Source organism: Peromyscus californicus, unplaced genomic scaffold (genome assembly GCF_007827085.1).
Source record: "Peromyscus californicus insignis strain IS unplaced genomic scaffold, ASM782708v3 Scaffold_7__1_contigs__length_154581171, whole genome shotgun sequence".
NCBI classification, from domain to species: Eukaryota; Metazoa; Chordata; class Mammalia; order Rodentia; family Cricetidae; genus Peromyscus; species Peromyscus californicus.
Genome location: NW_026294595.1, coordinates 128,016,079 through 128,088,016, shown reverse-complemented (window position 1 = coordinate 128,088,016; position 71,938 = coordinate 128,016,079). Strand labels below are relative to the sequence as shown.

At 42.7% G+C, this 71,938-nt stretch overlaps 2 protein-coding genes across 2 annotated transcripts; both read right to left on the bottom strand.

The window, feature by feature from the left end:
• Positions 1-29,381: 29,381 nt before the first annotated feature.
• On the bottom strand, positions 29,382-37,023 carry LOC128101040 (BPI fold-containing family A member 2-like). Its single transcript, XM_052723748.1, has 7 exons — positions 36,903-37,023; positions 34,523-34,664; positions 33,854-33,961; positions 32,711-32,863; positions 30,539-30,620; positions 29,883-29,946; positions 29,382-29,419 (listed from the first exon to the last, which is right to left on the bottom strand). The coding sequence occupies exons 1-7, from the start codon at positions 37,021-37,023 to the stop codon at positions 29,382-29,384; spliced, it is 708 nt and encodes a 235-aa protein (XP_052579708.1).
• A 15,803-nt stretch (positions 37,024-52,826) lies between these two features.
• On the bottom strand, positions 52,827-70,512 carry LOC128101007 (BPI fold-containing family B member 3-like). Its single transcript, XM_052723716.1, has 10 exons — positions 70,428-70,512; positions 68,510-68,727; positions 66,571-66,881; positions 65,901-66,005; positions 62,375-62,515; positions 61,275-61,338; positions 60,857-60,917; positions 59,424-59,515; positions 58,505-58,547; positions 52,827-52,879 (listed from the first exon to the last, which is right to left on the bottom strand). Exons 1-10 carry the CDS (start codon positions 70,510-70,512, stop codon positions 52,827-52,829), a joined length of 1,173 nt encoding a protein of 390 aa, XP_052579676.1.
• Between the last annotated feature and the right edge of the window lie 1,426 nt (positions 70,513-71,938).

The following is a 71,938-nucleotide window of genomic DNA, read 5'->3' as shown; positions in this document are numbered from 1 at the left end:
CAGGTCATGTATTTTCTGGGGAGGAATATGTCCCTTCTGTTTCTTTGGAGTCTTTTTCCCAGACAGTTCCCAGTTTGGTCTCAGTTTATCCCCTCTACCCCAGAAACAGTTTCTGACACTACAGTAGTGGCTTTTCCTGGTACTGAAGGTAGGGCCTTTTGTCCGTTTGTTTTCGGGGTCTGTGTGGTTTACGTATAGACTGAAAATCTAACAAGGGAGGTTTTTTGCCATCTCTAAACTCCCATTAGGACAGGTGTTTTTTCCCTCAGGCCTTCACCTGGCCCAGTCCCCCAGTGGGTTGGGTTTGCTTGTCTGGGGGCTCAAGGACAGAGCTTATGCCAGAGGCAATCACCCCTTAGGGCTATACTCCCCCTCATCTCACGGGAGTCAGTTGAAACAAAGCTTTTCTCAAAAAGATGCTTTCTTGGATAGAAAAGAAAGCTTTACTCCTAGATAGTTCTGTTCTGCCCTGGCTGGGCTCTTTCCCCAGACAGCGTTCTGACTCGGCAGCACGACTGCTTCAGACAGTTCAGCTTTACTGTTTTCCCAGAAAGGTCCTTACTCTGATAGGAAAGCTTTTTCTCAGATTTTTTTTTTTCAGCTGTGGACCTATCAACCCCAGACTTGTAGGAAAGTGGACAACTGTGCCGTTCCCACTGGCTTTAGTTTTGTTTGTTCATTAGCAATCTTCCCCTGGGTCCTGCACCTTCCTGCCTCAGCTCTGTGCTCCAGGAAGTTTGCAACTGCAGGAACCCTAGTATCCCCGAAATGCACTCCAACTCAGAGATGCTGGCCAGTCGCCTCTGGGTTTTTGGTCAGAAGCGAGGATACAATGCTGACAGTTTGCATGCTTCAGGGGATCTTTGCATTAGGACAATTAGGAGCACCTTTTCAAAGACACTCACTCAGAAACAAAACCCTTGATGCCTCAGCTCTGCTGTAACTGAAAAGCTTGGCTTTTTTGCTTTTCCCAGTAAAGTTTCCTGCCCTTTTGGGCTCTCTGTAGCTCTTTACCCACACTCTCCCAAGTGTTTCCCTCAGGGTACTCTGACCCACTGTCTTTTCCTGGCTTGAAGAGACAGAGCTTAGAAGAGGTTTTTAGATTTAGTCCCTGCCTCCTGCATTGCAGGGAGGATTTTTAAAGCTTGAAAGAGAACTTAGAGAGGTTTTGCTATCTTAAGAGGTTTGTTGTTTTCCCTTAAAGCTAATCACAGGTGGTCCCCATACTAATATCTTCAGGTGATTCTAATTTTTGTCCTTCTGAGAGAGTGAGTTCTGAAAGGCTTTAGTTTTTAAGTTTGAGAGCTTTTGAGAAAGATGAAGGTTTTTTAGAGAGTTTTTCCCCCCAAATTTTCCAAGAAAAGCTTTATAGTTTGAGAAAGATTTTTTTTCCCCAGGAGAAAGACCAACTTTCCCCAACTTTAAACTTTGGCTTTTTACACCCCCATTTTTGCCTCAGGGAGAAATCACTTTCTCCTGCCGCTTGGACTTAGCATTTCAGCTGTCCCCAGGTCAAAAGCTTCCATTGGAAACTTTTTCTTCCCCATAAGCTCAAAGAGCTTTTTTACTACCCAAAAAGCCCCAAAAAAGATTTTTTTCCCAGTTTGCATTCATAGCCCCCAAAGTTAGAAAATTGAAGAGTTTTTCTGTCTAGTTGCCTTACTTATTTTTTCCTACACAATCTTACACTTCTAAGTTTTTACTACACTATATTACTATATTATACCTTATACTTATTTTTCAGATAGAAATTGAGAAAGGGATACAAGATAGAAAATTTTGACAGAAGAGAATTTCGCTGCAGCATCAGACAGCCTTCCAGTCCGTTTTCCTTTTCTCTCAAGGATAAAACCCCTGCCTCTCAATATATATAAAAAATATATATTTTCCGTAACACCGGCATGCCTTATCCACTGGCAGGGCTGACTCAGCACTTTCGCTAAAAACTCTGTAATAAAACTATTTTCCTTTATCTTTAGTCCCTATTACTTTGTCTTTAGTCCCTGTTCATTTGTCTTTAGTCCCCCCTTTTTTTAGTCCCCCTTTTTTTCTTTAGTCCCCTTTTTTTTTCTTTTTTCTTTAGTCCCTGTTCATGGCGCCATTCTGTGGGGCATTTACCCAACCACCCCCACAGTTCCCCAGAGTTTTCTTGAGTGCCAGCAGCAGGAAATATTAGATAGAAGGATTTATTGCGGAGAATATTGCGGAGATAAACAGATAGAAAATAAAGGATAGCCTCGAGAGGGCCTGGAACCTATTCCAACGGGGCCCCGACTGTCTCTGCCCCAGGGTTTTTATAGAGACGCCAAGGGGTGGAGCAAAAGACCTCCTCCCCCAGCACAGCCAAGTGCAGACCATCTCAGACATCTGCACTCAGGCCCGTGGTCCTAATCATCCTCTATGCGGACCTGCTGGGTAAAGCCATGAGGAACCCGAAAACGGGCTCCCACACTTTAGAGACCTGAGAAGGATATAATATTACCTGAGTAAACAGGAAGTGCATAGCAAGCAACTTTCAAAACTGAGAAATGACAGAGACATCTGGCTCCCTGGACAATAACCCCAAAGTTCCTCTGTCATCTTTGGCCTCTCTGAAAGACTTTTCTGTGAAGCAGGAATTTGGAAGGACTTTCCTACCTTATCTTGACAAAGTTTACAGTTGCCTTCTTTTGTGCCCTGCTTGTCCAATTTGGACAGCATACCATCAGCAGTTGAGGCAACACCAGTTTCTTTACCCAGTGGCTAATTTTGCCACAAATGAAAGTAAACTCCATATGGAGGTTCTTTGATGCCCAACATCCTCTTTTTAAGTAAATTGGTGCCACCAGGAGCAGACATGCCTCACTGTCATGTAAAGCCTAATGCTATTGTAACATCTTAAACACCATATTCTGTGGGTCTTTGAAGTGTTTGAAGACTATTAATCTACTTAAAATATGTCTCTGTTCCTAACATGCCTAATAAGTATTGTTATATATGACTAACTACCAACCTGTATTGTTTTTATATCCTAAATAGCTTCCAAGGGCAAAAACTTTACATTTTTAAATGAGCTACAAAGGTACAATACCTTAAACAAGAAATAGAAACATATAACGTTGTATGACAAAGATAACCTTAAATTTGTGTCAATATACAAAAATATTATAAACAAGTGTAGAAACATATACAGTATGACAAAAACAACCTTAAAGTTGTATCAATATATCAAAATATCTTAAACAAGAGTAAAAACATATATACAATATAAAATATAACCATAAATGTATACCAATATAAAAAATACCTTAAACAAGAAAAGAAACATATATATATATATATATATGTATATAATAAAATAACCTGAAATTTGGTATCAATATACAAAAATAAATACCAATGTAAAATATTTGAGACTAGTAATTGCTTATTTAGTTTGAAAGTATTCAATAATCTACCCTTTTTTCCTGTCATTTCTATATCCCCACTTTTTCTTTTCAGAACAAGATCCCTGAATCTAATTTTCTTTGCTTAGCTTCCTCCCTAGCCATGACCAATTACAACTTGTCCCCTTAAATGATGACAAACATCCACCAAATGACCAAAACCACCCACCCCATCTCTTGGAAATTGGGTGTTGTGTTCTTAAAATTTGTTCCTGTTGTCTGGGGGCAAGAGCATCTTTAGGGAGCCCTGAACAATGAGATAAAGATCAATTCCTAGAAGAGATAGCAGTTGTCCACTCTTGGTGTGATGGGAAACTGCAAGGCTTATCTGATGTCTTGAGTGGAGTAGTCTATGAATCTAGACCATCTTAGCTAACTGCCTTGAAATTGTCCTGATCAGTTTTTAGTCCAAAGCTGATTTTTGGTGGTGTTTCTCAGTTTAGTGGCATTACCACAGTCCTCATTGTGGAACCTCATCATCCTTTTTGAGACTTTAAAACTCACTGTTAGAATGGTCATGATTCACTGTAGAAAATTTAAACATTTTAAATGTCATATGCAGCAGATCTTGGAGAGGTTAACAGACTACAATCTATTAAATATATCCAGGGTACACAAACTTAGTTCCTAATCACCTGCTTCAGATTCAAGTCAGAAATCAAATACAGGAAGCTGGATGAAACTTGTTTCCATAATCAGTTAATACTCTATATGACCATTAATATCATGACAGAGTGCTGTGGGATGGTCTGTATGTCAAATGTGTTGCTGATTGGTCAATGAATAAATCACTGATTGGTCAGTGGCCAGGCAGGAAGTATAGGCGGGACTAACAGAGAGGAGAATTGAGAGAACAGGAAGCTGGGTGAGGGAGACACTGCCAGCCGCCATCAGGATATGGAAGATGTAAAGTACTGGTAAGCCACAAGCCACATGGCAAGGTATAGATTAATAGAAATGGATTAATTTAAGCTGTAAGAACAGTTAGCAAGAAGCCTGCCACGGCCATACAGGTTGTAAGCAATATAAGTCTCTGTGTTTACTTGGTTGGGTCTGACGGCTGTGGGACTGGCAGGTGAGAGAGATTTGTCCTGACTGTGGGCCAGGCAGGAAAACTCAAACTACAACAGAGAGTTTAAATATACATGTAAATACATATTTGCATGTATATGTAAACCTTAAAATTTTTAAGATAATATTTATACCTTAAGAAAAGGTTTTTGGGGGTTGTTTTGAGACAGGGTTTCTCTGTGTAGTTTTGGAGCTTGTCCTGGAACTCACTCTGTAGACCAGGCTGGCCTCAAAATCACAGAGATCCACTTTTCTCTGCCCCCTGAGTGCTGGAATTAGAGGTGTGCACCATTACCACCCAGTCAATAAAAGTTTTAAAGAGTCAAAATAAAACCAAAAGATTATGAGATTAGTGGCAAAAGAATAATTTTTTGTTTCTTTTGTCCAATATCAAGTGGCTTCTGTGAAATGACACAGAGACCTTGGATTTTCCTCTAACAAGCATGCTTATGTTTAGAGAAGGAGAGAGCCATGCTCCAACTTCAAAAACAGTTTTAAATTTCAATTGAGTCAGGAGTACAAAGAGACCATTTGCCTTACATGTTTGTAGAAGACAGTAGGAGCAAACATTTGGGAAAACTTATGAATTTTTTTCCTCTTGGAAATGTGTTACACCATTAAGCTAATTTACTCTTTTTCTTAGGTAATTTTCTCTGGATTATTTGTCCAACTTCAGATGTCTTTTTTTCTAGTGGTCTTCAGATTCCTTAGTCGGATGCTTTTATTCTCCTGGAAAGACAAACACAAAATCCTACCATGACCATAACTTTGGAGAGTTTCCCTTTTTTGGCAGGTTATGTCTGATCAAATGAAAGACATCTGTCAGTCTTATAAGTTAGTTTAGATGGAATGGCCATGCAGTTGATAAACTATTATGTTTCTAATTAAGAGGTCTCTCCTGTTCAAATCTAATCTTTATCAATCTTGATGGTATCAATAGCTTTTCTTCTTCTGTGAAAACTAAAGGAAAACCTCTTTCCCAATGTAACATATATCTTGGTTGCCATTTTGAGGTCAGTACATCTTTGAAGTATACAAGCTAATTTAATTCAACAGTTTTTCATTCAATGTCTCTCCACAACTGTTGTTCCTTTATCGTTAGCATTTTAAATTTTTAAATTTAATAAAGCATTGTGCAATCTATCTCTGGGGGTCTTTATTACCCCTTTCTCTTAATTAAGCCTATAATTTAAAGCTCAATTAGAGTGTGTTTTGCTGAAGATCAAACACTCAGGACTTTATGCACATACATTCTACCACTGAGTTACATTATTCAAAGTGTGATTAGATCTTTCTATAATTGACTGTCCTGTAGGATTCTGTGGTAAACCTGTAAATATGCTTTATAAAGTAATATGCAAATAAACTGGTTTCATTTTACTAGAAACATATGCTAGAGCATTGTCAGTCTTAATTTGTAAAGGGATACTCATAATGGCCATAACTTCTAATAAATGTGTAATTACAGAATCAGCCTTTTCAGAACTCAAAAAAGTTACCCATTGAAATCCTGAATATGTATGTATGGCATGGTACATATACTTTAATTTTCCAAACTCGGCAAAATGAAACACATCCATTTGCCAAATTTCATTTCTTTCAGTACCCCTTTGGTTACTTCCTGCAGGCAGTGGAGTTTGATTATATAGAGAACAAGTAGAATATTTCCTTATAATTTCCTTGGCTTGTTGCCAAGTGATAGAGAAATCTTTCTTCAAACCTTTGTTATAAATTTGGTGCTTCTTATGAAATTCTGAGGTCTTTGCACATTTCCTATGAATAGCTGATCAATTTCATCATAGCCCTGTGCTAGAGAGTCTGGTAGGCCTATATGAGGTCTGGAATGTGTTTTATATATAAGGGATGGTTTCTATTCCTAATTATTTCTTGTAATTGAAGAAAGAACAAAGCTAAGTCTGAATCAACTGGAATAAGTTCAGCAGTTTCAATATGTAAAACAACTATTTCCACATATTGAGAGTAAATAAATATATTAAAAGGTTCTGGAAAATCTAATAATACCATGAGAATAGCACATAATTCTGATTTTTTAACTGAATCATAACAGATTGAATTCACTTTACTTATTTTTTCTGACTTATAACCTGCCTTTTATGATTTATTTGCATCAATATAGAATGTAGGGGCTCCAGAAATTGGTATACATGTGAGGAAGGATCCAATTAATTCTCTTCATAAAGTGAAGTCTCAGTCTCTTGCTTTTGGGATATTTGTTGCTGATATCTCCCAAGAAGATTACTTCTAGCTCTTTGCCAATGTTCATTTTCTGCCCATAATGAGGCCATTTCAGCATTAGTAAAAAGGTACCACAATTTCTGCTGGGCCTATTCCTGGTAACTGATGCAGTCTCAACTTTCCTTTCAGAATCAATTCAGAATTCTTTTCTACATAGGTCTTTAATTTTTTACTCTGTTTGTGTGGTAAAAATAACCATTCTAAGTTATTGCCTTATACCTGCATAAGAGTTCCTGTAGGGGTGTGGGTAGAAGGTAGTATGATCAAAATACAATCAAGCTCTGGACCCAAGCATTCCAAATGTGCATCCTCTAATTTCTTCTCTACAAAAGCCAATGTGTAAATGGAAGTTTCTGTCTCACCAGCAACTTCCAAATACCCAGCAGCTGCTTCCCAAATTACCACACAGAGGCTTATATTAATTACAAATGCTCAGCCAATAGCTCAGAGTTATTATTAACTAGCTCTTAGGCTTAAATTAATCCATAATTATTATCTATATTTAGCCACGTGGGTTGGCATCTTTTCTCAGTATGACATTCTCATCTTGCTTCCTCTACATCTGGCTGATGATTCCTGACTCTACCTTTCTTCTCTTCCTTAATTTGTTTTTTCTGCCTAACCTCATCCAGTCTTGCCTTAAGCCAAAATAGTTTTATTATCAACCAATGAGAGAAATAAATACTCACAGCCTACAGAAGGATTCTCCCACAGCATTTTCCCCTTTCTGTCTAATCAAAAAGGAAGGTTTTAACTTTAACATAGTAAAATTACAAATCACAAAATAGATATCAAGCAAGAATTACAGTTACAATATCTGGTCTATTTGTATTTGACAAAATCAGAGAAAACATTTAATTATCCATCTCATTTTGGTGAATCTAAAGTTTCATATCTAGTTTACATTTTATCATAAATAAGGAAAACTATAATTATAACTATCTAGTCTTGAACTCCATCAAAGACCTGAGAAGGAAATAATACTACCTGAGTAAGCAGGAAGTACAAGCAAACAACTTCCAAAAAATGTAGTAAATGGCAGAAACAGCTGACTGCACAGACAGTGACCCAAGGTTTCTCTGTGATGTTGGGGCATCTAACTCTGGCTTACAGGCCTAGAATATCTGACAGACCCTTTACAGAAGCTGGAAAATTTGAAGGACTGTCCAACTCTGTCTTGGCAAAGTTCAGCAATTTCTTTTCTTTGTGTCCTGTTTGTCCAGATCGGGCAACATACTTACTGTCAGCAGTCAGAGCAAGGGTTGTTTCTTGCCCAAATAGGCTGGTTTTACCTTAAAGAAAACACTTATAGAGTGTCTTCAGTGCCCATCATACTCTCTGCAATAGATCGGTGCTGCCAGGAGGAGATATGTATCACATCAAAAAAATTCTTAGTTATTAAAACATTTTAAATGCCATATTCTATAGGTCTTTGAAGTGTTTGAAGATTACTTATCTATTTGGAACATATCTCTGCAAACCTAGAAATGTAACTAACATGACTACAAGTTTGACAAATATAAATGAATAATTATTAATCTGTATTTTTAATTATACATTATATTTTTAAATGAGCTGCAGAAACAAAATGCCTTAAACAAGAGTAGAAATATACATATAGTATAGCAAAATTGACTTTAAATTTGTATCAATTAACTAAAATCCATACCAATGTAAAATATTTTGAGATTAAAGAAGATTTAATAATCTACCCTTTTTATCATAATAATCTACCCTTTTCTTCAATATTTCTATATCATATCCCCCTTTCTTCTTGAGAAAGAGATTAACTATGACAAATAACAATTTATAATCAACCCCCTAACAAAGACAAATATCTATAATCTATTTTTTGGGAACATGGATGTAGTTTGCTAGGCTACTTTCTATTGATTGGGGGTGCTGGTAATCTTCTTGGGACCCTGAGAAAATTTAGGATAATTGTTAAATCTTGGCTATAGTATTCTGTGAGGTTTGATCATCTCAGTTAGTAGCCTTGAAGCTGTTTTGGATGCTAAATCATCTGGCCCATCATTCTATTGGTGTCTGGTCCCCTTGCTCTGAAAAATATCAACTTTTAAAGGTAACATACATATCTGTATTAATACAAATATAAACTGTGCATTGTATGCTATGGGAATTCATTCCATTTGGCCAATAGCTTTGGGGTACAAGTTCTAGGGTGTGGCTTTGTCTGCATATGTGATCCATTAAGAGCTGAGAGAGAGGGATTGAACATTCTCTTGGGTGGCCAGGACCAGGCCAAGCATTGTGGAGCAGCTTGCAGTTGGTCCCCATCCCCCCTGGGGCAGAAAGACAGGACAGCAGCAGCTGGACCAGAAGGATCAGCAGTGGTGTCTTCCTTGTTCTGTATTAGTGAGTTTGTATCCTCATTGTTCCCCCTTAATAAATTGATAATAGACCTCTGTGTTGTCACATTAATTGTGCACAAACCAGCCAAAGATGATTTTTGTTTTATTTTTGAGCAGGTAAAACATATGTTTTATGTCTTGTAGTTTCTTTAGGTTTATTTTTTCATGTTTGTAGTCAAGATTTCAGGGGGTCTTTCAGAGGGTCTTGATCAAACCTGATTTTATTTAACCCAGAAAGAATCTATAGCCTCTCATTTCCTGTAGAAATAAAGACACAACGTCTCCCCCAAAGCAACATACCTTTTGATGTAAATTTTGGAGTGAAGATATTTTTTAAAATATAGGTTGGTTTAATATAGCAGTTTCCAAAATCTAAGGTCTCTTGGTAGTTAATATTTTTCCATTAACAGTCAAAAGTATAAAGACAACACATTAGAATATAGAATCTATACTCTCTGTGTATATACCATATTTTATGGTTTATCATATTTTTATTACTCTTTTTCCCTTTTTAAGGACTTTATTATTTTTAAATTATTTTTCAGATCTATGTTTATCTCTACCCTTTTTATTCTTTCTCTCTCTCTCTCAAGTCTATGTATATTTTTAAACACACTGTAATCTTTTTAGAGGGTATTTTTCTGAATCTGTGTTTTACTATGTATGTTTAACCCTTTTGTCTGTATGAACAAAAAAATCTGCTATGTAATTTAGATTATGGCATGCTGGTTCTGTCTCTTCCCCCTTGGTTCCCTAAGAGTCTAGTCTCATGGCAGAGGCATGTTTACCACCAGCTCTGGCAGCCATGTTTACCACCCCAATTCTGGGAAGTTCCTTGGTTCATGCTGCCACCAAGTAGCATGCTTCCAGATACTCATAAACACCATAGAAGTGCTTGGCAGTAGGCTCTCTCAAAAGAGCCGCCCATTTTGGCCACTAGCACTGAGCCAAAAAGCCATCTCTTAAAGGATCCACACCTCTGATCACCACCAGCAAACAGAGTCTACCAGAGAAAAGGCAGCTATCAAGAAGCTGTGCTTGACTCCATTCTTATGTGTCTGAAATACTTTTTTAAGCTTTGTCAGGTTTTATGTGGAAATTTCAGCCACATGTTGGAATACCACATGTAAACAGAAGTTTCTGTCCCACTAGCAGCTCCCAAATACTTGGCAGCCACTTCCCAAACTACTACACAGAGGCTTATATCAATTGTAAATGCTTGGCCAGTAGCCCAGGTTTCATTCTAATTAGCTCTTATACCTAAATTAACTCATAATTCTTACATATGTTTAACCATGTGGCTTTGTACCTTTTCTCAGTATGGCATTCTCATCTTGCTTCCTCTGCATCTGGCAGGTGACTCCTGACTCCACCCTTCTTCATCTCCTTATTTTGGTTTTTCCACCTAACCTATCTTGCCTTGTCATAGGCTAAAACAGCCTTATTATCAACCAATAAGAGATATACATATTCATAGCCTACAGGAGGATCCTCCCACAACGCCAATTCTCTCTCAGCCTCAGCTGATAATTTTATTGAACAATTTAAGTCCTTATCACCATGTAAGATTTGAAATGGATTACTCAGTTCTTGAGTTGTTAGCTCAGTTGTGGGCCTAGGCAATTAATATTTCCCAGAAGTTTTTGAAAATCATTAAGAGTTTATAATTGATCTCTCCTAATTTGAACTTTCTGAGGTTGAATTTTTCTGTAAACCTATATAATAAACTACATAATTAATAGGATTTCCTCTTTGTATTTTTTTCAGGAGCAATTTGAAATTCTCATCAAGGTGAAATTGTCTTTATTTCATTAAGCATTTTTCCTAAGGTATCTGCATCTGAATCAGCCAGTATATTTATCATATAATAGTAATCTATATATTGAGGAAACTGAGAATTATTTCTAGTGTCTGTTGTACAAAATATTGACACAAGATGGAGCTGTTTAACATTCCTTGTGAAAAATTTTTCCAATGGTACCTTTTAACAGGTTGAGAATTATTATAAATAAGCACTGTGAAGGCAAAATTTTCTCTCTCCTGTTCTTGTAAAAGGTATAGTAAAAAGGCAGTCTTTTAATTTAGTCACTATGGGCCAGCCCTTAGGTAATAAAGAAGACAAAGAAATTCCAGGCTGTAAAAAGCACATTGGTGGAATCACCTTATTTATACCTCTCAGATCTATTATCACTCTCCATTTTCCAGATTCTTTTTAATGATAAATATAGAAGAATTCCAAGAAGTGGTCAATTCTTCAATATGATGAACATCTAGATGCTTCTGTACCAGCTGTTCTAATGCCCATGATTTTTCTGATGTCAAAGGCCATTATTCCAGTCACATAGGTTTATCAGTTAATGATTTTAAAGTCAGGGCTATTGGGACCCTTCAAAAACCACCAGCTATTGTGCCCTGTTTCTGTACAACCTGAATGGTCTCTGGCTATTCTTGATAATACTTTTAATTTTTCTCTCAGAAGCATTCTTTATTTTATGATTTGTTTCTGAGTTTGGAGGAATGTTAATCTATGTTTTCCATTGCTGCAACATATCATGTCCCCATAAGTTCATTGCTATGTTAGCAACATATGGTTTTCACTTTCATATCTGTCCTTCTCGCCCTATACACTCAACTCAGCTTGCACATTGTTTTACCTGAGATAAAGTTCCAATCCCAAGAAGTTGAACATTTACCTCCAGAAGAGGCTAATCTGGATGCCAACATTTTGGTGAAATGATTACTATATCTGTTCCTCTGTCTACTAGTCCTTCAATTTCAATGACATTTGATTGTATTTTTAGCTTTAGTCTCCGATCATTTATATTAGTTTGCCAAAATACCTATTTTCTGAGCTTTCCCGAACTTTTAGTGTTATCTACTGAAGTTGTTCTATTCATGACCAAATGCAGAGCAATATTGTTTTTAACAACAAGCATTAAGTTTTTTTTTTTTTTTTATTTATTTGTCTAATTATGTTCAATAAGTTTATTTTGGATATTAGACTTTCATCAGATGAGAAATTTTGTTTTATATATTTGATTTCCATGATTTGGATATTAGATGTTTATCAGGTGAGAATTTTTCCTTTTATTTAATTTCTTGTGTTCAGCCTGTATATTTTTTTTTATACTTTTTTTTTTATTAATTTATTTTGCAATACAATTCAGTTCTACATATCAGCCACGGATTCCCTTGTTCTCACCCCTCCCGTCCCCCTCACCTTCCCCCCAACCCCCCCCCCCCATTCCCATCTCCTCCAGGGCAAAGCCTTCCCCACAGACTGAGGTCAACCTGGTAGACTCAGTCCAGGTAGGTCTAGTCCCCTCCTCCCAGGCCGAGCCAAACAATCCTGCATAGGCCCCAGGTTTCAAACAGCCAACTCATGCAGAGGTCGAGAGACAGCCTGAACTGACCTACTCTGGTGATGGGATGGCCAAACACCCTAATTGTTGTGCTAGAAACCTCATCCAACTACTGAGGGATCTGGATGCAGAGATCCATGACTAGGCCCCGGGTGGATCTCTGGGAGTCCAATTAGCGAGAATGAGGAGGGTTTATATGAGCGAGAATTGTTGAGACCAAGGTTGGATAAAGCACAGGGACAAATAGCCAAATGAATGGAAACACATGAACTATGAACCAATGGCTGAGGGGTCCCCACTGGATCAGGCCCTCTGAATGGATGAGACAGTTGATTGGCTTGATCTGTTTGGGAGGCACCCAGGCAGTGGGACCAGATCTTGTGCTCAAAGCATTAAGTTTTTTAACTGCTCTGTGCATAAGTTTCTTCAATACTGACAAGGGAAAAAGTGAGCAAAATCTTTTTTTCCTTTTTTTAATTTTATAATTTAATTTAATTTTAGATATCAGCCACGGATTCCCCTGTCCTTCCCCCCCCCCCCCCGCCTTCCCCTCAGCCCACCCCCCATTCCCATCTCCTCCAGGGCAAAGACTCCCCTGGGGATTCAGCTCAACCTGATAGATTCAGTCCAGGCAGGTCCAAGTCCCCTCCCAGGCTGAGTAAAGTGTCCCTGCATAAGCCCCAGGTTCCAAACAGCCAGCTCATGCACTAAGGACAGGTCCCGGTCCCACTGCCTGGTTGCCTCCCAAACAGTTCAAGCTAATCAACTGTCTCACTTATCCAGAGGGCCTGATCCAGTTGGGGGCTCCTCAGCTATTGGTTCATAGTTCATCTGTTTCCATTAGTTTGGCTATTTGTCCCTGTGCTTTTTCCAATCTTGGTCTCAACAATTCTCACTTATACAATCCCTCCTCTTTCTCGCCAATTGGACTCCTGGAACTTCACCTGGGGCCTGGCAGTGGATCTTTGCATCCACTTCCCTCAGTCATTGGATGAGATTTCTAGCATGACAGTTAGGGTTTTTGGCCATCCTATCACCAGAGTAGGTCAGTTTGGGCTTTCTCTCAACCATTGCCAGTACTCTATAATGGAAGTATCTTTGTGGATTTCTGTGGACCTCTCTAGCACTTTGCTTCTTCCTATTCTCATGTGGTCTTCATTTATCATGATCTCTTATTCCTTGTTCTCCCTCTCTGTTCTTGATCCAGCTGGGATCTCCTGCTCCCCTAAGCTCTCTTTCCATCGAAACTTGCCCTTCATTAACCCCACTCACATCCAGGTTGTTCATGTAGATCTCATCCATTTCTCTGTCATTGGGTGATCCCTGTGTCTTTCTTAGGGTCCTGTTTTCTAGGTAGCCTCCCTGGAGTTGTGAGTAGCAGTCTAGTCATCTTTGTTTTACATCTAGTATTCTCCTATGAGTGAGTACATACCATGTTTGTCTTTCTGAGTCTGGGTTACCTCACTCAGGATGATTTTTTCTAGATCTATCCATTTGCCTACAAACCTCATGATGTCATTGTTTTTTTTCTGCTGAGTAGTGGAGTGAACAAAATCTTGTATTTGGGGCTGTGGTAGTCCCTGTGAAGTGTATTCTGATGGAAAATGGTTACCTTGCCTGTTCCTTGTTGATCTACATTCATTAGTCCAGTGCTGACCTTTATCACCTTCTATATACTCCAGAAGGCTGGGGCCTTCTGTTTGGATTATATCTAGAAAACGACATTGTTTCCAGGAACATCTTGCCCACAATCCCTTTTCAAATGACCTGTTTACCACAACTAAATCATTGACATTTTGATTTTGCTTAAAATTTCTAGAAATTAGTGCTCCTATCAATGTAGCATCATAAGCATGAGATCCAATATCACCTTTATTTCTTTTTTTTTTCAAATGTTTCTTCTTTTTTTTTTTTAATTTATTTTGCAATACAATTAGTTCTACATATCAGCCACGGATTCCCTTGTTCTCCCCCCCTCCCGTCCCCCTCACCTTCCCCCCAACGCCCCCCCCCATTCCCATCTCCTCTAGGGCAAAGCCTTCCCCACAGACTGAGGTCAACCTGGTAGACTCAGTCCAGGTAGGTCTAGTCCCCTCCTCCCAGGCCGAGCCAAACAATCCTGCATAGGCCCCAGGTTTCAAACAGCCAACTCATGCAATGAGCACAAGATCTGGTCCCACTGCCTGGATGCCTCCCAAACAGATCAAGTCAATCAACTGTCTCACCCATTCAGAGGGCCTGATCCAGTGGGGACCCCTCAGCCATTGGTTCATAGTTCATGTGTTTCCATTCATTTGGCTATTTGTCCCTGTGCTTTATCCAACCTTGGTCTCAACAATTCTCACTCATATAAACCCTCCTCATTCTCGCTAATTGGACTCCCAGAGATCCACCCGGGGCCTAGTCATGCCTCTCTGCATCCAGATCCCTCAGTAGTTGGATGAGGTTTCTAGCACAACAATTAGGGTGTTTGGCCATCCCATCACCAGAGTAGGTCAGTTCGGGCTGTCTCTCGACCATTGCCAGCAGTCTGTTGTGTGGGTATCTTTGTGGATTTCTGTGGACCTCTCTAGCACTTTGCTTCTTCCTATTCTCATGTGGTCTTCATTTACCATGGTCTCCTATTCCTTGTTCTCCCTCTCTGTTGTTGATCCAGCTGGGATCTTCCGCTCCCCCAAGCTCTCTTTCCCTCAACCCTCGCCTTTCATTACCCCCACTCATGTCCAGGCTGTTCATGTAGATCTCATTCCATTTCTCTGTCATTGGGCGATCCCTGTGTCTTTCTTGGGGTCCTGTTTTCCAGGTAGCCTCCCTGGTGATGTGAGTAGCAGACAAGTCATCCTTGTTTCATGTCTAGTATCCTGCTATGAGTGAGTACATACCATGTTTGTCTTTCTGAGTCTGGGTTACCTCACTCAGGATGATTTTTTCTAGATCCATCCATTTGTCTGCAAACCTCATGATGCCATTGTTTTTCTCTGCTGAGTAGTATTCCATTGTGTATATGTACCACATTTTGTTTATCCATTCTTCAGTTGAAGGGCATCTGGGTTGTTTCCATGTTCTGGCTATTACAAACAATGCTGATATGAACATAGCTGAACAAGTGCTCTTATGGTGTGGTTGAGCATTTCTTGGGTATATGCCCAAGAGTGGTATAGCTGGATCTTGGGGGAGATTGATTCCCAATTTTCTAAGAAAGCGCCATATTGATTTCCAAAGTGGTTGTACAAGCTTGCATTCCCACCAGCAGTGGAGGAGAGTTCCCCTAGCTCCACATCCTCTCCAGCATAAGGTGTCTTCAGTGTTTTTGATCTTAGCCATTCTGACAGGCGTAAGGTGGTATCTCAGAGTTGTTTTGATTTGCATTTCCCTGATGATTAGGGATGATGAGCAATTCCTTAAATGTCTTTCGGCCATTTGAGTTTCCTCTGTTGAGAATTCTCTGTTTAGTTCTATAGCCCATTTCTTAATTGGACTGTTGGGCATTTTGATGTCTAATTTCTTGAGTTCCTTATATATTCTGGATATCAGTCCTCTGTCAGATGTGGGGTTGGTGAAGATCTTTTCCCATTCTGTAGGCTGTCGCTTTGCCTTGTTGACCGTATCCTTTGCTCTACAAAAGCTTCTCAGTTTCAAAAGGTCCCATTGATTGATTGTTTCTCTCAGAGTCTGTGCTACTGGTGTTCTATTTAGGAAGTAGTCTCCAATGCCAATGCGTTCAAGACTACTTCCTACTTTCTCTTCTAGCAGGTTCAGAGTAGCTGGATTTATGTTGAGGTCCTTGATCCACTTGGACTTAAGTTTTGTGCACGGTGATAGATATGGATCTATTTGCAGCCTTCTACATGTTGATATCCAGTTTTGCCAGCACCATTTGTTGAAGATGCTTTCTTTTTTCCATTGTGCACTTTTGGCTTCTTTGTCAAAAATTATATGTTCATAGGTGTGCGGATTAATGTCAGGGTCTTCAATTCGATTCCATTGGTCCACATGTCGGTTTCTATGCCAGTACCAAGCTGTTTTTATTACTGTAGCTCTATAGTAGAGCTTGAAGTCAGGGATCGTGATGCCTCCAGAAGTTGTGTTATTGTACAGGATTCCTTTGGCTATCCTGGGTTTTTTGTTTTTCCATATGAATTTGAGTATTATTCTTTCCAGGTCTGTGAAGAATTGTGTTGGTATTTTGATGGGGATTGCATTGAATCTGTAGATTGCTTTTGGTAAGATTGCCATTTTTACTATGTTAGTCCTGCCTATCCATGAGCATGGGAGATCTTTCCATTTTCTGACATCTTCTTCAATTTCTTTTTTCAGGGACTTAAAGTTCTTGTCATATAGGTCCTTCACTTGCTTGGTTAGTGTTACCCCAAGGTATTTTATGTCGTTTGTGGCTATTGTAAAGGGTGATGTATCTCTGATTTCCTTCTCCACTTCTTTGTCCATTGTATATAGGAGGGCTACTGATTTTTTTGAGTTGACCTTGTATCCTGCTATGTTGCTGAAGGTGTTTATAAGCTGTATCAGTTCCTTGGTGGAATCTTTGGGGTCGCTCAAGTATACTATCATGTCATCTGCAAATAGGGAAAGCTTGACTTCTTCCTTTCCAATTTGTATCCCCTTAATCTCCTTATGTTGTCTTATTGCTCTGGCTAGAACTTCAAGTACTATATTGAATAAGTATGGGGAGAGTGGACAGCCTTGCCTCGTTCCTGATTTTAGTGGAATTGCTTTGAGTTTCTCTCCATTTAATTTGATGTTGGCTGTTGGCTTGCTGTAAATTGCCTTTATTATGTTTAGGTATGTTCCCTGTATTCCTGATCGCTCTAATACCTTTATCATGAAGGGGTGTTGGATTTTGTCAAATGCCTTTTCTGCATCCAGTGAGATGATCATATGGTTTTTTTCTTTGAGTTTGTTTATATGGTGTATTATATTGACGGACTTTCATATGTTGAACCACCCTTGCATCCCTGGAATGAATCCTACTTGATCATGGTGGATAATTGTTTTGATGTGTTCTTGGAGTCTGTTTGCCAGTATTTTATTGAGTATTTTTGCATCAATGTTCATGAGGGAGATCGGTCTGTAGTTCTCTTTCTTTGTTGTATCCTTGTTTGGTTTAGGAATTAGGGTAATTGTAGCCTCGTAGAAGGAGTTTGGTAATGTTCCTTCTGTTTCTATTGTGTGGAACAATTTAGAGAGTATTGGTATTAACTCTTCTTTGAAGATCTGGTAGAATTCTGCGCTGAAACCATCTGGTCCTGGGCTTTTTTTGGTTGGGAGACTTTTAATGACTGTTTCTATTTCATTAGGGGTTATTGGACTATTTAAATAGTTTATCTGGTCTTGATTTAACTTAGGTATGTGGTACCTATCCAGAAAGTTATCCATTTCTTTTAGGTTTTCCAGTTTTGTCGAATAGAGGTTTTTGAAGTATGACCTGATGATTCTCTGGATTTCCTCAATGTCTGTTGTTATGTCCCCCTTTTCATTTCTGATTTTGTTGATTTGGATGCTCTCTCTCTGTCTTTTGGTTAGTTTGGATAAGGGCTTGTCTATCTTGTTGATTTTCTCAAAGAACCAACTCTTTGTTTCATTAATTTTTTGTATTGTTCTCTTTGTTTCTATTTTATTGATTTCAGCTCTCACTTTGATAATTTCCTGGCGTCTATTTTTCCTGGGAGACTGTGCTTCTTCTTGTTCTAGAGCTTTCAGGTATGCTGTTAAGTCTCTAGTGTGAGATTTCTCCAACTTATTTATGTGGGCATTTAGTGCTATGAATTTCCCTCTTAGTACTGCTTTCATAGTGTCCCATAAATTTGGATATGTGGTGTCTTCATTTTCATTGATCTCTAGGAAGTCTTTAATTTCTTTCTTTATTTCTTCCTTAACCCATTGGTGATTCAGTTGGGTATTATTCAGTTTCCATGAGATTGCAGGTTTTCTGTAGTTTTTGTTGTTGTTGAAATCCAACTTTAGACCATGGTGGTCTGATAGAACACAGGAGGTTATTCCAATTCTTTTGTATCTGTTTAGATTTGTTTTGTGGCCAAGTATGTGGTCAATTTTAGAGAAGGTTCCATGGGGTGCTGAGAAGAAGGTATATTCTTTTTTGTTAGGATGGAATGTTCTGTAGATATCGATTAAGTCCATTTGAGTCATGACATCAGTTAAGTCCTTTATTTCTCTGTTAAGTTTCAATTTGGGAGATCTGTCCAGTGGTGAAAGTGGGGTGTTGAGGTCTCCCACTATTAATGTGTGGGGTTTTATATGTGATTTAAGCTTTAGTAATGTTTCTTTTACATATGTGGGTGCCCTTGTGTTTGGGGCATAAATATTCAGAATTGAGACTTCATCTTGGTGGATCTTTCCTGTGATGAGTATGTAATGCCCTTCTTGATCTCTTTTGATTGATTTTAGTTTGAAATCTATTTTGCTGGATATCAGGATGGCTACACCCGCTTGTTTCTTAAGACCGTTTGATTGGAAAGTCTTTTCCCAGCCTTTTATTTTTAGGTAGTGTCTATCTTTGAATTTGAGATGTGTTTCTTGTATGCAGCAGAAAGATGGGTCCTGCTTTCGTATCCATTCTGTAAGCCTATGTCTTTTTATAGGTGAATTAAGTCCATTGATATTGAGGGAAATTAATGACCAGTGATTGTTCATTCCTGTTATTTTTTGGTGGTGATGTGTGGGTACTTCTATACGTTGGGGTTTACTGCTGTGGCTTTATCTGTTGCCTGTGTTTTCGAGGGTGTATCTGACTTCCTTAGGTTGGAATTTTCCTTCTAGTGCTTTCTGTAGGGCTGGGTTTGTGGATAAGTATTGTTTAAATCTGGCTTTGTCATGGAATGTCTTGTTCACTCCATCTATGGTGATTGAAAGTTTTGCTGGGTATATTAGTCTAGGCTGACATCCATGGTCTCTTAGTGTCTGCATTACATCTGTCCAGGTTCTTCTGGCTTTCAAAGTCTCCATTGAGAAATCGGGTGTTATTCTGATGGGTTTGCCTTTATATGTCACTTGGCCTTTTTCCTTTGCTGCTCTTAATATTCTTTCTTTATTCTGTACGTTTAGTTGTTTAACTATTATGTGGCGAGGGGACTTTTTTTGGGGGTCTAGTCTGTTTGGTGTTCTATAAGCTTCTTGTATCTTCATAGGCATTTCCTTCTTTAAGTTGGGAAAGTTTTCTTCTATGATCTTGTTGAATATATTTTCTGTGCCCTTGAGTTGGTATTCTTCTCCTTCTTCGACCCTTATTATTCTTAAGTTTGGTCTTTTCATGGTGTCCCAAATTTCTTGGACATTTTGGTTCATGACTTTGTTGGCTTTAGTGTTTTCTTTGACTGATGAATGTATTTCTTCTACTGTATCTTCAACGCTAGAGATCCTCTCTTCCATCTCTTGCATTCTGTTGATTATACTTGCATCTGAAGTTCCCAATCGTTTTCTCAGATTTTCTATTTCCAGCATTCCTTCTGTTTGTGTCTTCTTCATTTTTTCTATTTCCCTTTTCAGGTCTTGGACTGTTTCCTTCATTTGTTTCATTGATTTTTCTTGATTTTCTCTCAGTATTTTATTGTTTTCTTCCAGGACTTTATTGATTTCTTCTAATTTGTTTGCCCTTTCCTCTAGTTGTTTACAGCGTTCTTCACATTTTTTTGTCTTTTCCTCTACACAAGCCTCTAGCTTCTTCATGATGTCATTCATAAGGCTGTTTTCTTCTGCTTCTTCCAATTTCTGATGTTCAGGTCTAGGTGTTGGAGGAGGGCTAGGGCCTGGTGATGCTGTATTGCTATTCATTTTGTTGTATATGTTTCTGCCTTGACGTCTGCCCATCTCCTTGTGGTTCGTTACTGGCCTTATCCGCACACTTGGTTCAGCCAGACCAGTGTTCCAAAAGGGAAGTCCAGAGCAAGATGGGAGCTGGGGGCCGGCCTCTAAGTCTCAGGAAGAGGCTTGGGGCTCAGGCGGATGGGCGTGAGGGCAGGGCGTGGAGACTGCAGGGCCTGCCAGGGGTCTTGGAGAAGGGGATCCTTCCCGGTGGGGCTAGAAGGGAACCTGCCCGGTGGCCAGAACCTGGGGCCAAGTTGGGCAGGTCTTCCCTGGAGTGGCTGGTGCCCAGGGATGGGGTCCGGGGCAAGGAAGGGCACTCACCAGTTTTCCAAAAGGGAAGTCCGGAGCAAGATGGGAGCTGGGGGCCAGCCTCTAAGTCTCAGGAAGAGGCTTGGGGCTCAGGGAGATGGGAGTGGGGGCAGGGCGTGGAGACTGCAGGGTCTGCCAGGGGTCTTGGAGAAGGGGATCCTTCCAGGTGGGGCTAGCAGGGAACCTGCCCGGTGGCCAGAACCTGGGGCCAAGTTGGGCAGGTCTTCCCTCATCAAACAATTTTTAAGGATAAAATATGAATTACCTAACTAATAGTAATTAAAATCAGTATTATGTCAATCCCAGCTAAGTGGTTTATTCCTTCATTTTTTTTTCTATTTGTAAGCCATCCATCATAGCACTAAACAGGGTCCTAGCTCCCTAAATTGTTAAGAATTTCCAATTCTTAACATAGGAAGGAATACCTCTCAGCCCCCTTTTTTAAACCTAATTTCCCCTTTAAGAATTCCCAGATGTTTCACCAGATCTGCTGACACCAAGAGACTACGTTGAACTGTACATGGGTAATGAGCTGCAGGGACACTAGCTGACTGTGCAGGCACATTAGAGTTTGCCAAGCTGTGCCAATTTCACTTGTGTGACAGGCAGCCACTGTGGCTGCTCACCCACCATGAGGGGAGATGTGGTAAGACATAGAAGAAACCCACATGGCTGGGACATAGTGTGGAAAGGACCAAGCCACCTCAAACTGATGGTAGAGGGTAAGACACAAAATGGGACAGGAGCAAGCCACCTGCTGCTACAAGTGGAGTATAGAACATAGTGTGGGAGAGGACCAAGCCACCTGCCCCTGGCACTACACACCTGGGCTGAAGACACCCAATCATGCAGCAGCAGGGCTGAGGGGACACAGTGTTCTAGTGTACAGGCCAGCCTGAAGGACACAGTCTGCCAGTGGTGGGAGTCAGAGCCTGTGTGGCTGTGGCAGCTTTGCCCCCTAGGCATCATCTAAGGCCTCATGTTGAATACCAGATATAGCATTTACCTAAATTGTTCTAGTATTAAGAAAAATCAGGAGTCAGAAATTGAGATAAAAAACCTGATAAATTCAAGGAACAGTAGAGGAGCTGTCCTTAATCTCTGGATTTTTCTCATCCCAAAATACTGGAAATCCCACCAGCCCCACCTTCTCTCTTCCTTTCCCTCTCTATTCCACTTCCTCAGTCTTCCAACAACTCTATAGTTAATTCTGGCCAGCTAATCACTGACTCTGTCCCTCATCCAAGATGGCTTTATTGGTACAGCAGGGTGGCAGTGTGAACAATTCCCCTAAAACAGATCACCAGGCAAAGAACAAAAGAGTGATCACCATTTTCAACATCAAAATGATAGGTCAGTAGGGTTCTGGTAACTTGCGGTTTTCTTTTCATTTGATTCTTGGAACTTTTTATTTCCTCATTAATTTCTTCAATGACCATTGGTCACTCAAGAATGCAGTATTCAGTCTCTTAGTATTTATGTAGTTTTTCAGACTAGATATTTCAAGTTTCTTTCAATTATGATATGATAGGATTCAAGAAATTATTTCAAATATCTTACACTTTTAAAGATACATTTTGTTGCCTAGAACATTGTCTGTTTTATGGAAGATTCTACAAGCTTCTGAGAAAAATGTATACTGTATATCAGTTGATTGGAATGTTTCACAGATATCTGTTTGTTCTATTTGTTCTAGGGCACAGCTTAGTGCTGCAGTTTCTTTATTGGTGTCCTATTTGGGGTGACTCATTTAAAATAAAAGTAGGAGAGAGGATGTGGAGCAAGGGGAATACTCCTACACTGTTGGTTGGAGTGCCACTTTGGAAATCAGTATGGCAGTTTCTCAGAAAATTGGGACTCAATCTTCCTCAAGACCTGATTATACCACTCTTGGGCATATACCCAAGGAATGCTCAATCATACCACAAGGACACATACTCAACTATGTCCATAGCAGCATTATTTGTAATAGCCAGAACCTGGAAACAACCTAGATGCTCCTCAACTGAAGAATGGATTATGAAAATGTGGTACATATACACAATGGAGTACTACTCAGCAGAGAAAAACAATGATATCATGAAATTTGCAGGCAAATGAATGGAAGTAGAAAATATCATCCTGGGTGAGGTAACCCAGACTCAGAAGGATAAATATGGTATGTACTCACTCATAAGTGGATACTAGATGTAAAGCAAAGGATAACCAGACTACAACCTACAACTCCAGAGAAGCTAGCTAACAAGAAAGACCCAAAGTGGGACACATGGATCACCATGGGAAAGAGAAACAGATGAGTTCTCCATGAGTAAATTGGGGATGAGTGGTGGGCAATGGAAGGTAGGTGATGGAGGATGAGAACATAAGAGAATGGGATGGTCAAGCTGGAACAGGGATGGAGTGGGAAAGCAGTGAAATAGATACTATGATAGAGAGAGACATCATGGGGAAAGAGAGAAACAGGTTACTAGGGAAGTTCCCAGAAATCCCCAGGGATGACCCCAACTAGGACTACTAAAAATAATGGAGAGGGTGCCTGAACTGAACTGGCTTGACCAGAGAGCAGATTGGTGAATACCCTAACTGTCATCACAGAGCATTTCTCCAGCAACTGGTGGAAGCATATGCAGAGATCCACAGCCAGGCACCAGGCAGAGCTCTAGGAGTCCAGTCAAAGAGAGAAAAGAGGGATTCTATGAGCAAGTGTGTCATGATCAAAATGGGGAAACCTGCAGAGATGACCAAACCAAGCCAGTGGGAACTCATGAAAGTTGGATCAATGGCTGTGGAGCCTGTATGGGACTGGGCTGGGCCCTCTGCATGGCAAGGCAGTTGTGTAGCTTAATCTGCTTGGTGGGTCCCCTGGCGGTGGATTTAGAATCCATCCCTGGTGCATGAGTGGGCTTTTTGGAGCCTACTACCTATGATGGACACCTCTCATAGCCTTGAGGCAAGGACTTGAACTTGCCTCTACTGGATGTGCCTCCTCATGGGAAGCCTTGCCTTCTTGTTGGTGGGAGTGGGGGTGGGTTGGGAGGGAAAGGCTGGGGGGTGGGAGGAGGGAAGAGGGAGATCTTTGGTGTGTAAATGAATAGAAAATTTTTCTTAATAAAAACAAAAAATTAAAGTAGGATATTAATGTCAGTCTGTTATCACATCAGAATCCATCTGACCTTTTATGGCCACTTGCAAATTTCACATTGAGAGCCCCCACATTTGGTACTTGCATATTTACAATTGTTATACTTCCTAGTGCAATGTTCCTATGTTTATATGGAGCAGATTTCTTTATCTCCTATAACCAAAATTTGGCCTGAAAGATTGACTTTCATTCTTTGACTCTCACTCTGTAGGTCTCATTATCAGTGAGTTTTGTTTCTTAAAGAAAATAGACAATTTGATTCATTATTTCTTAAATCTAGTCAACCAGTTTGCATCATTTTATCAATGAATTTGTCCATTTAAAGATTTCATTGAGTCATATTGACTAATTCTTTTAATATCCTCTCTCTCTCTCCCCCTCCCTCCCCTCCCTCTGTGTGAGTGTGTGTGTGAGAGAGAGAGGTGGGGGAGGGGTGTGGATTGACACATGCCACAGCACATTTGTGCAGATTAGACTCCTTTTGTGACACAGTTCTTTCCTTCCATCTTGTTGTGACAGAGCTTGGACTATAGTTGTTCCACTCCAGGTTAGCTGGCTTGTGAGCTTCTGTTTGATGCTTTGTTCTCATCCTCCCTTTCATCTCACTGTAGGAATGCTGGCATCATAGATGGCAGTCAAGCAATCTGACTTTTTGTGTGTCCCAGAGATGGAGCTCAAGGATTCAGTCAGCATCATACTCTTACTGAATAGACAGGATGCCACAAGAGAGTCTGCGCCTCCTGTCTGTTCTCACTCCTATAGTCTTGTGCTTTCCAAGGTGCTGAACTCATCCAGCCTAGGTAATATTTCTCCACAATTGCCTAAGCAGAAAGTGTCCTCTCTCTCATCTTTGTCTACTTCAACACACAGGTATTCAAGGCATTGCCAAATTACCTGCTGACCATCAGCTATTTCTTGTTTTTGATACCAGCAACTTGTTCACATTAATAAAACTCTTGTTTGGCTAAACCAAATACATATGTGGGCTATCTATCATAGGAGCCAAAGCTCATAAGGTGTTAGGGATGGCCTTGGTAGGTGCTGGCATGTGTGTGGATAAAAGGAGATGCCCTAAAACTTTCAAAGTTTTGTCAATGGTAGGAAATTAGTTTAGTTAGAGTCTCACTGTCCAAAATGGTCAGATGAACAGCAGATAGCTCTTCAGATGACTCATTGCAAATGTGTGCCAAGCATGGAATGCACATGACCTCCAAGCCAGAGCAGAAACAAAGAATGTAGTATGTTTCCTTAAAATTTCATATTGATGACATGTTGAATTGAACATACTTTGCAATATTAGGAAAGGAAAATATATTTTTGGACCCTGGGCCTCAGATCCTTTTGTCAAATAGTTTCCCATTGAGTCCATGCTCCCAGAATCATTGTTCTACTAGAAAACCAATACAAAATCAAGATGACATGCATGCCTTTTGTTATATTTCACATGGGTAGCATGGATGTAGAAAATGACATAGCTGAGCTGTGCAAACCAATAAAGCAGATTCAATTGAGCTGTTCACATTCCGCTTCTTATGTCTCCTGTCATGGGATATACTTTCTTTTAGTGACACAATCTGTCATGATACACACCCTCTCTTCACACAGCAGGTGCACAGAGGACTATCAACTCAAGCCCACTCCCCTGACAGGAGTCTGACCCATCCCACAATGCCTAGGATCATCCTCAGAGATTCTCTCCACCATGCAACAAGGCCTCTCCTACCTGTGGCTTTGCCTATGCTGTGCCCTCTTGTGACAATGGGCCTTCCTCCAGAGAACTCCTAGGCATCCTTATAAACCCATCAGACCCCGCCACCTCAGTAAACCTGCCAAAACCCCTGGCATGGCTGCTGGGCTCCCTCATCTACTTCCATAGAACCCGGCACAGGGCACCTAATTGTAACCAGATGCATCAATTGCTTTTCCCTCACTGGTCTAGAGCTCTAGAATTTATCCAGGCATTTCACATCAAACAGCAAATGGCATATATCTTCTGTCTGAACATGCCCATAGTCTAGAGCAGGAGAGAGAAAAGGGCAAAGGAGACTGCAGGAAGTCACACACGAATGAGGGTTTTAAAGAACAGTAAACCACAGAAGAAACTGGATGGAGGGAGGGGTGGAAGGATGGATGGATGGATGGATGGATGGATGGATGGATGGATGGTGGTGGTGGTGGTGGTGGTGTGTGTGTGTGTGTGTGTGTGTGTGTGTGTGTGTGTGTGTGTGTGTCTGTGTGTGTGTGTGTGTGTGTGTACTTGCAGGTGAACAGGCATGTATGAACACATGGAGACCAGAGATCAATCTTGGATGTTGGTGCTTGGAACCCATCCACCTTAATTTTGAGACAGTGTCTCTCACTTGGCCAAAGATTCACTGGCAAGGCAAGATTGGCTGGCCAGTGAGCCCCAGAGATCCCCACAACTCTACTCCCCAGCATTGGAATTACAAGTGTCCACCACAATACCCGACTTTTTGATAGGAGTGATGGGGATTAAACTCAGGTCCTCAGGTTTGCATGCTAAGTTTTATCCCAAGCTTTGATATATATTTTTAAGGGATTTCAAATTATGACATCTAAGAAGAATGTAAACAGCACAGAGAAGTCAAAAATAAATAGATGACCCCAGAGATGAACAGTGCCAGCTCCTCTTAGGGAAGCAACCCCAACATCACTCTTGTAAAATGTTCCATCACAGGGAGTTCCCTCTATACACCAGGCACTTTTCCTGCTTTCTGTGCTTAAAAAAGAAAACTCATTCATGGCCGCCTCACACCCTTTCTACATCCTTTGCCTGTGCCCTGGCACAGCTCCTGTGCTAAACCACATGGTTCATGCTGAAGTTTTCACCCTCAAACAGCCTTCTGTCTTCTGTCAACTTCTCAGTTCCCACCTCCTCCTCTCATAACCTCCTGCTTCGTCTTCCTACAATACCAAGCCCTCTCTGTGATGGTGTGGGCTCTGCATTTCTCTACTGGTTGTTAGTTGACTAGAACAGAACACCATCCCTGGGGACACAGAGAGCTTTGTGTGTGCTCTTCATTGTGGTGAACTTAGAATCCAGAGCAGTGACTAGAACCTTGCAGATGTTTAAGTACAACAGCACAGATGAGTGAAGGGAGGAGTGACGTGTACGGTGATGCTAAGGTCGGAGTTCATCATTCTAGATTTCCCATCCCCTGGTTTGTCACCACATTGACACCTGCACTGTTCCTTCCCTTTGGGACTTTTGGTTATTTGGCTGTTGCTCTGCTGCAGGGTATGCCTAGCATGGGAGAGAGGCTTCTGGTGTTCTGAAAGCTAGGAAGAATGTGAGTGGCTGAAACAGCTTTTCCCAGGACCAATGGGAGGAGAGCAGGACTGGGGTTTGAGCCTCAAGTCCTGGAGCAGAAGTTGTTGATTGGCCACTGTCTGTCCTGGACCACTTTATTGACAGCCTTTCTTTATCCTTTCTACACTTCTGGGAGTCCAGAGGAGGCAAAAACTTGACAGTAGACTAAGCCCCATGATATTCATAATCCAGGGGTGTAAAGGTTTCAGTGAACATCTGTGACTGAACAATGTGTGTGCTCTCTGGCTCTGCCATCTTCTTTCTGTAATGGGAGAAATCCACAGAGTCTGCTTTAAGGGCAAAGGAATTTGGGGAAGAAAACTCACAAGACAGAATAGAGGAATTTGTCACAGGACCCTGGAAAGGCTAGGCACGGTGCCATGCTGTTCTTTCACCTGAGATCTGCCTAGTCTGTCCCAGCATCCAAAACCACGAGGGAGTGAAGAGAACACAGCACTTATGTGTATCCCAGATCTTCAGGGTCCCCAAGTAACCCCACCAGGAGCATGTACTTCAAGGTCATGGCATTAGGATATAGTGAAGTATTAAGACGACCTCTTTAGTTGCAGATTCCCTGACTAGGGTGGTATCAGGAACCACTGAGTGTCACCATGATCCTGATCCATGACATCCCCAAAGAGACTAAGATTCCCATATATCACTCTGGAAGTGGTATCAAGAAACTGAGTATCAGAGGAGGGTTAAGTCAGGTTGGAAAGCATAAGAGCTTGAGTGCTTCTGAGTAAGAGAGAAGAAAGGCTACAGTCACCTGAGCTTGTCTATCTGTGCTTCTGGGTCTCATTGGACAGGGGTGGTCCTCATTCTATGCCAGTAATCATGACCATTGAGGTGTCATGGCAAAGCTCTGAGTAAGGTTGTGACCCAAGGTAACTCAATTCCACTGCTTGGCTAGCACACAAGCAGGTGCAAATACACACTTGTGCATGTGTGGCTGGTGGTTGGTATCCTGCCACAGTCACACAGTGGCTGTGTGGCTACTCTCTCCATGCTTCCGTGGCTCTGTGTATAAAGGAAAGCTGTAAGTTGTGCACTGTTGGGCCTTCCAGCTGTGGGTTTGTTTCATCCACTAAGCTGCAATCTCACCCCACACATACACCACACCCTACCAACAACTTCTGTTACACAAGAATTAAAGAAAGTCACACACCAGGATGCAGTTAGGTTTTTAATGCTGGGGTGGTGATAGCAAGGGTGGAGACCACTGAGAGAAAAAGGGAGTCAAGAAGGGTCCTTCAGGTGGGCTCAGGCAGACCTTGTATGGATGGTGGTAGCACTTTCTAGAGAGAAATACCACTGGAAGTCAGATGAAGCCACTGGAGACCAACCTGGAATGAGAACACAGGGTGTGAGGACATTGGCTGTCACAGCAGCAGTGGGAGCTGGCTTTCATTGGACATTGAGTAGATCCACAGAAGCCTGGTCTCACTGTTTCCACTCATTTCTGAAGTGCCAGCATAGATTAGGCCATGAAGAGGAGAGAGAAAGCTGTAGATTTGTGGTCTTGTTCTCCCACCTGGCCCTGACCCCTTCTCATCCTTTCCTCTGGAACAATGGCAGATGGGAAAAGACTGTAGAAGCCCTGACATAAAGCCAGTGTCAAGAGGCAGGCCAAGGACAAGTGTCTGTGCTCAAAATTAGGACTCAGTCAACCCCATCCTGTAAATTCATTTAGTAACAAAGACCCAAGCTGAGTTTGGGTTATTGATCCAGGACCAGGGTTCAGAGTATACTCAAATTCAGAGCTCAGTCCAGAGTCAGGATCAGGGTTCAGATTCTCTTGTCTTCTGACAGAAGTAAAACAAGCCTGTCCCTAGCTTCCTGACAGGCTGCTGTGCAAGGGCATAGAGTCTACCTGTGGGGTTTGATGAGAACTGCCACCATAGGCTCATGTGTTTGAATACTTGGTCCCATGTTAGACAAACTGTTTGGGAAGATTAGAAGGTATGGCTTAGTTGGAGGAGGGGTGTCACTAGGGATGGGTATTAAGATTTCAAAGGCCATGTTAGTTAGCTCACTCAGCCTGGTGATTGTGTCTCAATACATGAGCTCTCAGCTACTGCTCCAGTGCCATGCCTGCCTACCTGCTGCCATGCTCCTCACCATGACAGTCATGGCTCTAACCCTCTTGAGTTGTGAATCCCAAAATAAATTCTAATTTCCCTCGGTCATGTTGTTCTGTCACAGCAATAGAAAAGTAACGAGGACACTCTACCAGCAGGGCGTCACAGCATTCCTCCTTCAGCTCCATCCTCTTCAGATGGAGGCTGGTAACTGTCCTGTCAGTATATTAGCTGAAAAAACCAAGTCAAGATTAAAACCTCAGTATTTGCCATGGGAAATTGAACAGAAGCCCGCCCAACTCTTCACCTCCCTCCTGCACATCACTCCGTCCCTTCTGTGACCTCAAGTACGTCACTTTTCACCTGAAAGTGGGTAATGACAGTGCCCCTGAGAGTGAGGAGTGACTGTACAGACTCTCTTGATGACCCAATGAGATAAAGCATACAAGAGACAGAAGGATGTGTAAAGGGACACAACCACAGAAGGGCCACCCCCAGGGCCTGACACCCTGGGTGCCTGATTCCTGTTACCCCAGCAACAGTCATGAGGAGCATAAACCTCAAAGGAGGCTCCAATGAGGGGAAGAGAAGCCAACAGCCCAACTTGGTCAGGATTTAAGGTCCCTGCCTTGGGAACTCCCACAGCTGCTGTCTTGGCCCATGAAGGCACTCCAGTCCCCAAGCTGTGACTTACAAAGGAGGTCTTGAGTAAGATTGACGTTCAGGTTGCTGAGGAGGAACTGGAGCACAGGACATATCTGAGAGCCAGATACAAGTGGAGAGAAAGAAGAGGGGGAGAGATAGAAAACAGATGAGACTTTGCCTACAACACAATGACCATCCTCCCCCGACCGAGGGGTTCATTTCTAGGACCTGAGAACAGTTAACCTTAGCTACCTAGAACTATGGAATTGAAGCAGCATGACCCAGATGTGTCACAGGCTGCTGAGAACTAGCATCTAGACTCCTTAAACCTTAAACTCTTGAGCCCTGGAATTTCAAGCTCCTTTGAATTTGGGGAGCCTAATTCAAAGTTCCCTGCAGAATCCCATTCACAGGTGCTTAAACACAGTCGTGTAAATGAAAGTGTGTTGATTACAAGGAAACATTAGCTAAAGTGTACAGGTGGAGCACGGATGTGGTAAACAGCTCAAGGCATCATCTGTGATTTCTGCCTCCTCTCCTCTCTCTGCAGTCCAGCTACTGAGCGGGGAAGGAGGTGCCCACAGACTTCCCAAAGACAAATCTGGACCTCACAGGAGACAGTGTCCTGAGCACACAGTCACACCAGCAGATACCTCTGTGATCCCCACCAGGCCTGGCTCTGGGTGCAAAGAGCTGGGGACTTACTTGGTTTTGCAGCAGGCTTGTTACAGTATTTGTAAGGAAACCAGATACACTATCCAGGACTCTGTTGACAAAGGTGTTTCGTCTGGAAAAGAAGGGACATGCAAAGCTTGGTCAAGAGTTCAGCATAGCTGAGAGAGCCCTCTGGAGGTCAGGTGACCCACAACTCTGCTCTGTGGACTCATTTCAGCTTGTGGCCCAGTGGCCTCTATCAGGATGGACCACCACTGAGCACGTGAGCATCTCACTCCTAATAGTTACCTCCTCAGCATCTGAGTGCTCATTCCAGCCCTGACACAGCATCCTTCACTCAGCCACTACTTATAGAGCACCAAGCTCAGCTTTGGGCACTGGGCAAAATACAACCAGCTTTTTACTTCCTTCATAAACAAATCTCACTGAGGTGGCCCCCTCCCCTTTAACTCTCATCCAGTTGTTATCTCCTGAGGTTCCCATCCCGATTGATCACTGAAGGGAGGATTTTTCTCTTCTTGTGCCCTGCTAAGTATGGTGGTCAGTGTAGGGCTCCTCATTTTCCTTAAATTTATGATGGACCAAATAGTCCTCTGCCTGCTTTTTCCTCATGACATGTTGCAGGAGACAGAGAGCCTACTCATTTTCACCAAATCCTTCTCTGGGGCTCACAACAATGCCTGCTTAGAAAATAGCAGATTTTTTACTAGAAGAATGAGTGAAGTGGGCCAATGAGATAGCCCAGTCCACAAAGTATTTGCCTTGTAAGTATGAGGACCTGGACTCTATCTCTAGTAGCCATATTTTTTAAGAAAAGAAGGAAAAGCCAGTTGGTATCAAATGCTTATATTTCAGAGCAGTGAAGACAGAGACAGGTAGATTCTTCAGCCAGCTTAGCCTACTTTGTGATCTCCAGCCACTGGCACATGTGCATGTGTGCCCACACAGAACACCGCATCTCCCAACACACAACATAAACAAAGAACAGGTCTAGTTAAATAGACAGTGGCATACCCAGTCTGGTGTCACCCACTATGACCCCAAAACTCAGGGACAGAAGCAGGTAGATCTCTGAGATTGATGCTAACCAGAGCTCTAAAGTGAGATCTTGTCTCAAAATATGTGTGCACACAATGACAATAGATACAAGTAATCTGAAGTTTAAGAGTACATTCTTATAAGACAAGAGAAGGAATCTAGTAAGCGTCCTGAAAGATGAAAAGATACATTGAATTCAGGTAAGATGTTTTGTGGTAGGAAAAAGCTTGTCTGAGGCACAGAACAAAAGCCAATATATCTAAAGTAGAGTGAGCATCATGAGAGTCTTCTTGGCCATGGATATTCAGACCCAGTGCAACAACATGAGTTTCCTGGCTCTGCTTGGCAGACTGTCGTCCTGTCTTTGATATCATATCAGGTCTTTGGTACAGGGAGCTTGGATGGACTCAAGACATGATTATCAAAGCTAGGAACAGAGTCCATCCCTCTGATTCTGACCAAGGCTTACAGGTGATGTTTCCTTCTCTAGACACTGGATGGCATCACCTCTTCCAACCCCTGTTTGAGCCAAACCTGCTTTATTAAATATACAATAAAAGATGCAGAGTTTGAGGATCAATTGGAATCAGTGATGGAAAATGACAAGATTGGGATGTCAGAATCTCACTCTAGGAATTTTCCAGAGGGTAGAGATTACTTCAGGACAATCAGGTCCCATGCTAGCATCTAATTTACCAACTGCCTCCCAGTGGAGGTAGATGCAATGTTAACATCTTCTACGGCATGAGGCACATTGACCCAATTGAAAGGTACCATAGGGAAATGCATGATTATGACAGGAAATGTCCATCCTTCTGCCTCAGTAGTGGAAAGGAACAGTCCATAGAGCCAGTGTAGATATCATGTCTCTTGAGCACTTAGCGTGTTCCAGGCTCTCAGGTAAACATGTGTATTTTCTCATGTCTTCATCCCAGAAGCTGATTAGTACAGATCTCTACTGTTCTAATACACAGATGTACAAACTGAGGCCTCAAAAGATGAAGCTGCAGAGTGACTGAGCTGATAGTTGTGACAGAGGTGATACTTGAGACTAGCCTGATTGTATTGTACACCATGCTTCTTCCCAGGTGTAGGAACAGGATGAAAGTCAGGGTCCTAAAGTCTCCCCAAAAGCTCGGCTCTGCTGGGCTGGATGGGCCTTACCTGCCCAACAAGGAAATGGAGATATTGTCTGAATCACTTGAGCATTTTCCAATGGACAGCGTGGGAAGGCCGGTCTGGGCATTGGTTTCAACAGTGAGTGAAGTTATAAGGTCCAAGGAAATAGCAACATCAACCGCGGAGCCAATGATAGGCCTGCAGAAAACAAGAGTCACACCAGGCACAGGTCTAGAAGGCTTTGCAGGCTGCATTGGTTTTCATCTCTGTGGGTGCACACAGTTCAGGGTGTCTATGGGCAATGTTAACATCATAACAGTAATGTCAACCTGTTACATATACTCCTACAAAATTTGCATGTTTAAATTAGACTTATCTGGGCCATGCATCTCTAGCACATGCAAGATTTTTACTTGGCATGAGACTAATAACAAAAATTAATTAATAACATTTTATAACACAAATTACCTGTGGGCATTAATTTAAAGTATTATACCTGCTATAATCCATCTAAGCATTATAATGTTGCTAGTAAATAAATCACTCTCATTTTTTAGCACTAAATCCTGGTCATAGAAAAGTAAAGTAACTATCACAGCTCATGGCTTCACAAATGTATCGAATACAAACACCCCTTCCCCCTATGTAGGTGATTGAGGCCAGAGACTCACACATACTGGGCAAGTGCTCTCTGTGAAGAATACGCCCAATCTCCAGGGATTCTTTTGCACAGGTTCTTGACATGGTTGTTTTTCTGTGTCTCTCATTTTAAATTGAAAAACTTTAAAAATTGTATTTTACTTATCCAGAAAGGCTACCCCAATCTATGAGTTCCAAGTACTGTGAGAGACTATCTCATAATTAATCTGGCATACACACCACATTGAGGCAGTTTCATGGTGTTGACGTCTGAACTCTACAAACACATGTGAGTGCACATTAAACTTTATAAACACAAGTGTACACATGCAGCATGCACACAAAAGCATATTATATACAACATTCATTTACTTAACATGACATGTTTTCACTAGACTACTTTAAAGATTGGGATTTAGACCTCAGAGGATCCCATCTTTTACAGATTGGGAAATTTGGTCAGAGGCCAAAGAATAGCTGGGAATTAAGTGCCTACTCAAATAGGCCATATTGCACTCCACCCCCTAAATCCAAGCAATACATACTCACAGAGCCACAGAGGCATCCAAAACCACAGGCAGCTTCAGGTCGATGCCATTGCCATTGGAAGACAGGTCAGCTTGCAGGTTCAGGAGGCTGAGTTTGTTGATTCGCAATCTGCACAAAACCCACATGCCCTCTTGTCATTCATCCTTGAAGCATTTGCACCTCTCCTCATCACCCTCTTGTCCTCACTACATCCTCTTCAGAAACGTGAGCATCTGCAATCTCAGGTGCAGTGGACTGAGCCAGGGAAACAATAGGCAGCAGAGACAGAACTTGAACCCAGGACTGTGTGACTCAAAGCTCTATGAAGCCACACTTGGGACTAAGGGGAGTGGATTCCAGGTTCCCGTCCCTTGAAGGAACTTGTATTTTACTCCCAGCTTTATTTGAAGAACAGTGTCATTCTTAGAGAAACGCTCTAGGTACCAAGATAAAAGTGGATATTAGGAAAAATGGAACAGCCACCTTCAGCCTGAAATTACAGACTGTGGGAACCCAGATGTGTGAACTGTCCAAAATGACCCTGTAGCCCTCCTCAGACTTACTCAAGCTGTAATGAACCTTGCCTCAGAACTCCTCAGCTCTCTAGGGGAAGACAAGGCTTATCCATCTGTCTTTGAAACTGGGTACTCAGGTAGTCCCTTTTCTGGGAGCAAAGAAGCACCAACTCACCCTAAACCTTTCTGAGATGAAAGGAGGTTTAATTTGCCAAGGTCCAGTGTGTTCAAAGCTCCTAGAATGTTGTTACTGGCTAATGCCCAATCCGTGGTTTCCTGAAGTGACCCCACATCTAGATTCAGGTTCTGAAGGACATCTGTCAAAACAGTCATCAATCGGTGCCTGCACCACTAGGGAATGAGCTCCCATCCTCCTGGTCTCAGAGAAGTCAGTTTTTCTGCACTGCTTCATTCAGTCTCTGCCACAGCTCAGTGAGAAAGTATTGCCACCATATCCATCGTACAGAAGAGGAACCCGAGACTCCTAAGGAATGTGTCTACAGAGATGAATATGTGCACTGATGAAGTTCATTATTTATACCTGTTTTCAGGGATGATTTGAGCATCTGTTGCTCTTAATGAGATGCTCACGTGGGTTTGAGAAACTTATTCAAGCACTTGAGAGAATAAACCAAGAAATGGAAAAATCTAGAATGAAGGAAAGAGTATAGAGGGAAAGTATTGCTCCAACCAGTGAAAGTGGGAAATAGGGGTCCCAAAATGACAGTTGGGAATCAGGCCGAGAGAAAATGAATTGACATTGGAGAAGGAGATAGCGTGTCCTAACAGAGGATCTCAGAGAATAACTGGGGAATTAAAAGAATATATGTCATGTGCCAGAAGGCATGTGTGAAGTGTTAGGGTTGTTGGTTTAGAAAATATCTCTACTGTGGGAAAAAAAACAGCAATTATTAACTCAGGGACAAACCAAACAAAACAACAATAATCCCTTATTCTCAAAAGGACACATGGCTTAAAATGCTGCATTAAAATATTTACGGTAATGCAGTTTTGCCCATTCATTTCTCCACCTTTTGTACCCTGTTTCATTTCTCTGGGTATGAAGCATCTTCGCTTAGAAACTTGCTGTGGTGTGTGTTTTGTCCCATTTGGACAGTGGTGTTTCAGTCCATCCTCCAGCGTTAGCTACTGAAATCACACAACTCTGAAGACTAACCTTTGTTTCTGGGCTGCTTTCCTGTCTGTATTGAGTATCTTTCAGAACTGGAGAAAAGATTTCACTTCTTCCTTTAAGGATGTTTGCTGTGTGTGTGTGTGTGTGTGTGTGTGTGTGTGTGTGTGTGTGTGTGTGTGTTTGTGTGTGTTTGAATTTTTTTTTTTTAAGAAAGGCACTCATACTACCACATATGACCACATACTGCCTGTGTTCTCAATGCAGTCGTGAGACTGGAGAGACGGCTCAGCATTAATAGTACTTGCTGCTCTTGCAGAAGATTCGAGTTCAGTTCCCAGCACCCATGTTGGATGGCTGATTACCATGTGTTTCCCATGGGGATCTGACACCCTTTTTTGGCTTCTGGGGGCACACACACAGATATATAAGAGGGATAAATTCATACAACTGAAAATAAAATATTAAGAACACTTTTAGTCAAACAGATAGAATCACAATACTGCAACTTGGCCCTGTGATGGACAGTATCTACCTGTTATAACAATGCACACAAGGCCACCTCAGTGAGCATTGCTTAGAGAGCTCCATCTCGCATATAACTCCCAGGTAACTTTGAACGTGACACCCTTTTCTCTCTGCTGCTGTTCCCCAGCTGGGGAATGGGAGGATAGCTCCTTTCTTCATCTTTGAAAGTTGCCTAAACATTGACAAGGTTGCAAGGCAGCATGCACAGAGCTTTCCTGTTCCTATAAGACCTGTTTGTCAGTTAGCCCAGCTCTACAGCAAAAAACAGAGGTGCAATTAAATAGAAAGTTGGGTTGTTTGTGGACGTCCAAGCCAGGTGGGTTGATATTACTTTCAGCCAGTCAACACAGATCAGTAAGAAAAGGTCAAACTAACTATGGAAACATATGCTAATAATTCTGACACAACACTTTAGCTAAATTATGTAAACCATTATTAAAGATATGAAAAATAAGAGGATGATTAGAATTAGAGAAGTGCAAAGTGAGATGAGTTACATCCTCTCATTTCCGATAATGGCAAACCAGTTAATGCTGTCCATGTTAGTGCTTAAAAGGAAGCAGGGTTGGGGGACAGGCTCCCACAGACTGCTAGAGAAAGTGGGATGGATGCCATTATTTAAGATGTCCATACTACTTAAAATTTTGAAATCTCACTTTGATAAATTTATCCTGTACATATATTGGCAAGACTCTATTAGGATATAATGTCATGGTACTATTTATTTCTAAAATGATAAGTAAATGAGACAGGAATTGAATTGCTGCACATTCTTCAGTAAGCTGTCCATAGAGGACAACACTGCCCCCTCCTAGCAGCCTCTGCTATTGCAGTCATAGTGTTTATTAAGATTACTCCTGGGACCAACAAGCAGGTGGGACCCATATTGACTCACCTCCAGACGCAGAATTCGGAACGTTCAAATTACTCACAGCATTGACAACATTACCCAAAAGAGATTCTGAGGTCCCGATGAGCAGGCCGCAGAAGACAATAAGGCTCCCAAGTTGGAACATCTTTGGTCCTGACACCTGAGTGGTCACAGGAGGAAGAAGAGGAAAGAACACATAGTGAACGCCTGTCACTCTCACACTTGACCTTCCTACAAGACAGATGTGCTTCTGTTCATAGTAGGCAAGAGAAGGAACCAGCAGGGATGCACACCCTCAGAAATGAATAAAGAAAATGAGGAATTTTATTCTGTCTTAACAAAAAAAATGAAGTCATGACATTTCAGGAAATGGATAGATGTTGTCCTTTATTTAAATAGTTGCTGCCTTTTAAGCCACAGCTGTCTGAAGCAGCAACTACAACTCGAGGCTACCAGCAGCAGTTAGGCCGCAAGGGCCATAGCCAGAGGGAAATCTGTTCCCTCAGGCTCCAACTCTCGAAGAGCTACAAAGGGAACTTAACTAAACCTCTGTCCCTCCAAAGAACTCAAGACTCAATGGTTAAGGTAGAATTCTACTCTTCAGAGGCTGAACAGCAAGTAACTTACCTCCTCTTCTTGCTCGCGTCCTCCAAAAACCCCCTGTGCGGCTTCTCACCCTCCTTATAAACCCTTTCTCACCTGGCTCCTCCCTACCACTTCCTGTCAGCTAGTTGCTGACTCAGGCTCCTGACCGCAGGTGAATTTTATTTAATCAAACACATCTTTGCATCATTAAACAAATGTTCCAGAGCATAAACAAAAGTAACACACCTTGAAATCATATTCTACAACAGATAGAACTGAAACCATTGTGCTTAGCAAAATTAGCCAGATTCAGAAAGATAAAATACCCTAGTTTCTGCCAAGTGCAAATGAGATTCCAATTTGTATACATATATATATATGAATGTGTTGAATGTGTATGAGGTCATAAACCAAGGAGATCATGAGAGAAGAAGAAAAAATATTAAGAGAAGAGAAGATGAGGAAAGAGAGAGCAAGGAATGCATGTGACATGAAAGTAAAAAGGAGGAAGCCATTAGCAAGGGGGGATGGGGAAGGACAGCAGGGGAGGGAGAAGGAGAGGAACTAAGTATGTAGGGAAATACCACAGCAAGCCCACTAATTTGTATGGTAAATTTAAAAATCATAAACACAATTAAATACAATTATAACTTAAGAAAATCAACAGGCAAGGTGGGGAAGGTAGAGAAACTTATGAGACACAGTCAGGGAATGGAGGGACAGAGCTTGGAAAGGCAAGCTGACTCTAGTCTATGCTTTGTAAGCTCAGGTCCTCTGTGCTTGCTGCCTTCTCTGCTTGAAATATATTTCCTCTTCGCTTTGCAACCTAAATCTGTTCTGTAGATTCAGTGAAACGTCACACCTTCCATAAAGACAACTCCAGGTCCCTTCCCAGAGACCAGATTGAGGATCCCACTACCATGACTCCACCAAGATTAGGACATCACTGTCCTTAGGGAAATAGCTATGGCTTGTGTCACTGTGAAGCCTAGATGCCAGTAAGAAGCCTTTGTCCATACACTGAGACAATTCACTGATGAATAAAATCTGAACACTCAATAGAACCCACATGAACCTAGGTTGTCATTAGTCCGACACAATATCATCTAAGTCTTCAAATTTGTTAGAGTCCAAACTTCCCTAACAGAAACAACACCTTTCATCTGCCTCTTGCCCCAAAGCCTCCTGAAACCCCTGTTAGGGGGTTGCTCTAGAGGAACTCATACTCACAGGCTGGAGAAGGGTGCACAGGAAATGCTTGCTTCTCTACAGGGATGCTGGAGGTGACAGTGGCCCTTATATTGTAATGACAGGATGAGATGCAAGCCCCGTTTTCAGGATACTTTAAGGAGACTCCAAAGAAAATACTTAAGGTTAGCCAAGTTATTCTAACCCAAAGGTCACCCAGGATGCGTGAGTGGCAGTGACGGACCTTGTGCCAAGACTAAGGCCCCATGTTATGGAACCTGAGGCTACCAACAAGGGGTCAATTCAGTAAGTGCTGGGAAGAAGACCCAGAATGGGTCAGTGGGAGAATGTTCTGTTGAGAAGGCTCCTAGTGTTTGCCAAGGCTAGCCCAGTCATCATTTGAGAACTCATAGAAGAGAAGTCACCAGCTTCTGGTTGTCCAGTGAATAGGGTAGAATTGTGGGTCTCAGGTTCCTCTGCCCATCCTCCCATCCACTCTCCTTCTATCTGAGTGCTCTGATAACCTCTCCTGGCCAGAGTCAGCCACGGTGACCGTTTCTGTTAGGGGGTGATAATGAAACCCCCTTGCCATCTCGCTGACTGAAGCATCTGTATTATAAACTAGCTGCCTATGTGATTTTGTTTAGTCTGCCCCCGAGGTGATTATTTCTCAGAGTAGAAAATCCCAGCAACAGTAAATAAGTGAATTCATGGCCATGGAGGAGTGCTTCTTCTTTACGGAGCCAACAAGGCTTGTTGAACGATTCACATCCTTCCTACCTTGATATCAGCCATCTTTATAGTGTGGCTGTGTGACCCACACATTACCATTGGGAAGGAGGCAGATGATGTGTGAATGTACAAGTCAGGATGGTTGGAGGCTGAAAAGGAGGAATCCAACTCCCCTGCTTTAAGAGAATAAACCAAAGAAGCTAGTAAGAACTAAGATTTGAGGTGAAAACTCATAACCTTTATCTGGCTTTGGGTATTGCTGGATCCAGGACCTCAAATGATTCCATGTTCTTAATAGTGGATTCATTCTCTGGTGGATTTTGCCAAATAAACATAATTTATGAATGAAAACAGACAAGGGAGGGGGCTGGAGAGATGGCTCGGGGTTAAGAGCACTGGCTGCTCTTCCAGAGGTCCTGAGTTCAATTCCCAGCACCCACATGGTGGCTCATGACCATCTATAATAAGATCTGATGCCCTCTTCTGGTGTGCAGGTACACATGCAGAGCACTCATATATAAAATATAAATAAATAAAATTTTAAAAAAAGAAAATAGACAAGGGTTGTATGGAGACCCACCTCCTGTGTAGGTCGAAAGGTGGCTAATTTCCATCAGTGAGAAGCCAAAGCAATCCTATGGCGGAAGCTCCATCTCGTAGGCAGATAATGGATGTTTTATTCTTGCTAGCCCATGTCTCTTCTTGAGTCAACAGGATGGGTCAGTGGGAGAGGCGTTTGCTTCACAGGGCTAATGACCCATGTTTGCTCTCCAGAGCCCACAGAAAAGTGGAAGAAGGGAGCAACTCCTGAAAGTTATCCTCTGACCTCAACTGGTGAATGGTTCACAGATGTACCTGCACTCTCACATGACCATCATACACCTACAAACACAAACTATTAAAAACAAAAATAAAAGACTTATGTTTCTTGGACTCTGACTGAAGTTGTTGTACAGCCTTCCCAGAATGTCAGGGACAGAAACAGCTGGACAACAGGACTCACGGGTGACCTCCATCTCACATTTGGTGAGCTCGCCCCACTCTCCACTCTGAATTTCAAGAGCCCCAACTCCACCTCCAAACCCCGTGGCTCATGTGCACAGCCCTTCACAGTGTGCACTGCAGAATCACAGTCCTCTATAAGCAGACAACTGGCAATGACCACTGTCCTTTATTTGCCACCAGGAACTGTCCTTCTTTGTCTTGTTGTATTTCCAGTGACCTTGAAGGAGGTTCAGACAGGAAGGGGCTTTGCTGAGATGAGAAGGCAGGGTCTGTGCCCCAGCAGAACACAGGAGCCGCTGTTCCAGCACACACAGCCTCTTGGGGGCAGCGGTGAGCAGTACTCTTCCTCCCTTGGGGTAGGCATAGCCATCTACCTGCTCTATGACCTTCAGGTTAGATACACTTCTTTATTGAGCCTGCTAGTCATCAAAACGCAGGTTAGAAGCCTCATTTTCCAGTGGAAGAAACGGGTCTCTGAGAGGCCTACAGGTGTCCAGGTCACACAAGGGTAAAAATCCAGTGCCTGGGTCCTTGCACCTGCATCAGGCCCCAGCCAGTTGGCAGGGCAGGACTGTCCCTAGGCTTGTACATCCTGTTTTCCACAGGCCCCATTGTTTGAGTTCACTACCAAGCCCAGAGTCCATGCCAAGCCAGACTAGCACAGAGACAGATGGGAGCCGGGCTTTGAGACGGCAGACAGCCCTCACAATGAAGACAGTAGCGAAGGACAGTATGACCTTGTGATTCTGATAGTTCAGGTAGTCAGATCTCTACTGTGGCTTTGCCAAGGCTTGCTTCTGTATGCAAACCTTCTTCCTGGCTGCCTGCCACCATGTTCCACAAACCCATGAAAACCCTGTTCCCAGCTATAGACACAGAGGAAAGAGCCACGCTGAAATCTTTTTAAGAGGGGTTTTCACATCCCAGGACCAGCCTGGGGGTGTTGGAGTTGGAGTGGTGGCCTCAGGCCTGGTTCTGGGTTCGTCCTAGTTGCCCCAGCTGCTAAATAAGTTAACTAACAACTTGTACCTAGATGGTGCTGGCATGATGGGCCTGGAAGTGCTTGGGGCATCATGAGGGTGGTGAGGGTACTTCAAGGGGTCAGGTCAGAGCCTGTCACTGGGACTAGGAGGACCTGGGTTCAAATCCTCACTCTTCCCACTGCTGGCTGCATGACTTGAGATGGGGCTTCTTCCTTCTCTGTGAAGTAGGACTGGGAACTGCCCCTCACCTCCCTGCTACCCATGTGCAGAGAAAACAGGTGGGAAACACATGTGAATGTCCTCACACTGGGCAGGCTGTGCACACAGCTGACACTAATGTCTACAATTACATGACATAGCACTGTCCTCACACTGGGCAGACTGTGCACACGGCTGACAGTAATGTCTGCAGTTACATCACATAGCACTGTCCTCACACTGGGCAGGCTGTGCACACAGCTGACAGTAATGTCTGTGATTACATTACATAGCACTGTCCTCACACTGGGCAGGCTGTGCACACGGCTGACAGTAATGTCTGCAGTTACATACATAGCACTATCCTCACTCTGGTCAGTCTGTGCACACGGCTGACAATAATGTCTATGATTACATCACATAGCACACATAATGAGCTCTTGTTGGGGAGAGGCCAGGCTGTCAGAGGCCATCCCAGGTCTGTGCTGGCTGCTCTGCATCACCTGGGAAAGCACATCCCTCTCTGTGTATAGGAAGTCTCCTAGAATGTAAAGTACTTTTCTGTTGGGGATAAAGGCTGGGCCCATAATGGTGATGGGATGAATTTCTTATTGAAAATATTCAGTGAGGTATTAAGGATTATCTGTCCCAGACTAAGATTTCTTATCCCTGACATGACTGCTAATTCCAGTCATGGCAACTTCCTGATCCCACTGACCCCAACACTTAAGCAATGAGCTGGTATTTGTTCCCAAACACAACTCAGCTCCCTGTTTGTAAAAGGCTACTGAGACCAGAGAGGTCAAGCAGTGGGGCTGGGGTCACACAGCTTAGGGGCTCTGCTCCCTAGACTTCTGGCGTCCAACGTGGTGGCAAGAGTTTCCACCTAAAAACTGAGAAAAAAGATTCTAAAACGGAGATAAAAACAGTTCCTAATTGTCTCTCTCAAATGAGCGGCAGCTGCCGGTTTAAGCTACTGGTGGGTTCCTGGTGTGCGCGCTTGACCTGCAATATGGTAGGAATGAGGCCTCTGCAAGTGGCACATTAAGCTGCATGGTGGATTTAGACTTTGCTAGTACAAAACAAAAAAAGAGGTTTCTGGGCTACACGCTGCTTGGATAAAAGCATAGAGACCCACGATAGCTCCCAGAGTTGGTGGTAAAGTACCATGCCATGTTGGGAAGCTGAGGTGGGCAGAGCCAGCAGCCACAGCTGCTGCAGTTTAAGGCAATAGATTCACAATAGGACAGATTCAGATGTAATAGTTTACAATGTGTGTAAAATATTCGTAGGCTTGAAAGAGACAAAAAAGGTGATATATACAGTTATAGAAACAAATACATAGTTTTAAAAAATAAAGTTTTTAAAGAGATAGTAAAATTAATATAAAAAATAAGCCACGTAAAGATGAATATTACACAGAGAATCTGGGTTGTGTTGTCTTTGGGATTTTTAACTGCAGAAAAACATTTGATTGTAAAAGCTGTTGAGTTATGCCAAAATGTATATTTTAAAGGTACCTTGACTTCAAAATTTGGATATAAGGATATGTTGCTTTGGAAAGGAGACTCTGCTTTTGTTCCCACAGAAAGCCAAAGGCTATGGATTTGTTCCAGATTAAGATACATCAGGTTTGACCAGCCAAGACCCCCTGAAAGGTCTCCGATGACACCATGGCCCAGATGATTCAACATCCAGAATGGTTTCAAGGCAACTGGCTCAGATGATACAGCCTCATGGACTATTCCATAATCCTAAAATTTTCTTTGTTTCCCCATAAGATACAGCGTCCCCCTCCAGCAGGAAGTAGTAAGAGAAGCTATGCCCAAATTCCCAAATTATATGTAATTTTACTTTGTTAAGGTTAAAACCTTCCTTTTTGAAAAAAAAAAAGGGAAGTGCTGTGGGATGTTCTGTATGGCAAATGTGTTGCTCTGATTGGTTGGTAAATAAAACACTGATTGGCCATTGGCTAGGCAGGAAGTGTAGGCGGGACAAGGAGGAGAATAAAGCTGGGAAGTGGAAGGCTGAGTCAGAGAGACACTGCCAGCCGCCATGATAACAAGCAGCATGTGAAGATGCCGGTAAGCCAGGAGCCATGTGGCAAGGTATAGATTAATGGAAATGGATTAATTTAAGCTGTAAGAACAGTTAGCAAGAGGCCTGCCACGGCCATACAGTTTGTAACCAGTATAAGTCTCTGTGTTTACTTGGTCGGGTCTGAGCGGCTGTGGGACTGGCAGGTGAGAGAGATTTGTCCTGACTGTGGGCCAGGCAGGAAAACTCCAGCTACAGACTTCCCTTCCCACAAGGACCAAACAGCCTCCAGACCCTCCTCACAGGACAGAATATGCTAATCTGAAACACCACTCACCAATGCTATTTCTTTTGCACTTTTGCAAGTTCTCCATTGCTGAGCTACAACCCAGCTGCAATGTTTTTTTAGGAATGAGGGAGAGACAGACAGACAGGGAGAGAGAGAGAGAGAGAGAGAGAGAGAGAGAGAGAGAGAGAGAGAGAGAGAGAGAGAGGCAGAGAGGCAGAGACAGAGAGACAAAAAGAGAATTCATCTACTTTCCCCCAGTTCTCACATTGGCGCCACCAGCAGGGAAGTCTTTAAACATAAGAAAAACAAACGTAAAAAACAAAAATTCAAGCACATGCAATTTTATCACAGCTAAAAGTAGCAATTAGTTAAACTCTATAATCTTAGAGTCTAAAGATTTTCATTTCACTTTCAGCAATGCTGACACTTTCATGGTGGAATATTATTTGTATACATAAAACACTGCCCCTTGGGGCTGGAGAGTTGACTCAGGAGTAAAGAGCCTTTACTGATTCGTAAAGGACTAGGGTTTCATTCCCAGGACCCATAATGTAGCTCACAATTGTCTGTAACTTCCTGTCCCGGGGGATATCAAACTCTCCTTTGATCTCCTCAGGGAACTTCACACCCATGGTGCACATAAACTCATACAAGCAAAGACACTTACACATGAAAGAAATAAATCTTTAAAACCAAAACCAAAACATTGCTCTAAGCCCTGGTCCTGAATCTGGGTTACACAGAGTCCTTCAGGCCTTGGCTTGAAAAAGGGAATTAACCAAGGGTCTTGCCCACTCTAAACCAGGATTTGATTCTTCTTGTGCTGTGGATTGTTCCTTGAGCATTTGGTGAAAGTTTTCAAAGAAACCAGAAAGTGGGCCTAGAAAGACTTCTTAGGTGGGTCTGTGTCCTCTGAGCTGCTGGTTGTCTGGTTGTCTGCTTTTTCCATCTTTGTCTCTAGAGCTGGCTCCTGAGCTACAGTTGGGAACAAGTGTTTGTGGGAGAAAAGAAGGGCGAGAGAAAAGAAACGGCAAGGTTATGAGATGGAGAGGAAGGGAAGGGGACTTGACCAAAAAAATGGATTACGGATTTTTGTCTTTGTTTAAAATGTTGGTTACAAATTGTTATAAATAATGGTCAGAAAAAAAGCTAAACAAAGGAGATTAGATTTAGGGGTTTTGTTGTGAAAAGAAAAAACAGGGAAATGCTGTGTGATAATGCTCTTGTACACTGTAAAGATTTGTCACTCTTGTTGGCTTAATAAAATGCTGATTGGCAGGATGTGTAGGTGGGGCAACCAGACTAGGAGAATTCTGGGAAGAGGTAAGGCAGAGACGGGTCGCCAACCAAATGCAGAGGAAGCAAGATGAGAATGCCATTTTGAGAAAAGGTACCAAGCCAGTGGATAAACATAGATAAGAATTATGGGTTAATTTAAATGTAAGAGTTAGTTAGTAATAAGCCTGAGCTACCAGCTGAGCATTTTTAAGTAATATTAAGCCTCAGAACCAATTATTTAAGAAGTGGCTGCCAGGTATTTGGGAACAGGCAGGTAGGAGAGGAGCTTTCACCAACTGAGAGGGAAGCAAAGAATGACAGGGAAGATGTGAGGGAAGAAAGAAGAAAAAGAGAGAAGAGCTATTGAAAATGAAGAAGAGAAAGAAGAGATAATGACAAAGAAGAAGGAGAAATTGAATAAGAGACAATGGTAGTGGGAACAGCTGTGTCCTGAAAGTGCAGATACTAAAGGTTGAACCCCTACTATCTTTGGGCTCTCCATGTCTTCCATGGGGTCCTACCAATTTATTACCCATGACTGACTGCTTAGCTGCTCCCTCAGGGAGGATAGGGTGGGTGGCCCCTAGCCATGGCCAGTTGGTTGCACTCCTCCATGTACTTGACTCAAGGTTTTGTCCTGTAATCTCTTTTTTGTTTTCACTGGTCCTTCCTGGGGCACTGGACCAGCCTTTATGCATCTGTCTGTTCCTTCCTTCATTTGTTCATTCCAAAGTGTCCTGCACTTGAACCCCTGATCCTTTTGGTAACTGTATGTCAGCTTCTACTTTATGCTGAGTATTGTGTTGGAGTCACTGATGAAGACTCTAAGTTCTCATTCCTTAGTGGGGGTCTTTCAGGACATTCCATGTGTCCTAGTAGTTAGCTCAGCACTGAAGAAAAGCTCCCTAGTCTATCTAGCACCGTGTCTTCATGGAGGAGGAGCTCAATGATGGTGAAGGGTCATTGTGTAGAGGCAAACAGCCAGACAGAAAGAAAAGCGCTGTGTGACCTTGCATACAGGTAAGATCTAAATATGACAGCACTCAAATATACAGAGTACAAAATGGTAGTCACCAGGGCAGAGAAGAAAATGGGTGGATACCAGGGCAGAGGTGGGGATGTAGGAATCAGAAATGGAGATTAGGAAACAAAGTTCCAGGTCTGTGGGATGAATAGGTCTAGATATGTAATGTACCATGGACAACAGGGGGTAACCGGGTTCCATTCCAGGTGGGAGTTGTATAGGAAAAAATGTCCTCACACTCATGGCACTAGAGAAACCAGATGTGTTAAACACATAGTCTTTTCTCTTTAACAGATTCATACCTGTTTGTTCTCAGAAAGCTGGGGATGGGTATAGTTTATAACCTGGTGATCTTTGCTACATGTAGGGCCAGGCTTCACCCAAATCCTCAGACTATTACATTTATCCCAGACTCTTCTCAGTCTCCAGAGCATTGTTCCTCAGTCAAGAGAACCCATTCTTATGAAAGAGGTCCCATGCACTTTGCAAAAGAGTTTAATATTATGCTTATCCCAGATCCTTCCTTCCTGAGATATTTATCCTGAGCACTATCTCTCAGTCAATTTTCTTGTGGAAAACATCATATGTAATTTGCAAAGGAGTTTCAATGTAATCATGCCTTAAGCTTTATTGTGACAATTGTCATGAGAAAACTTTATTCCAAAGTTGTACTGGGCTTAAATATGTAAAAAATAAACTGCCTGTGGTCAGACTCCAGAAGTTTGAACCAATACCAACTGACTAAGCCACATTGAACCAGATATATTTCTTGCCTCACACAGATTGTTACTCTGCCAGCCATGGCACTTGCAGGGATTCCCATAGGGAGACATGCCACATGAGTAAATTTTAGCTATCTCATATATAATATATGTGATAAAATATATCCTGTGAAATGATCTTTCTGTACATTGTGAAAATGTATCGCTCTCACTGTTAATAAGAAGCTGATTTGCCAAAGGCTAGGCAGGATTTGGAGGGCAGAAAGAATGCTGGGAAGAAGAAGGGCAGAGTCAGAGGAATCACCAACCAGACATAGAGAGGAAACAGGAGGTACAAGATGAAAGAGAGGCAACACCACAGGGCAGAATGTAGATTAATATAAATGAGTTAATTTAAGTTGTAAGAATTAGCTAGTAACAAGCCTGGGCTATTGGCTGATCATTTATAATTAATAAATGGGCTTTTATTTTGGAGCCGGTAGTCCCAACAAAAACTTCACCTACATATGGTGCCCAAACATCTGTCACCTACATCCACATAAAACCTGCAAAAGCTTTGAAAAGGTTCTTAGCACACAAAAATGGAGCCAAACGTGGCTTCCTAGTTTTGTGTCTCTCATGCCAGCCACAGTACTGAGACACATTTCCCAGCAGCCGCCTGCAGGAGAAGCCAGCTGCCAGCCACAACCCACCATGCACTAAGCTAAGCTACACTGGCAGTGGCTGACATGGCAGTTTAAGATTCATTTCATGCAATTGAAAAACAATACAGATGATCAGTAAAGACAGATCCAGATGGAAAAAAAACTCTAAATGGGTTACAATGTGCTAAAAATATATATACATAGGCTTGAGAGGGAAAAGAGAAAGGATAGAGACAGTCATAGATTAAAAAATAGTTTTAAAATAATAAAGTCCTTAAAAAAGAAATATATATATATAAACATATAATACAATAATAATATATATATATAATAAGCCACATAAAGATGGTAAATACACAGAAATCTGGATAATATATGTTATTATGTTGTCTTTAAATTTTTTGACTGCTAACAAACAAGTAATAACTTCTAAGAAATATTGGATTATGGAAACAGTTAGATTAAACCAATCTATATATTTTTAAAATATCTTGACTTCAAAATGGAAGTCAAAAGGTGTGTTGCTCTGGAAGAGAGATTATGCTTTTATTTCCACAGGAAATGAGAGGCTGTAGATTCATTCTAGGTTAAAGATGATCATGTTCAATTGAGGAAAACCCCCTGATATCTTGACTACAGGCATAAAGAAGTAAACTTTAAAAATAAAAACTACAAAACATATAACGTATGTTTTACCTGCTCAAATATAAAACAAAATAATCATCTTTGGCTAACTTGTATACAACACACAGTCTATACTTGTACTAATAGAGATATGTATGTTACCTTTAAAAGTTTATGTATTTTCAGAGCAAGGTGGACAGACACCAGTGAAAACAAATGGACAGTGATCCAGCATCTCAAAATGCCTTGTTGCAATTTCCTCTGAGTTCTGCATCCAGAACAGCTTCAAGGCTGCTGGCTGAGATGGTCCAGCCTCACAAACTACTCCAGCCAAGACTTAACCATTATCCTGAATCTTCTCATGGCTCCCAAAAGATGCCAGTGCCCCCAATCAACAGAAAGTAGTCTAGAGAATGACGTCCACATTCCCAAAAGATGGGTTATGGATATTTATTAATATTTAAGGGGGATTGGTTACAAATTGTTATTGGTTTTAGTCAAAAAAAGATTAAACAAAGGAGTTTAATGCAAATATATCTTTCTGAAGGAAAAGGGGGGATATAATATAGAAATGATGAAATAAAAGGGTAGATTAATGAATCTACTTTAGTCCAAAAAATAATTATTAGTCTCAAAAAATTTTACATTGGTATGGATTTTGGTATAAAGCTAATTTTGTTATACTGTATGTATGTTTCTACTCTTGTTTGGGGTATTTGCTTATGCAGCTCATTTAAAAATGTAATATATAATTAAAAAATATAGTTAGTAGTCAGTCACCTATAATAAGCTTGTAGTCATATTAGGTATGTTTTCAAGGTTAAGCAGGTGTATTTAGATAGATAAATAGGTAGATAGATAGATAGATAGATAGATAGATAGATAGATAGATAGATGATAGTCTTCAAACACTTCAAAGACTGACAGAATATGGCATTAATATGTTTAATAACTTAAGGCTTTTCATGACGGTGAGACATGTCTGCTCCTGACAGCACCAATTTGCTTCAAAAGAAGATGATGAGCATCAAAGAAATTCCATATGGAGTTTGCTATCTTTATGGCAAGGGCTAGCCATTTTGGCAAAGAAACTGCTCTTGCATCAATTGCTGACAGTATACTGTACAAACTGGACCAGTAAAAGAAAGTGACTGCCAAACTTTGCCAAGACAAGGGAGGACAGTCCCTCAAAATTCCCTGCTTCTCAAAAATGTCTGTCATATATACTAAGCCTATAGGCCAAAGTAGGTGCCCCAGTGTTACAGAAGAACCTCAAGTGACTGTCCAGGCAGCCAGATATCCCTGTCATTAGGTAACATTACACCCTTCTGGAGTCTTTAATGAAGTTAAAGACTAAATAATTAGACTGGAAGTTTTCTGTAGTTATGATAAAAAGGTAAATTAGGTATAAAACTTTAGACTCATAAAGATAAGATAAATAATAGAATATTTTCTTTAAATTTGCCAAATACAAATGGACTGGATATTGTAACTGTAATTCTTACTTGATAATTGTTTTTGTTGTGTGTAATTTTACTATGTTAAAGTTAAGACCTTCATTTTTATTTGGACAAAAAGGGGGAAATGCTGTTGGAATAATCTGTGAAGTTGTGTTGCTCTCATTGTTAATAAGAAGCTGATTGGCCAATGGCTAGGCAGGATTTTCAGGACAGAGAGAATGCCTGAAAGAAGAAGGGCAGAATCAGAGGATTCACCAGCCAGACATAGAAAGGAAATAGGAAGTGTAAGATGAAAGACAGGTAATGCCATGTGGCAGAATGTAGATTAATATAAAATGGGTTAATTTAAGTTGTAGGAGTTAACTAGTAAAAAGCCTGACCTATTGGCAAAGCATTTATAATTAATAATACATCTCTGAGTGGTTATTTGGAAAGTGGCTGGAGGAACAGAGCTAATCACCATCCCAATGAAAAGCTCTGCCTACAAATATATTTCTTTTTCAAGACATAGTTGGTTGAAGGAATGTATGCTGGTCTCTCTCTTCTGCCATCCTGAGACTCCTTCAGGCTTGAGGACGTTCATTCTGCCTTTTATGTCCATAGCCATCAGCCTGGGGCTGACTTCTGGTAAGACCCAATAAACACCACACTTGGTAAAGGTGGAAGGAGAAAGCTGTTGAATAAGCTGAATGAGCTGACTGGATTGATGGGAGCTGGAGCTGAGACCCAGAACCTTCCCTCCTGTGAACCTTCATTCATCCATGCCAAGGCTTCTGTTCCATCTACAGAGAGCATGTGTTCGTCCTCAGAGAGGCAGGCAGCAGGCACCCTGGCAATCCCTTCTCATGGAGGAGGGAACAAGTTTGAAGACCTTCTCCACAGTGACAGCCTCCAGGAAATGGCCTCTCACTCTTTCTGCATCAGTTCCTCCCAGCACCAGAGCAAGGCCTAAGGATGTTACATGTCACACCTGCAAATCCTCTCTGTCCTTTAGAGTACCTCATCTGTAGCCACCTAACTCTCTGCTATACACACACACACACACACACACACACACACACACACACACACACCTCTGCCTGTCACTCCTCTCTCATTTCCCACTACAACTTATGCAGAATGAACTGGAATGTGTTTGCATTTGTCAGGCTCCTTGGGTTACTTGTAAAGTAGAAGATACAACCTCAAATGACTTAAGGACTAAAGAGGGGTCATGAAATATTATGGGTTCCAGGCACTCAAAGGAAATCTTCAGGACCGTGTTTTCTCTGTGACTGGGCTCTGGTTTCTTCTGCTCTGACTTCAAGCTGACTTTGCCCAAGGGGATGGCAGAGATGGCCACCAGTAACTTAGTGACCACAGCAGAAAGCAGACATCTCTCCTCTGGTATCCCTTCTAGCCTTCTACAACTCATTCCCACCATCCCTATAAGAGTGGCGTGCTGAACTATAAACTAAACATAGCAGCCAGGGTGACAAAAACACTTGTGGTTCAATATGAAGAAATTGTTCCTGCATAGAAATCTGTGGCAGGGGGGCAGAGGAGTGAATAAATAGCAGAGAACAGAGCTAGGGGTAAAATAGCCAGGGTGTGGACATTCCTGTCTACTGCCTCCCTCTATGTGCTGTCCATGGAAGACTCACTGGGCCTGTCTGTGGGAGTGACGATGGGAACCACAGGTGAAGAAGTAGGTGTGCCCAAAACGAGCATTTTCCTCCTGTACCACTAGTCTCTCCCCACCTCGGGGCCTCTGCCCAAAGCTGTAGTTTGTGTGGGTGGTCAAGGCTTAGCAGGGAGCTTGGCTGAACTGGGGACAGACATAGGAGGAAGCTGGAGGGCACAAGTCCAGGGTGACCTTTATTCTTCCTGAACTGAGAGACACTTGAGCCTATTTCTGCTATATTCTTAGCAGCAGCACACAGGGGACCGGACCTGCTTTGTTTGACTTGCTGTTCACAGCGTGACACTTTATTAAAATGTGCAGGACACCATGACAGATCCGCCTGAGCAAAGTCTCAACAAGTGTGACCTGCAGGAAGAAAACATGTCATGGTAGAGGGGTTCCCAGGAGCCTCTCCTGGAAGATCCCTGGGTGCTGGCCATGCTGCAGGCCTTGCCTTCCACTTGAGCCTTCATGTCTGGGCTGACTCCACTTGCCCCTTCTCTGTCCTTGCCCAGTTGTCTGGCTTCAGGAGTCTCCCTCGGGCCAGCAGGGTGTCTGCAGTCACTTACAAAGAGAGCACTGACAAGAGAAGTTTGGAAAAACCAATGTTGTCGTCTGCTGACCAAGCATGGCTCTGCTATCCTCAAAAGATTAGCTTTGGCTGCTTTGTGCAGGTGGAGAGACTCCAGAGACTTAGGTTGCCCCTTTGGGGCAGGGTGTGGTCTCTGGGCTGCCACAGTGCATTTTCCCCAGGGCAGAGTCAGAGAGCCAGGGAATGATAAAGGAGTCCCACTTTATGCCCAAGTCATTGAGGTACTGTGGGGGAACTGAAGCTAAAGCCTCTGACTGGTTATCTGGGTACCGGTGGGTGAGGACAAAACTTTCGGTTACACACTCTACTAGGACACAACAGGGCATCCTTCATCTTCCTCCAGCTTCTGCCTTCTGAAGAAGACCCGGGCTTGAGCCTCAGTTATCCTTCCTTTTGTCTGTGTGGAAATAACAGAACAGTTAATCTCTGAGCCTTAGTTTCCAGATTTGTAATCTAAAAATAGTAACTGCTACCTGCTGGGGCAGCTCTAAGCACTGAATAAAATGACTCATGGCCAAAGCAATCCTGAGTTAAAAAGCTGGCGGCATCACAGTACCTGACCTCAAACTACAGGACAGAACCATAGTACCAAAAACATCATGATACATAAAATCAGAAATGTAGACCACTGGGATAGAATAGATGACAAAGAAACAAACCCACACTGCTACAGTCACCTAATGTTTGACAACACATTATTTAAAAATAAGTAAAATAAAAAATTAAAATTAAAAATCCTTAACAAATGATGCTGAGTAAACTAGGTATCCACATGTAGAGGAATGAACTAGATCCTTATCTCCCACCCCACTCCAAAATCTGTCCAAAGTTGATCAAAGATTTAAATGTAAGAAATGAAACTCTGAAACTGCCAGAGGAAGATATAGGCATGGGCCAGGACTCTCTGGAAACCATTCCAGTAGCTCAGGGCACAAGAGTGAAAACTGTCACATGGGATTCCATGAAGTCAAAAGTTTCTGCAGCACAAAGGAAATAGTCACCAGAGTGAGGGGACAGCCCACAGGACAGGAGAGAATCTTTGACAGGGGTCAACATTTAGAATGCACAAGAACTGAAGGACCAAAGAAACAACATCTAATCAATACAAGAGCACATGTCAGGAACAGACAGTTTTCAAAAGGAGCAACACAAATGACCAAGAAATACTTGGAAAAGAAGTTATACTTCCTTACACTAAGGTTACATCCCACCTCAGTCAGAAAGGATGTCATCAAGAAAAACAATGTCAACAAGGATGTGGGTAAGGAGAGAAGTACAGTTGGTGGAAGTGTAAACTAGGGAATCACTGTAGAGTGTCTTCAGGAGACCAAAAATAGAACTATCATGTGACTCCTGGATGGACACCTGATAAAGAAAAATGAATAAACAAAATATGGGACATATACACAACAGAATTTTATTCAGATCAAAGAATAATTATCCATTCATCTATTATGGACACCCAGGCTGGTTCCACATCTTGGCTGTTGTGAATAGTGTAGCAATGGATATGGCTGACCAGGTATCTGTGAGGTGTGCTGCCTTAGCTTCCTCCAGGTATGTATCTAGGAGTGAACAGATGGGTCATACGGAAGTCCTATCTTCAGTTTTTTATTTTGGTTTGGTTTGGCTTGGTGTTTTTCAAGACAGGGTTTCTCTGTGTTGCCCTGGCTGTCCTGAAACTTACTCTGTAGACCAGGCTGGCCTCAAACTCAGAGATCCATCAGCCTCTGCCTCCCCAGTGCTGGGATTAAAGGTGTGTGCCACCACTGCCCAGCTCTGTCTTCAGCTTTCTGAGGACCCTTCATACTGATTTCCATGGTGGCTGCACATATATAAGGAGAGTTCCCCTTTCATTACATCTCTATAGCCACCTGACTGGAGTGTGTTGCAGCCTTGGTGCAGTTTTGATTTGAATATTTCTCTGACAGCTAAGTATACTAAACATTTTCCTCCAAATATTTGTTGGCTATTGTACTAATTTTTCCTCCACTTTAAACAAAATAAAAATTATTTAAACAAGACACTTGATCTGAAGGGAAAACTATCCAAGACTCATTTTTGTAGAGTACTTTACCCCTACTTAAAGATGCATTGCCCCACATGTAACAGCTGTGTGTGGTGGTATTGTGTTGTACAGCTGTGTACAACAAAAGCTATAAAATTGTCCTTTTACAGTATTAAATAAAACACACTAAAGTTCTCCAGTCAAAGTATGCAAGGGTTATTATGCTGTTGGGTCTTGTTATTGTTGAAACAATGAGAACAAAACAACTTATTGGAATCTAAAGACTACAAGCGGAAGGGGTGTGCCACTAATTACGAAGGGGGTTCTCAGAACCAGAACTTATCCATTACATCTCATTTAATGTCAACAGAAACAGAAGACTGGCCATTTAGTTTAGTTTTTTTTTTAAGAACAATATAATTGTGTACAAAGATCAGTTACTTTCTGTCCAATCAAAGGGGAGGGAAGTAGGAAAAAACAAGACAGGGAAAAAAATTGTCCTGTAGTGGTGACAGTGTAGAGCTGACCATCATTCTAATTGGAATGAGGTGGTAGTTTCGCTTGTTAGCAGACACCTCCTGCTTACTGCAGGCCTTGTCGTTGTCATCATTGTTGTCATCCTCCTCCTCCTCCTCCTCCTCCTCCTCCTCCTCCTCTTTCACTTCCAACTGTACAGGTGTGTCCGTCTCACTATCAGGCTGCCCATCAAATTGGAAACTTATCAGCCTTATCATCCCTGTCTCCCATCAATTTGCTAAGTGGACCATTCCTCTCAATCTTCCACGGCCCCACTGAACCATCTGCTCCATGCCATTCAACTAATGTTGCTGTGGGATGGTCTGTATGTCAAATTGCTCTGATTGGTCAATAAATAAAACACTGATTGGCCAGTGGCTAGGCAGGAAGTATAGGCAGGACTAACAGAAAGGAGAAAAGAAAGAACAGGAAGGCGGAAGGAGACACTGCCAGCGCCGCCTTGACAAGCAGCATGTGAAGATGCCGGTAAGCCATGAGCCACGTGGCAATGTATAGATTTATAGAAATGGATTAATTTAAGCTATAAGAACAGTTAGCAAGAAGCCTGCCACAGCCATACAGTTTGTAAGCAATATAAGTCTCTGTGTTTACTTGGTTGGGTCTGAGCGGCTGTGCGACTGGTGGGTGAGAGAGATTTGTCCCGGCTGTGGGCAAGGCAGGAAAACTCTAGCTACATAACGTGGTCACTTTTCTCAGCTGAGTACAGGAGTCTTCTCAGCAGCCACTCTATAGAAAGGTACCAGGTCCACCCTAAAGGAGCCCCTCTGTGTTTCTTCTTTAAAGAACTGCTCATTCGATAATTTTCATTTAGTGATTGAAAATTTTCGAGGGGGGGATTAATTTTTTAGTTCTTTCTAGTGCTTGACATTAATCCTCTGTTGGAGGCAGAGCTGGCAGAGATTCTCTCCCATCCTGTCTGTTGTCTCTTCACTCTGGTGATCTCTTCCCTTGCTATGAAAACACTTTAAAATTTTCTGTTATCCCATGATAAATTATTCTTAATAATATTTAAACTGTTCGAAAATGTGTGTGTGTGTGTGTGTGTGTGTGTGTGTGTGTGTGTGTATCCATGTATATGATGCAAAAGTAAAAATGGAAAGAAAGGGGCTGGTGGTGGGTGAAGGAAAGGACAGTGTGGGGGGGGGGGGTGGTGGTGGTGATGGAGGGTAATAAGGTCAAAACCCCTGAATGGGGATGCCATTATGAAACCTCCACTTTTTACAGTCAATATATGCTAATAAAAAATGATCTGGCTGGGGAGAGTAAAAGTGAATGAGTTACTTCTATTATTAGTCCTTAGTGGAGAGAATGAAGCACAGTGAGGTTAAATATTCTACTCTCTGAAGAACTGGGATTAAAACTAGGAATTCTGACTCCAGCCCACAGATTTGGTTATAAACTGAGAAACATATTAGCAGTATCATGGCTTCCCCCTAGTGGCCTATCTGGGAACTGACCAGCCCTGGCCAGTCCAGCACAGGCCTGGTGCCTTGCCAGAGTCAGACACTCTTTCTTCCTGGTCAGGAAAAGAGGCAGCCCAAATGTACAAACTGTCCAGTCTCTGCTCATTCAGGGCCTGTCAGTAAGGGTAGGAGAAAGGTGCATGGTCTCACAGCCCCCAAGGCTCCCCATCTTAGCCTCTGAGGCTCCCCTCTCTCATCTTTCCTCCAGCCCTTCCCTTCCTGGTGGGTTAGACAATCTGGCTCTGGAGGCAGTTTGCTGCACTGCCCCAGTTCTGAACTTAGATTTGTCCTGCATATTTTCATAGTGAGGCAGGTGCTATCCTTATTCTCTGGCTTCAACAGTATAGAACCATAGGCCTGTTTATGATGGCCTCTTCAGCCTCTAAAGTCAGGACTTTCAACCTCCTGGAATTCAAAAAGTGTTCCGATAGTGTTAACTGTCAACTCAGCAGAATTTGCGACACCCAGTCTAATCATGCCTGTAGGGGGTTGTCTTGATTGTTAACTGAGATGAGAGGACCCAACACACACACACACTATGGGTGGTACCATTCCCTGGGCTACAAAAAAAAAGGCTAGCCAAGCACCAGCATGTATTCACCACTCTGCTTCTTGAGAGTGGATGCAATGTGACAGGCTGCTGCTTCTATGACTTCCCATCATGATAGAAGATCATTGCTATGTTTGAGCCTCAATAAGCCCTTTCTCCCTTAATTTACATTTGTCAGGATGTTTTATCACAATAGGAAGAATGACTAAGACACGCACTTTATCTTGGCCTTCTACTTGTCCCCAGGCAGACCCCAAAGTGAACCTTCCATGCAGAGAAAATGGCTTGGGAGCATATTTCTCACACAAGAGAGAAATATGTGCAGAGGCACAGCTAATTGGGGTTCAGTGCCAGGGCTCCGTGTGGCACTTCCCCCAGCATCTGTTTCAGACATGGGGCACACCTCTTGGTTGACAAATCTTACTGGAATGCCACTTGCCTTGATGGATCCAGCATCAGTTTCAGATGGTCCCAACAGTTGCCAGGACTGTAAGCCCTGCCCACTGTCTGAACTGAAAGGCCATTCACTGTCCTATCCCTTCTCAAGCACATGCCTTTGGTTGGTTCTTACAGATGGGTCTTCCTGAAGCAGCCCCATGCTGACATAGTCTGTGGATGCTTTTCACTGGTCAGCTTCGGTGAGTGAAAACCCATGCTCTAGAGAAAGGACCGCTGTGGGTGGCTGTGGATAAACCCTGGAGAGGAGATCAAGGCCAGAGCCACCCAAGCTGGGGTCAGAGAGTTCCATGGAGACACTCAGTTGTTTTAGCATCCTTATGATCATCCTGCTTGGTCCCATCAACATCCTACAGGCAATGGGGGTCACTGAGCATCTGCACCTCACACCAAAGAGATGAGAAGACATAAGTAAGGAACTTCAGCCCTTAGAGGACACTTAAATGCCAGTTCTTAGGAAGACTTATCACAGCTTGGATTTCTTTGTGGAGACTCCTCTGCTCTCTGATCTTGTTGCCCTCTCCATGTCCCAATACTCTCAATTAGATAAAAGTTGTCAGAGACTGAGGGTTCTGAACAGATGAGAACAGAGGGCCAGAGAGAGGGGGAACGGAACGCATGGGAGGGACACAGGGAGTTGGTAGCTGTGATGATTAATACCGATCATCAACATGACCGAGTCTAGAGCCACCTCTGGGCCTATTGAGTAGGTAGTTTATATGTTGAGTTAATGGAGATCTGAAGACCCACCCCGAGTGTGTCATACATCATTCCACAGGCTAGGATTCAAGACTTCTTCAGGACAAAGTAAGAGAACACTAGCATTCGCCTATGCTTCCTGCTTACAGACACATGTGACCCCATGCTCTTGCTGCGTGCCCTCCCCCACCATAATGGATGGTACCCTCAAACCGTTAAAATAAAATAAACCCTTCCTTCCTTTAGTTTCTTCTTCTCAGGTGTTTGGTCACAGCATTAAGAAAAGTAACTAACATATTGGCTGAACTGGGATTTAAGCCTATCCCTAATGCCCAGCTCAGGTTCTTTCTGTTCTGTGAAGTGAACTATCCCAGAAACTCCATTCTAGCACTTACCACTATGGAAAAAAACTACTTCAGGAATCCTTCTATAATAAGAATCACCATGAATAGGAATGTCATTGTAATTATAATTGCTGTAGAGTGGGCTATCTCAGGAACCTCAGTGTAACATTGGTCACTGCGGAGGATATCCTACAATAGTAGAAACCTTAATGCCTGAAGTATAAGATAACTCAGAAACTTTGCTCAAGGCACCAACTACCTAGGACTGGACAGCTCCAAGAATTTCTTTTTAACATAGATCAGTGAACTGTCCTAGAGACCCACTTATAACCTAACCCCTCTAGAATGGGCTATCTCAGGAACCCCACTGTAATACTGTAGAGTTGACTTTCCAGGAACCCAGCTTCAGTAAGGTTGATCCGGGCATTGGTTCTATGGCTCTGTGATTTTATATCTGTTTTCAGTATCCTTCCCATAGGATGTTCAACACTAAATAGGAAGGTAGGATTGGGGATTCTGGGATGGATGTGAGAAAGAAAACTTACCTTTAATCAGCCAATTGATGAAAGAGGCTGGGAAACTTTTGTCCTGGGAAAAGAAAACAAAATTAAAAAAAAAAACTCAGTAAGTGTATACCTATTGTGTGTCAGGCTCTGTGTTCCATGTAAACCTGACACCAACTTTGCAACATGAGGATAACAGACAAGAAAAGGAGGCTTGGAGATGGGAATGGCTTTGCCCAGGTCAAACACTGAACTGTCACAACACTGTTCCTACATTCCAGAATTCAGACTCTGCCCTTGGACAGCTGAGGGCTGACAGGCAGTGGACTGTTGATCCCAAGATTCCACCTTGTGAAAGGATCCAGGAACTGCCCCAAGCTCCTGGCCATGTCCCAGCCTGGAATGAGCTAGGGTGGGAGGATATAGCCAAGGCCACCAGGATGACTGCCCCAGCACCCTGAAGGCTCTGTGTATGAAGATGCTAAATAATAAACTTGATTGGTTGTTTAAGTCTTTTTAAATCAAGAGCAAAACAGAATAAGCCAATGGTTTTTTGAGTCCCTACTCTTCTCATGTATGCCAGGCCCTTCCTCATCTAATCGTATTCACAGTACTGAACACCATCAATTTAAGTATGCATTACTTAATGGACCAATAAGACATTGTAAAACTTGCCAGTTAAATTCTGCTATCCCCTTTAATAGAAGACACCAACTCCAGGTCATAGGGACACATGTATCCTGGAAGAGACGTGTGTGGTTATGAAAATCACCCCTACCTGACACAAGAAAACTGGGGTTCAGAGGTGAGGGTATGGTGCTTGTGGCTACACAGTCATTCAAAATCAAAGCTCATTCTGGCTCTCTTGGTGGTTCAGCTTGGACACATATCCCAGCCAAGAAGACCTCAAATGCAGAGACCTGGCTCCTCTAAGTCCTCAAGAGGAGTTGGCTGTTCTTACCTTAAAGTCCATGTGATAAGACCGTTGGAACAAAATGGGCTGTGGGGTACTGGGCAAGTTGTTGTCCCCCAACATCCCGAGTGAGGCAATATCTGATGGGGAGAAAGAGACAGGAAACAATGGGAAGAACATAGAAGATGGGAGACATTCAACTGATGGAAACAAAGGCTCATAAAACTCTCTTGTTCATTCCTGTCACAAGCAGGTGTGTCTAAAAGAGAGATGATTCCCCGACTGTTGAGTACACACTGAGGACCCAGAACCCCACCATCATCCAGGAAGGGTCGTGGGTGCTCTCAGCCTGGTAATGGCAACCCACCTCTCCTACAAAGTAGGCCTCTCCTTTTCCAGGCCCACCAGACTCCTTCCTTCCATCTTACAGAACTTGCCATCTCCCTTCCACTCCTCTTTCCATTCATCTGCCCATTTTCCTTCCCCCTTTATCCATCTCAGTAGCTTACTTTTTCCCTTGACTTGGCCACAGTTCATCTCACCTCATCTTGTCTTCCTACACATCTGCTAACTGACCCTTCTTTCCTTTCATCACTTATTCATCATCGATATATCACACATGCACACTGCAACACCATCGCTCTTTGTCCATCGAGCCATCCTTCCTCCTTTCCTCAAATTCTTTTATATGTGTTTCCTTTTTCCTTCCAATCCCATTTGTCTATCTTTCATATCCCTTTATCAGTCCTTCTGCCTTCCACTATCCACCTCAACCCCACCCTGTCCTCCTTCTAAGTGGCCATCACTCCTCCATCGTCTTCCCACTGTTTCCTATCTCTCATTCCACATTTCTGCTTTCCCACTCACTCATGTCTACCACATCCCCTCCTTCCCTTTCCATTTCACACACCAGTAGAGTTTTTTTGGGAAAAGGTCTACTCTGTACCCAATCTGGACTGTGAGACAAATGGAAAGGCAAATGCAACTGAGTCCCCCTCAAGGAGCTCTAGGCTACTGGAAGAGACAGCCAGGAAGTAGACATTTCACACAATTCACTGAGTGGTGATGGGGTGCACCCAAAGGCTATAGGGTTCCTGAGGAGGGAGCTCTGCTGGGAGAAAGTTTCAAAGGCTTTGAGATGGACCAAACATGGTGATTACACTGGAGGATGAAGGGATATTTCAGGCATAGATAGCTGGAGGGGGAAGTCCTGCAGAGCTTAGCCATTATGTCCCCAAACCTTGTGAAGTATATGGAGGTGGCTTAGGGACTCCACTAAAGGAAAATGGGAGAACACTGGAGACTTAGCTTCGGGAAAGACCTTGGCAACACACCCTGAGGTCTGCAGTTGATACCCCAGGAAATGGGGGATCTGAGTCGTGACTCAGAAAGGTCTCTCTGGTAGCTGTATAGGAGTAGGTACGGTGGCTACTGCAGCAGTCGATACAACAAAGCAATGTGCAGGCAACAGCTTTACTTACTTTTCAGAATGGTCAACTGTTGGTTGATGATGTAGAACCAGAATCTGACCACTGGGCACAACTGCAATACAAAGAATCAGAGGCCTTGCTAAGAGAGTACTTGTATGTACCTGACCAGTATATACATGCTAAATCCTTTGTAATCTAAGATGATTTGCAGGACAAGACTTTCACATAAGATGGAGAAAGTCTACCATAAACCCGTCACAATCTCCCTCTGACACAGGCCTAATCTGCCTGCTACAGTCATCCCTCAACCACTGTCTTTTCTCTATCCCTTCTTCGGAAAGAGACTCTGCACAGCTCAGGGATGAAGCTATCCTCTACTGAAATGGGCTGGTCCTCTCTCACCGCTAGCTACAGAGCCTACTCCACAGCTCATGTTCAGGATCTGTCAGGGCCATGTTGTCAGACTTACTATGTTGGGCAAGGAAATGTTCAAGGACCATTTCATCATCGATTCCATCATTGTGGAGAACATGCTGAGGAGAGAAAAAGGAATCATTAGCAATGATCATTATCACTAAGGGCTTTGAAGTACTCTGCTATACAATCTGAATAATGATTATGTCTCTGTTGTCAAATCAGTGGTTCTCAATCTGTGTGCTGTGACCCCTTTGGTGGTTGAACTACCCTTTCACAGGGGTCACATATCAGATATCCTGCATATCGGATATTTACATTATGATTCATAACAGTAGCAAAATTATAGTAGTGAAATAGTAATAAAAGTAATTTTATGGCTAGAGGTCACCACAACATGAGAAACTGTATTAAAAGGTCAAAGCATTAGGAAGATTGGGAACCACTGTGTTAAATTAATTAAGTATGCATTTTTCAGACCTGTCCAGTGAACCTAGCTTAGACCTCTCAGGTAGACCATTAATGTCTTTTTAATACGCTATTTTTCTACTCTTTCTTTAATCCATCCCTGAATCCATGCCCATCCATCCGTACATGTTTGCACTCACTTATCTTCCTTCCATCCATGCATCCATCCATCCATCCATCTGTCCGTCCACTTCTCATCCAACCAGCTTTCCATTCATTCCCTCTTCGTTTTCACTCATATATCTCCCATGGACTTGTTCCCCAGTGTGTCTCCAGGAACAGTATCTATTAGCTTAATATGTGCTGGATAAATGAATGATGAATATAAGGCAATTTCTTCCCTAAAGAGCTTATACAGGCACATCAGGAGATGGCAGGCTAGCATGAAAAGTGATGTTACAAAGCTCCTACCCAAGATCTCTCCATGAGAGCTTGGAAAAAGGAGCACCCAATATTCTTCGTAAGTGGGTGCTTCTGGCCCAATGGCATCCCCTTCTACTTGTGATTCCAAGTTCCTTGAGACAGAAGCTTGACTAGAAGGAGGGCATTAAAAATAGAGAACACTAGTGGCGTAGTTTGCCAACATCTTTGTCAGATCCCAGGGAGATCGGTAACTATTCTGTGCATAGCACCATCCCACACCATGCTCTGTTTGGTGGTGCCCAGTTTTCCTGAGTTTGTACCTACCCTGTATTCACTTGGATCCCACTGAATATTGCCTGGCAGCTCTTCACGGAAAATGAGACTTGGCCAGGCTCAGTCTGGTGCAAATCCAAGGGGATCACAATGTCCACATCCACTGTAGAGCCACTGAGAAATGAGAGCATCCTGGGTGCACGGGAGAGGGCTGTTAGATGTTGCATGCATGTCTGGGAACACTCCAAAGGTTTCACTGTAACTTATAACTTGCAAACAGGTATAGGTACTTGTGGGTGAGAGGTAATGTAGGGAAAAGGGACTGGCTAAAGAAACTCAGTGAGATCAGAGTGATCTCTGCCCCGGCCAACTGACCTGTAAAACCAACCAATCACAGAGCAGGAAAGTAGCACCCTGGTCCTGGAGTCCAGAACCAGGGAAAGAAACACAGCCTTGATTTAGGACCTATGCCAGAGAAAGGAACAATTTATCACCAAACCCAGAACCAAGGAAACATGCCCTGACTCTGAAACCAGTACCAAAGAAACACTATTGGTCCCTAGAATCAGAGTCAGTAAAAGAAATATTCCCTGGCCTTAGAATTAGTGTCAAAAAGCCAAGAAAGGCCAGTGAAAGAAACACAGTTTGGTTCAGATCAGAACCATCTCTGCTCCTGGCCAACTGACCTGTGAAACCAACCAATCACAGAGCAGGAAAGTAGCACCCTCGCCCTGGAGCCCAGAACCAGGGAAAGAAATACAGCCTGGGCTTGGGACCTGAGTCAGAGAAAGGAACACTTTATTCCCAAACCCAGAACCAAGGAAATATGCCCTGACTCTGAAACCAGTACCAAAGAAACATTGTTGGTCCCTAGAATCAGAGTCAGTAAAGGAAATATTCCCTGGCCTTAGAATTAGTATCAAAAAGCCAAGAAAGGCCAGTGAAAGAAACACAGTTTGGCCCTGAAATCAGGGCCATCTCTGCCCCTAGCCCACAAAACTGACCAATCCCTGGGCAGAAAAAAACAACCAATCCCTGGTTGACTCTGCCCCCAAGACATCCTATATAAACCACCCTGCCTGGTCAATTGTGGGCTATTCTCTCCACCCTGGTAGAGGCAGCTACTCTCCTGGACTCCTCCTTCCCAAATAAATCTCTTTCTCGAAAGAGTTTTGGGTGTAAAGATCTTCATTCACCTGCACAGAAAAGAACCTTGCTGAGATGTCCCTCAGTGGACCGAGCAAGGGGGAGCTGAAAAAGTAACTTTTCTCCAGAGCCAGAGGAGATTTCTACATTTCTGCAGTGGTTTCTCCTTTTTGCAGAGTGAAGCAAAAAAAGCAACATCTTAGGCCAGAGAAGAAGCAGAGCTCTGCTAGGAAGCCCCCTTAAGTGGGGATTGAGCAAAGCTCATCTGTAGTGGCTCTCCAGGAGAGGAGCAGGATTGCTATATCCTGTGAGGAAACCATCCCCCACCACACCAGGTATAGTCTGACTCCTAAACGGTCAGGATACCCTTCCCATACTAAGCTGTCCTAGCAGCTCCAGGCCTGACTCTCTCAAGTAGTCAGAATACCTTCACTTCCCAGGGAAGAGCTGTCCTAAGCAGCTCAAGGTATCTGGGATACCTCTAAGTAGGGCTGAGCTCTCTCGTCCCAGCTCTAGCTGTCAGAGCAGGCTTAGCAGCTCAAGGTGTTGCCTGACTTCCCAAGTAGTCAGGATACCTTTCCCCAGAGTTGCAAAACTCACAGGTAACTGATACATATACTTCAAAAGGCATTCCTGTTTTCCTATATATACTTCTAATTTGTTTTATTATATGTATATATAAAGTCAATAAAATAGTTTATTGGGATAGGTAATGCTCATTCATAGCTCAAGACTCAAAGATAAAAAGTGGTAGTGAAAGGCTGCCCCCAGCCCTGTCCACCTGGAGCTCTGCTGAACTCATGCACATCACCAGTATTATTGCACATTAATACTGTGCAGATTATATGCACATCTCCTCCTGGAGTTATATGTATACTCACAACCACCCATGTGCAATGTGTGTGTGTGTGTGTGTGTGTGTGTGTGAGAGAGAGAGAGAGAGAGAGAGAGAGAGAGAGAGAGAGAGAGAGAGATCTGTGTGTAATGATGTGTATGCATGTGTAATGATGTGTGTATGTGTGATGGTGTGTATGTATGTGTGATGGTATGTGCCTGAAGCTCATCTATTTGGATAGGCCCACCAGCCAATAAGCTTCAGGGATCCCTCTATCTCTGTATTTACCAGCACTTGGGTGACAGGCACAGATCATGAACCAGATCTGAATTTATCTCATCAAGCTTGTGTCACAGGCACTTTTCTAACTGAGCTCTCTCCCTGTCTTCATGTGTAATCTGATTGAATTTCTCTGAGGTTCTGTCGGATGTTTGATAAAATGAATGTAATAGCTCCCTCCCTTAGAAGCCTACAGTAAGGACTGAGAAGAGCACTCAAAGGAACTGCTGCCCGGAACCTGGACTCTGTGAAGTACTCAAGAATGTTAGGTCTTATCACCATTGCCAGGTCTCTGTAAGATACTTTTGAAATGGTTATCAAAGGCTATAAATTACAGGGTGCTGGCGTAGCTCAGCAATTGAATGCCTGCCTGATACATGTGAGGTCCTGGGTTCAACACCCAGCAAGCAAACAAACAAACAAACTAATAAATGACAAGCTGTGAATTGTGCTCATGAGATTTTCTAGTAATCAGAGAATTGGCAGATTCATTCCTTGTATCAATCACAGAGTTATTTAAAAGAGTGGTGTGGTGAACAATCCTGGTGTTCAGCCACAAGATAGCTCACAAGTACCACAGTGTACATGTAGCATGGAGCATTTATTACCTTTCAGAAGGGCTGTGGTAGAAGCACTGAAAAGACACCAGCTGAGATCTTACAGGCCACTGCCTCTCTGTTGTAGGATTGAAGGCTTTTTTTTTTTTTTGCATTTTAATGCTCTCCCCAGGCTTGTTTCAACACGGCCTCAGAATGTGGCGGAAAAGCAAAAAGCTTGCCTTCCATTCCTGTCCTGCCATCACTGCCATCCTAGGAAACTGTGTCCTTATTCAGACAGTATCAAGATCTTGGGAAAATGCTAAGAAAAACCCAAGCCATCCTGTCTGTTGAAAGAAAGGAAACCACCCACCACCAATAAAACCACTCGCCATCTCTAGGAATTTCCTCCGCTTGCTTCTCTCACAAGATTAGTTATTTTGCACCATATAATCAAGTGCCCAACAGAAACAGCTTAAATAAATGGTTATTTAGATCTCACAATTTCAGAGACATGTCAATTCTTCTGCTAGGGAAGGCATGGCAATGGGATCATATGGTGGAGGGCACCTGCTTACATCATGGCAGAGAAGGAAGCTGAGGCAGCTGGAGCTCGAGGACAGGCTATGATCTTCCAAGGCCTGCTTCGAGTGACACTTCAGCCATCCAAGGCTCAACCTCCTAAAGGCTCCACAGCACCCCAAAACAGCACCAGAGTTCAAAGAATGAAACCACAGAGGACAGTTCAGATTCAAACCATAGCATTCCTCATATTGCTCACCCTGAAAAGTTGATAGTCAACTTGGTCTGAAGTTTAAGTTCGAGACGAGATGAGGCAAAGACATTCCATGACAACCGGACAATATCAAAGCGGGTGACATTGAGCCTACAGAAGAGGAAGAGTGTGGCAACGTGAAAAAGTCAATTTCCTGGTCTCCTTGGCTCTCCACTCAGTAGTGGCTCCCCTTCCCTCTGTCCCATGCCTGTCCCTCCCTAACCTTGATTTCTATTCTGAGTCCCATTTCTACAAATCCTAGACCAGGAAAGCATAAGCTAGTAACTGACTTTGCAGTTGATTAAGATGGTAAGTGAAAATGCAGAAATCATATTGAAAGCTTCAGTTGGTAACTATGTGACTAGCTTGGAACAAAAGGGTTCTTTTACTCACGGGGGGGATAGATGATAACTAAGGGATAAGTGGTCAGAGCATCTGCAATATGCTTTCCTGGTGTAACTTATAATATAGAAGAGCTCAGAGAAGCCCACATAAACCTAAGGAAGAGACTATGTTAGAGAAACACCAGGCTGTGATTGAGACTTTGGAAGAGGAGGTGGTGACTTCTCAGTGCCAACTTTTTAAAGAGAGTCAGACCAATGTCTTTCAGGTACCTGGAACCTTCTCTGATCAATGCTTTATAGAATTGTTTTATTGATAAAGAACTCAAACTCACCAGCTATTGAGTTGCCCAGAATTCATGTTCTTCAGAACATCATTCATGCCAGAGAGACTCCCATGGCCACAAAGGCCACCCAGGGAGCCCTTGCAGATCAGGCCTTCCACAGCCTTGGTCCCTGCTGCCTCCAGGAGGTCATTTCTGATACCAAATGATAGACTGCCACCCAGGAGAAGCGTCAGTAGCTCTTCTCTCTCCGTGGCTAGATTCTGGTTGTTGAGGATAAGAGGGCTCAGAAGCCCTTCCTGGCTCAGGATGTCCTGGTTGAGAACAGGTGTTGACAGTTGTTCGTTAAGGTTGCCAGCTCTCTTATGGTGCCATTACATGAATTGTGATGAACTGATGGAGGCAGCCCCATAATCCACTGGAGTCCCCATATGAACAAGACCTTCAGGTGATACTTCCCCAGTGAGACCATGGCAGTTAGGGACACCAAGCCTTGATCTAAGGTGGTAGGTTACAGCTGTCTCCAGACAGAGGTCATAAGAGAGCATACTGAACCTCTCACACATTCAGTTCTCTTCCTCCCACAGCTGTGAGCCCAGCCACACCCCCTGATATCTAGACCAAAGACAATCTTGAATTGTAACTTTACTTTTATCAATATCTTCCAGACTCTGGAACATAGATAGGCCAGGCTAGGTCACACGGTATGGAATTTGCCCACCCACTCCTGGAAACATATAAGAGTCAGAAAACACTTTTGTCTTATCATTTTTAAGGAAAGGCCCTCTCTCCCTTCAAGGCCAAATTATGGCTGGTTATGGCCATAATGATATCTCCAAAATGTTTTCCCACATCAGAGCCTTATTATGGCTGCCTGTGGTGATGAGCCTGCAACTCTCCTTATAAAAATCATCTAACTGGACCTACCTGGACTGAGTCTACCAGGTTGATCTCAGTCCGCAGGGGAGGCTTTGCCCTGGAGGAGGTGGGAATGGGGGGTGGGGTGGGGGGAAGGTAAGGGGGGCCATAGGGGGGAGAACAAGGGAATCCATAGCTGATATGTAGAACTGAATTGTATTGCAAAATAAAAATACAAATTAAAAAAATAAATAAATAAAAATTATCTAAAGGTAGCTTCCTGTCAGCACCTTTAATGAGCCTGCTTTAATTTCTAACATAAGGATGACCTTGCCTTAGATTTCACATAATCATTATGTAACCTAGAGCCAGAGGGATCAGAGCCAAAAGATACCCTAAGCCTAAACTAACCATTACTACTGAATGGTCGTGGTCAAGATTGGTCATGGCTGCCAGGTGGTGGTGTTGCATGCCTTTAATCCCAGCACTTGGGAGGCAGAGCCAGGTGGATCTCTGTGAGTTTGAGGCCAGCCTGGTCTACAGAGTGAGATCCAGGACAGGCACCGAAACTACACAGAGAACCCCTGTCTCAAAAAAAACAAAACAAAAAAGACTAGTCATGGCCATTGGATGACCTCTCACTAATCCTGTTGCAAACTGACTAAATCCCCAGAAAACCCAGCTCCAAACTGACCATCACTTGACTCTCCATCCAAACCATTAGATGACCTAAAGCCACAGTGGACATTTATTGGTCCTGCTCCAGACTGACCAAACCTTCCAGAAAACTGATCCAGCATCACCTTTACCACAGCAATCAGAATGACATATGATGAGTCAGGCCATTTGTTAAAACTGCTCAGACTGATCTATAGCACCAGATGACCCAGTCCCAGGATGACCATTTGTTGACCCTACTCCAGTTTGACCTGGGACACCAGATGATTCAGCCCCAGATGGACCAGAGCTGCCACCTCAGACTGGAAGCACTTCTTAGATGAGCATCATAAGGGTAACCACTGCCTGAAAAGCTCGTGTCACCCACCACTAAAGGGCTGGACTCTCTTTAGCACTTGTGGCCATAGTGGCCAGGACTGCTTATACTTTTTTGACCCAGTTGCCCAGAGGATACTTGGCTGGTGGTGCCACTTGTGTCCAGGGAGTCTGAAGCATCCATCTTGGGTTGATCAAGTTTATCTACACTGTCCGGATCGACTTCAGCGATCTTTGTAGATGAAGTAACAGTCATAGAAGCCAGTTTTTCACTATCATCTTCCATATGAGTGTATTCACCTTCATTACTATTCAGAAGTTCTGTATCCAACCCATCATCATCTCCATTTTCAACATCTGCTGAGACAGAGACATATAGTTGAGTCCTGGGGCACAAGCTCCCATTGGAGCCAGGAAATTAAGTGTTCAACCTAGGGCCAGCTGTGGCCATACCATGGAGCCAGGTTTCTTACAAATGGAAAACCAAGGTTCAGTCTTGCACCTGAGCTCAGGAAGCAATGAAAAGTCAGATACATGAGGACCACACTGGGTCATCTATGGTGAAAAGAGAAAGTAACTACTTTGGTTGCTCACAGCTTCTCTGATCTTGATTTATGATTTACACACACACACACACACACACACACACACACACACACACACACACACACACTTTATTCTTTTAGTTAAGTGCTGGGGATGAAACCTAAGGCTTTGTGAACATTGGGCAAGTACTCATTTCTAGCACTGAGCTATATCCTCCTACTTCTAGATTTTGGCTTTAGCACCCTAGGAGGCCCAGGGTACATCTGAACTTAGAGATAGCTCTTTTCCCCTTTTATCATTATTTTTCCTAACTATGTATTTTCCTTTTGGCAGATGAAGTTTCTGTTCTTTACATCAAAATTAGGCCTAGGACAAAAATCTGTCACAGGAGTGTGACTCCAGGTGAGAACTCTTCAGAGATAATGGGGCGAGGCTGTAGACCTGGGAGGAAGGAGTTGTTTGTAAAGGGCTGGTCCCTGTAAGTTTAGTGTGTGCTCCCCAAGCAGTTGCTTGAGCTCTTGCCTGTGTACTTGTAACAGGCACTTAGGGACTGCTTTTGTTAAAAAGCATAGATGCCTCACTTGAGCCCACAAGCTAGAAGCCTGGCCTGGCATCTGGGCTTTGTGTTTGGCTCAGACTCCTGCTTTCTGGACATGTAAGTTATCTGTCCTCTTAACTTATCTTTTTCCCCTGAAAGGTTGAAGTCACAGGAATTGGTCCTTGTCTTAAACTGGCAGACATCTTGGATTTGAGGAAGAGCAAACCTCAAAAGACAGACCCCCTACAGATGCGAATAACTGTCTAAGAGTGGGAGGCCACACCCCAGAGCAGAAGTGATGTCTTGTTTAAACCAGATGAATATCCTTGAGGGATGACACCAATAACAACTTCAGAACACCCTGCAGAACCAGGATAGAGACAACGACCAAGTAGACCACACCTTGACCCTGAGTCTTCATCATGCAGACCTCTTGCCTCTTGCCCCACTCTTACTCTGCTGAACTCTAAAGTTGGAGCCCTAAAGATGAACTTTGGGGGTCACTATACCCCTTTATCTGTTCCTTTTGAAATGTGTCAGTTAAATCTCTTCTCTCTGTCTTGCTCACCATTATTCACGTCTTTAATGAGCATATTGTAGCAGGTGGCTGAACCTCAATATTGGGGCTGCCAGAGCTGAGGCTTTTGCTCTTCAGGGCAAAGTTGAATGAGACTTAGATCATTAGAGTTGAAGGCTAGAAAGACATACCTGGGAAGTGGGTCTAAAAATGGAAGACTGTGTTAAGACAGTCAATAAGGGGAAGAAAGTAGTTTACATTAAATAGGTGATCTGGATGAAAATATGTGGTCTGAAAGAGACAGACATCTCTAGGAGAGGGTACGGTGCCTCCAGAAGCTTGCAGAGACACTGACAGACCTTGTTATTCTGATAGGTCAGATATAAGGAGAGATGACAGCTTGTCTCTTTGGGGGTTTCCTTGGACAGAACTTCCAAGAAGAATAGGGTGGCCCACCTGACCCATGGCTAGAATCTTCTGATGAAACATAGCTCTTGTTAAGCAGGCAGCCAAGGAAGAGAAATGTCCACAAGAGTCTCATGTTCATTGCAAGCACCTGTGGAGACAACAGTTGATGAGTTGGGTAACACTGATCTGTGTGACCCCAGAGTCCTGGGGTCTTATGCGATTCTCACTATCACTCTCTATACGGATGAGCCAAGCCTATGTTTCCCTGTCTGTAAAAGGAGCAACTTCTTATTTGCTTTCCATGAAAGTTCCTGGCACTGGGTGTGGAGGGAGGCTCCTTCAGGCAGTGAGCTCCTCTGCATAAGTAGTTAAAACTGGGGAATTTTTTTCCTTCAACTTTTGTTATGTGGCCATTAATATCAAGTTCTTTTAAGACAGAATTCAGGGAAGAAATGAAGTATGGGAGGTAAAGTGGCCTGCCCAACATCATACAGCTTGTGAGTGGTAGAGTAAAAATCCAAATCCAGGTAGGCTGAGCCTACAACCCAACTATGTTATAACAGGTGAATTGGCAGACGTGGATGGGCACAGATGCTACCATTTACTGAGGACTTAATCTACACTAGTTCCCATGCTAAATTCTTTTTATTCACTGCTTAGCAGAATTAAGTCCTTCTAATAAACATAAGAAAGCAAAGTGGTCTGGCCAGGGTCCCTCAGTGGCTAATGACAGAGCTACAACATAAGAGACGTTATTGTGTGAATTCATTCTTAGTTTCTTAGGCCAGAGGATGAGGGAGGGATGCTGAGGTAGGTTGAGCTTTTCAGAGACGGTCATATAGTAGTCATTTTCTCCTTCTTTGTGTGTGTTTACAACATCACTGATGCTTCTTCCTCCAACAGGCAGGTGCTATGTTCCCTGCTCCTAAGTCTAGAGGGGTGGTGATTGTTGATTGTCTCAAAGAATGGAGCACACATAAATAACATTGTGGTTCTGTGGCTATGCCATCAAAATGATGTGGCTTCTGATCTCTCTTTCATTTTTCTTCTCCCTCCCTGCTTGCCCTTCAAGCTCCATATTGTGAGGAAGTATAGGCCATGAGGAAAGAGTCTTGGCCATGATGGCATTAAATGGTCAAGTGTCATAAGGAGATGGCAAGCCACCCACATGAAGGAAAGAGAGCATTAGGGCATACCTTGTATTGCTTGGTGGGAAAAGGAGCCATTCTGCTCTCACTTTGCACTTTCAGGAGAAGCAGGAGCTTATATGCTAATGCAAATAAATGTCTATCTAAATGTCAGGTCCTTTTGACAAGGTTGATTTGATCACCTTTGTATCTGCAACCTCTGAAGCAAAGTCTAGGTTATAGCTCTCAGAACAAAAGAAGGGACTGGAGCTCTTGAGTTTAGTATGCTGGCAATTTGTTCAAGATTTAAAAATTAGTTAAAATACTTTGTAAGACACACATGTCTTACACTCATCTATCCTTGAACTGCCACCTATTAAGCCTACCTCTCAGGGACTGCACCAGATGGAGGAGGAGGTAGCCTCAGTGAGC

Coding starts and splice junctions, on each gene's coding strand:
- LOC128101040 (XM_052723748.1), bottom strand. CDS start 37,023: ATGTTCCAACTTGGGAGCCTTATTGTCTTCTGCGGCCTGCTCATCGGG. Junction 34,665..36,902: donor TCCGAATTCTGCGTCTGGAG/GTGAGTCAATAT, acceptor CTGTTTTGACAG/ATGTCCTTCAGAACCTGAAT. Junction 33,962..34,522: donor TCATCTCAGAAAGGTTTAGG/GTGAGTTGGTGC, acceptor GGTTTTGTGCAG/ATTGCGAATCAACAAACTCA.
- LOC128101007 (XM_052723716.1), bottom strand. CDS start 70,512: ATGAGACTCTTGTGGACATTTCTCTTCCTTGGCTGCCTGCTTAACAAG. Junction 58,548..59,423: donor CTTATCACATGGACTTTAAG/GTAAGAACAGCC, acceptor TTCTTTTCCCAG/GACAAAAGTTTCCCAGCCTC. Junction 52,880..58,504: donor CATCAATTGGCTGATTAAAG/GTAAGTTTTCTT, acceptor TTTGTGCTGCAG/AAACTTTTGACTTCATGGAA.